The sequence below is a fragment of the Triticum urartu genome, chromosome 1 (genome assembly GCF_003073215.2).
Source record: "Triticum urartu cultivar G1812 chromosome 1, Tu2.1, whole genome shotgun sequence".
In the NCBI taxonomy this organism is placed as follows: Eukaryota; Viridiplantae; Streptophyta; class Magnoliopsida; order Poales; family Poaceae; genus Triticum; species Triticum urartu.
In genome coordinates this window covers 508,747,377-508,819,465 of record NC_053022.1, presented here as the reverse complement: position 1 = coordinate 508,819,465, position 72,089 = coordinate 508,747,377, and positions in this window count along the sequence as shown.

The window sequence follows — 72,089 nt, the reverse complement described above, 5'->3', positions numbered from 1 at the left end:
GACGTCACCGAGGTGGAGGACGACGCCACCGTCCGGAGTTCCTCAAGGTGGAGGACCTCGACGCTTTGTACATACATCTAGAGAAGTGGTCTGGTTAGGTTGGTGGTGAAACGCTAGAGAAGGTACCAACCTTTTGATGATGGTTGTGTGTGTCCTCGTGATCTCTTCGAGTTGAGATGTTGAATGATGCATCCATGAACACTAAAAGTGTTAAGATGGTTCTGTGAAATTTATTTTGCACTGGACGTGTCTCTGATCTCCATTCATGAATACTGCATCTATTTTTATTTTTTAATTCCTAATTTGCTACTAGTAGCGTTGGAAAAAAAGTTCCCTACTAGTATTTAGGATACTAGTAGCGTTGGTATTGTAGGCACACTATTACTAGGCTATTACTAGTATTTAGGATACTAGTGCCCTGCTAGCCTTTTCCCTAGTAGTGATTTTTCATATGGACACCCAATCTACCTTACTCCTGCTTTCCAGTCAGTCGCTCTGCGATCTGCGGCTTCTAACAGGAGACGGCTTGAGTGCCACACACTACTTGTCCGGCTGCAGGAAGTCATTTCATAGCCCAAGACGGCAAGTCCCTAATACATCCATTCTGCATCATGCTTTTATATCGATATTTATCGCATTATGGACTGTTATTTCACTTTATGTCACAATACTTATGGCTATTCTCTCTTATTTTACAAGGTTTACATAAGGAGGGAGAATGCCGGCAGCTGGAATTCTGGGCTGGAAAAGGAGCAAATATTAGAGACCTATTCTGCGCAACTCCAAAAGTCCTGAAACTCCACGGAACGTCTTAAAATAAATAAAGAAAAATCCTCGCCAAAGATGAAGGCCAGGGGGCCCACACCCTGCTCACGAGGGTGGGGGGCGTGCCCCTGCCTCGTGGGCCCCTGGTGGCTTTCCGACGTCCATCTTCTCCTATATGAGGTCTTTCGATGAGAAAAAAAATAATAAGGAACTTTTCGGGACGAGACTCCGCCACCACGAGGCGGAACCTTGGCGGATCCAATCTAGAGCTCCGGTAGAGCTGTTCAGCCGGGGATACTTCCCTCCGGGAGGGGGAAATCATCACCATCGTCATCACCCACGCTCCTCTCATCGGGAGAGGGCAATCTCCACCAACATCTTCACCAGCACCATCTCATCTCCAAACCCTAGTTCATCTATTGTACCCAATTCTTGTCTCAAAGTCCGGGATTGGTGCTAGTAGGTTGCTAGTAGTGTTGATTACTCCTTGTAGTTGATGCTAGTTGGTTTATTTGGTGGAAGATCATATGTTCAGATCCTATATGCATATTATTACCCCTCTGATTATGAACATGAATATGCTTTGTGAGTAATTACGTTCATTCCTGAGGATAAGGGAGAATTCTTGCTATGAGTAGTCATGTGAATTTGGTATTCGTTTGATATTTTGATAAGATGTATGTTGTCTAGCCTCTAGTGGTGTTATGTGAACGTCGACTACATAAAACTTCACCATTATTTGGGCCTAGAGGAAGGCATTGTGAAGTAATAAGTAGATGATGGGTTGCGAGAGTGACAGAAGCTTAAACCCTAGTTTATGCGTTGCTTCGTAAGAGGCTGATTTGGATCCATATGTTTCATGCTATGGTTAGGTTTACCTTAATACTTTTGTTGTAGTTGCGGATGCTTGCAATAGAGGTTAATCATGAGTGGGATGCTTGTTCAAGTAAGAACAGCACCCAAGCACCGGTCCACCCACATATCAAATTATCAAAGTATCGAACGCGAATCATATGAACGTGATGAAAACTAGCTTGACGATATTCCCATGTGTCCTCGGGAGCGCTTTTCCTATTATAAGAGTTTGTTCCGGCTTGTCCTTTTCTACAAAAGGATTGGGCCACCTTGCTGCACTTTATTTACTTTTGTTACCTGTTGCTCGTTACAATCTATCTTATCACAAAACTATCTGTTACCACTTATTTCTGTACTTGCAGAGAATACCTCGCTGAAAACCGCTTATCATTTCCTTCTGCTCCTTGTTGGGTTCAACACTCTTACTTATCGAAAGGACTACGATAGATCCCCTATACTTGTGAGTCATCAAGACTCTTTTCTGGCGCCGTTGCCGGGGAGTGTAGCGCCTTTGGTAGGTGGAATTTGGTAAGGAAAAATTTATATAGTGTGCTGAAATTTACTGTCACTTGTTACTATGGAAAGTAATTCTCTGAGGGGCTTGTTCTGGGTATCTTCACCCCGTCCAGTAGAGCAAAGAGTTGCTCCTCAACCTACTGAACCTATTGAAAATGAAACTCCTTTGGAATTTCCTTCGGGTATGATGGAAAAACTGCTAGCTGACCCTTTTACAGGAGATGGAACAAAGCATCCTGATGAGCATTTAATATATGTGGATGAAGTTTGTGGATTATTTAAGCTTGCAGGTATACCCGATGATGTTGCTAAGAAGAAGGTCTTCCCTTTATATTTGAAGGGAGACACATTGATATGGTATAGGCTATGTGATGATATGAGATCATGGGACTATAAAAGATTGAAGCTGGAATTTCATCGAAAGTATTACCCTATGCATCTTGTTCATCGTGATCGCAATTATATATATAATTTCTGGCCTCGCGAAGGAGAAAGCATCGCTCAAGCTTGGGGGAGGCTTAAATCAATGTTATATTCATGCCCCAATCATGAGCTCTCAGGAGAAATGATTATTCAAAATTTTTTTGCTCGGCTTTCTAATAGCAATCGCACCATGCTTGGTACTTCTTGTGCTGGCTCTTTTATGATGAAGACTATTGAATTCAAATGGGATTTATTGGAAAGAATTAAACGCAACTCTGAAGATTGGGACCTCGACAAAGGTAAGGTGTCAGGTATGACACCTAAGTTTGATTGTGTTAAATATTTTATGGATACCGATATTTTCCGTAAGTTTAGCACTAAATATGGACTTGACTCTGAGATAGTAGCTTCTTTCTGTGAATATTTTGCTACTTATGTTGATCTCCCTAAGGAGAAGTGGTTTAAATATCATCCTCCCATAGAAGTAAAAGTAGCTTCACCTATTAAAGTTGAAGAAAAGACTGTCATTTATAATGATCCTATTGTTCCTACTTCTTATATTGAGAAACCACCTTTCCCTGTTAGAATAAAGGATCATGCTAAAGCTTCAACTGTTGTTCGTAAAAGCAATATTAGAACTTATACACCTCCTGAGCAAGTTAAAGTAGAACCTAATATTGCTATTGTTAAAGATCTCTTGTCTGATAATATTGATGGGCATGTTATTCAGTTCGAAGGTGAAACTGGTAGAATTGCTAAACCTTGTGATAAAGATAAACATAGACCTGTGGTAGGCGTGCCTGTTATTTCTGTTAAAATAGGAGATCATTGTTATCATGGCTTATGTGATATGGGTGCTAGTGCTAGTGTAATACCTATTGACTTATACGAAGAAATTAAGAATGAAATTGTACCTGTTGAGTTAGAAGATATTGATGTTACTATTAAACTTGCTAATAGAGATACTATTTCACCAATTGGAATTGTTAGAGATGTTGAAGTCTTCTGTGAGAAAACTAAATATCCTGCTGATTTTCTTGTTCTTACTTCTCCGCAAGATAGCTTTTGTCCCATTATAATTTGTAGACCCTTCTTAAATACTGTCAATGCTATCATAGATTGCACAAAGAATGTTGTTACTATTGGCTTGGATGATATGGTTCATGAGTTTAATTTCTTTAAATTTATTATACAACATCGTGAGGAAGAATTACCTAGTAAGGATGAAATTATTGGTCTTGCTTCTATTGCCGTACCTCCTAGTGATCCTTTAGAACACTATTTGCTAGACCATGAAAATGATATGTTCATGAATGAAAGAAGGGAAATAGATGAAGTATTCTTTAAACAGGAACCTATTCTGCAACATAATTTGCCTGTTGAAATTTTAGGGGATCCTCCTCCACCCAAGGGTGACCCGTGTTTGAGCTTAAACCTTTGCCTGATAATCTTAAATATGCTTATCTTGATGAAAAGAAGATATATCCTGTTATTATTAGTGCTAACCTTTCAGAGCATGAAGAAGAAAGATTATTGAAAACTCTGAAGAAGCATCGTGCTGCTATTGGATATACTCTTGATGATCTTAAGGGCATTAGTCCCACTCTATGTCAACATAAAATAAATTTGGAAGAAGACGCCAAACCAGTTCGTGATCCTCAACGACGTCTGAATCCTAAAATGAAAGAAGTGGTAAGAAAATAAATACCAAAGCTTCTGGAGGAAGGTATAATCTATCCCGTTGCTGATAGTGAGTGGGTAAGTCCTGTCCATTGTGTCCCTAAGAAGGGAGGTATTACTATTGTTCCTAATGATAAAGATGAATTGATTCCACAAAGAATTATCACAGGTTATAGGATGGTAATTGATTTCCGCAAATTAAATAAACCTACTAAGAAAGATCATTACCTCTTACCTTTTATTGATCAAATGCTAGAAAGATTATGCAAACATACACACTATTGCTTTCTAGATGGTTATTCCGGTTTCTCTCGAATACCTGTGTCAGCTAGAGATCAATCAAAGACTACTTTTACATGCCCTTTTGGTACTTTTGCTTATAGATGTATGCCTTTTGGTTTATGTAATGCACCGGCTACCTTTCAAAGATGCATGATGGCTATATTCTCTAACTTTTGTGAAAAGATTTGTGAGGTTTTCATGGACGACTTTTCCGTCTATGGTTCCTCTTTTGATGATTGCTTGAGCAATCTTGATCGAGTTTTGCAGAGATGTGAAGAAACTAATCTTGTCTTGAATTGGGAAAAGTACCACTTTATGGTTAATGAAGGTATTGTCTTGGGGCATAAAGTTTCTGAAAGAGGTATTGAAGTTTATAAAGCCAAGGTTGATGCTATTGAAAAGATGCCATGTCCCAAGGACATCAAAGGTATAAGAAGTTTCCTTGGTCACGCCGGATTTTACAGGAGGTTCATTAAGGACTTCTCAAAAATTTATCGGCCTCTGACTAATTTATTGCAAAAAGATATACCATTTGTCTTTGATGATGATTGTGTAGAAGCATTTGAAATACTTAAGAAAGCATTAGTCACTGCACCTGTTGTTCAGCCACCTGATTGGAACCTACCCTTTGAAATTATGTGTGATGCTAGTGATTATGCTGTAGGTGCTGTTCTAGGTCAAAGAGTTGATAAGAAATTAAATGTTATTCATTATGCTAGTAAGACTCTAGACAATGCTCAAAGAAATTATGCTACTACTGAAAAAGAGATTTTAGCGGTTGTATTTTCTTGTGATAAGTTCAGATCTTATATTGTTGATTCTAAAGTAACTATTCATACTGATCATGCTGCTATTAAATGTCTTATGGAAAAGAAAGATGCTAAACCTAGACTTATTAGATGGGTTCTCTTGCTACAAGAATTTGATTTGCATATTGTTTATAGAAAGGGAGCTGAGAACCCCGTTGCAGACAACTTGTCTAGATTAGAGAATATTCTTGATGACCCACTACCTATTAATGATAGCTTTCCTGATGAACAATTAAATGTTATAAGTACTTCTCGTAGTACTCCATGGTATGCTGATTATGCTAATTATATTGTTGCTAAGTTTATACCACCTAGCTTCACATACCAACAAAAGAAAAAGTTCTTCTATGATTTGAGACATTACTTTTGGGATGACCCACATCTTTATAAAGAAGGAGTAGATGGTGTTATTAGACGTTGTGTACCTGAGCATGAACAGGAACATATCCTACGCAAGTGTCATTCCGAGTCTTATGGAGGACACCACGCTGGAGATAGAATTGCACATAAGGTATTGCAATCTGGTTTTTATTGGCCTACTCTCTTCAAGGATGCCCGTAAGTTTGTCTTGTCTTGTGATGAATGACAAAGAATTGGTAATATTAGTAGACGTCAAGAAATGCCTATGAATTATTCACTTGTTATTGAACCTTTTGATGTTTGGGGCTTTGATTATATGGGACCTTTTCCTGCCTCTAATGGATACACACATATTCTAGTTGTTGTTGATTACGTTACTAAGTGGGTAGAAGCTATTCCAACTAGTAGTACTGATCATAACACTTCTATTAAAATTCTTAAGGAAGTTATTTTCCCGAGGTTTGGAGTCCCTAGATATTTAATGACTGATGGTGGTTCGCACTTTATTCATGGTGCTTTCCGTAAAATGCTTGCTAAATATGATGTTGATCATAGAATTGCATCTCCTTATCACCCTCAGTCTAGTGGTCAAGTAGAGTTGAGCAATAGAGAGCTCAAATTAATTTTGCAAAAGACTGTTAATAGGTCTAGAAAGAATTGGTACAAGAAACTTGATGATGATGCATTGTGGGCTTATAGAACTGTATATAAAAATCCTATGGGTATGTCTCCGTATAAAATGGTTTATGGAAAAGCATGTCACTTACCTCTCGAACTAGAACATAAGGCATATTGGGCTATTAAAGAGCTTAACTATGATTTTAAACTTGCTGGTGAGAAGAGGTTATTTGATATTAGCTCACTTGATGAATGGAGAACCCAAGCTTATGAAAATGCCAACTTGTTTAAAGAAAAAGTTAAAAGATGGCATGACAAAAGGATACAAAAGCGTGAGTTTAATGTAGGTGATTATGTATTGCTATACAACTCTCGTTTAAGATTTTTTGCAAGACAACTTCTCTCTAAATGGGAAGGCCCCTATGTTATCGAAGAGGTCTATCGTTCCGGTGCCATAAAAATCAACAACTTCGAGGGCACAAATCCGAAGGTGGTAAACGGTCAAAGAATTAAACATTATATCTCAGGTAATCCCATAAATGTTGAAACCAATATTATTGAAATTGTAACCCCAGAGGAATACATAAGGGACACTTTCCGAAACGTTTCAGACTCCGGAAAGGAATAGGTATGTGGTATGGTAAGCAAACCGACTCCAAAACAATGTTAAGACAATATTTCTATGTTTTGGAATATTTAGAAAAATAGAAAAATAAGTTGCAGTCCGGGGAGGACACGAGGGCCCCACGAGGGTGGTGGGCGCACCCTACCCCCCTGGGCGCACCCCCCTACCTCGTGAGCACCTCGTGTGCCTTCCGGACTCCGTTTTCTTTCACGATACGTATTTTGGTCGGTAAAAATTCATTATATAACATCCCAAAGGTTTTGACTCCCGTATCACGCAAATATCCGCTGTTTTCATTTCGAGCTGTCCCGTTGCAGATTAAATCAACATGTCTTCCCAGGATTCGGAAGGGGAAAGCTATGTGGATGATTACTTAGCAAATCCAGAGGTCTATGGAGATGTGGAACATGATGGATGGACCACAGAGGAAGAAGAGGACTATGAACCCAAGGGGAAGGAGGAGACGAACTCAGATGAAGATGAAGCACCATTACCTCAACTTGGGGACATGCATGTGGAGTTCAAAAAGTCAAGTCTCCCTGATAGGGTAAAGAAACCCAAATTCGAGTTTATCCCTTTTCGTCTCTTGCAGGAAAATAAGCAGGACCTATGCAAAAAGATATTAACCCTGGAGTGGGAGATTGATGATCTGAGGGATCAAAATGCCGTCCTCAAGCGCAAATTAAGGGAGAAGCCTAAGCTATCAACCAAGCCAACATCACCACCACCTTCTTCACCGACAAAAGAGACATAATCACATGGGTATGGGCACTCCCCTTGGCAACTGCCAAGCTTGGGGGAGGTGCCCCAGTATCGTATCACAATCACAACTCCTATCTTTACCGTTTTTCTTAGTTCGATCCTATTAGTAGTATCTTGATCTAGTAGAATAAAATTTATGGCATGATCTAGTTTTGAGTTTTTCTTTATGATCTCTCTATGTAATCGAGTCCGTGAGCTATATATAATAAAGATTAGTGTTGAGTCAAGGGCTTGATTATTTTGCCATGATCTTGGGTGAATAAAAGAAAAGAGAAAAAGAATAAAAGAAACAAAAAGTTCATATTGATCTTATTGAGAGTAATGACTTCACATAGAAAGAGTATGATGATTAAAAGTTGTTGGCAGTTGGCAGACATAGATTTGGTCATTGAGGCAATTAATAGGAAGTAATAAGGAAAGAGAGGTTTCACATATAGATATATTATCATTGACGTCTTTCATGATTGGGAGCACTCATTAAAATATGACATGCTAAAGAATTGATGTTGGACATGGAAGACAACGTAATGAGTCATGGCTTTCTTATATCTGGGATAAAGTATGTTGTCATGGATCCTCTAACTTGTTGAGCTTGCCTTTCCCCCTCATGCTAGCCAAGTTGTCAGCACCAAGTAGAAATACTACTTGTGCTTCCAAATATCCCTAAACCAGTTTTGCCATGAGAGTCCACCATATCTACCTATGGATTGAGTAAGATCCTTCAAGTAAGTTGTCATCGGTGCAAAGCAATAAAAATTGCTCTAAATATGTATGATTAATTGGTGTGGGAGAAATAAGCTTTCTACAATCTTGTGATGTGGAAGTAATAAAAGCGATGGACTGCATAATAAAGGTTCATATCACAAGGGGCAATATAAAGTGACGTTCTTTTGCATTGAGATTTTATATATCCAACCATAAAAGCACATGGCAACCTCTGCTTCCCTCTGCGAAGGGCCTATCCTTTATTATTATCTTCTACCTTCTGCAAGAGTCATGGTGATCTTCACCTTTTCTTTTTCATTTTATCCTTTGGCAAGCTCAGCATGTTGGAAAGAACATGATATATATATATATATATATATATATATATATATATCTAATTGGATGTAGGGGAGCATGAACCATTATTGTTGACATTACCCTTGAGGTAAAAGGTTGTGGGGCAGAACTATAAGTCCCTATCTTTCTCTGGGTCCGATTAAAACTCCGTAACCACAAGTATCGCGTGAGTGTTAGCAATTATGGAGGACTAAATGATAGTTGAGTATGTGGACTTGCTTTTTAGCTCTGACATAGACTCTTTCCGATGTTATGATAAATTGCAATTGCTTCAATGACTGAGATTATAGTTTGTCGGAGCCCAATAAGGTTTATGATTTATACTTTTGCATTGTGAATAGATCATCACTTGAATATAAGTAATCATATGACAAAATCTATATATGTTGCTGTTATGAGAATAATCATGATGCCTTCATGTCCGTATTTTATTTTTATCGACGCCTCCACTTCTAAACATGAGGACATATTTATTATCGGCTTTTCGCATGAGGACAAGCGAGGTCTAAGCTTGGGGGAGTTGATACGTCCATTCTGCATCATGCTTTTATATCGATATTTATCGCATTATGGACTGTTATTTCACTTTATGTCACAATACTTATGGCCATTATCTCTTATTTTACAAGGTTTACATAAGGAGGGAGAATGCCGACAGCTGGAATTCTGGGTTGGAAAAGGAGAAAATATTAGGACCTATTCTGCGCAACTCCAAAAGTCCTGAAACTCCACGAAACATCTTAAAATAAATAAAGAAAAATCCTCGCCAAAGATGAAGGCCAGGGGGCCCACACCCTGCTCACGAGGGTGGGGGGTGCCCCCCTAGGGCGTGCCCCCTGCCTCGTGGGCCCCCTGGTGGCTCTCCGACGTCCATCTTCTCCTATATGAGGTCTTTCAATGAGAAAAAAATAAGAAGGAACTTTTCGGGACGAGACTCCGCCGCCATGAAGCGGAACCTTGGCGGATCCAATCTAGAGCTCCGGCAAAGCTGTTCTGCCGGGGATACTTCCCTACGGGAGGGGGAAATCATCACCATCGTCATCACCCATGCTCCTCTCATCGGGAGAGGGCAATCTCCATCAACATCTTCACCAGCACCATCTCATCTCCAAACCCTAGTTCATCTCTTGTACCCAATTCTTGTCTCAAAGTCCGGGATTGGTGCTAGTAGGTTGCTAGTAGTGTTGATTACTCCTTGTAGTTGATGCTAGTTGGTTTATTTGGTGGAAGATCATATGTTCAGATCCTATATGCATATTATTACCCCTCTGATTCGGAACATGAATATGCTTTGTGAGTAATTACGTTCGTTCCTGAGGACAAGGGAGAAGTCTTGTTGTGAGTAGTCATGTGAATTTGGTATTTGTTTGATATTTTGATAAGATGTATGTTGTCTAGCCTCTAGTGGTGTTATGTGAACGTCGACTACATAAAACTTCACCATTATTTGGGCCTAGAGGAAGGCATTGGGAAGTGATAAGTAGATGATGGGTTGCTAGAGTGACAGAAGCTTAAACCCTAGTTTATGTGTTGCTTCGTAAGGGGCTGATTTGGATCCATATGTTTCATGCTATGGTTAGGTTTACCTTAATACTTTTGTTGTAGTTGCGGATGCTTGCAATAGAGGTTAATCATAAGTGGGATGCTTGTTCAAGTAAGAACAACACCCAAGCACCGGTCCACCCACATATCAAATTATCAAAGTATCGAACGCGAATCATATGAACGTGATGAAAACTAGCTTGACGATATTCCCATGTGTCCTCGGGAGCACTTTTCCTATTATAAGAGTTTGTTCCGGCTTGTCCTTTGCTACAAAAGGATTGGGCCACCTTGCTGCACTTTATTTACTTTTGTTACGTGTTGCTCGTTACAATCTATCTTATCACAAAACTATCTGTTACCACTTATTTCAGTACTTGCAGAGAATACCTCGCTGAAAACCGCTTATCATTTCCTTCTGCTCCTCGTTGGGTTCGACACTCTTACTTATCGAAAGGACTATGATAGATCCCCTATACTTGTGGGTCATCAGTCCCCGGGCCGACTAGTGGAACCCGGTGCCAAGCGATAAAGAATAACATACTCATAGGCATAACTCATTATCATATAGATAAAAGAAGGCAGTCCCCGAGATCGTCTCGAGGGGCCCGAAGTCTTCGTACTTTAATACAAAAGGTAGCGTGATACATACTGCATTAATTGTAAAATCTTCGGAGGAGATTTGCATTCCATGGTCGCTTCGTCTCCTTGCCAGATTCGTCTCTTTTGCGTGCTCGGGGCTTCTGAGCGTCGATCAGGTAGTAGGAGTCATTGCCCAACACCTTGCTGATGATGAAGGGGCCTTCCCAAGGTGCTGAGAGCTTGTGCTAGCCAGCTGTTCGCTGAATCAGCCGAAGCACAAGGTCTCCTTCTTGGAAAGATCGCGGCTTGACCTTCCGATTGTAGTATCGGCGTAGGCTCTGCTGGTAGATGCTGGACCGGCTGAGTGCCAATAGCCGGCCCTCTTCTAGCAGATCGACGCCGTCTTGACGTGCTTCCTCTGCTTCCTCCTCGGTGTACATGGTGACTCGAGGGGAGTCGAACTCTATGTCCATTGGGATGACGGCTTCGGCACCGTAGACGAGGAAGAAGGGCGTGAAGCCGGTTGACTTGTTTGGAGTCGTGCGCAGGCACCAGAGGACGGCTGGCAACTCATCAAGCCAGCAGCCTGCCGAGCGCTCCAGAGGCTCGACCAGCTGGGGCTTGATGCCGGACAGGATTAGGCCATTTGCTCGCTCTACTTGGCCGTTGGACTGCAGATGGGCAACGGACGCTAAGTCCAGTCGGATGCCCTACGTTGCGCAGAAACGGGCCAAGGCACCCTTGGCAAAGTTTGTGCCGTTGTCGGTGATGATGTTGTGCGGTATGCCGTACCGAATTGTGATGTAGAGATGAAGGTCACAGCAGTCGGACCATTCAAACTCTTGATTGGCTTTGCTTCTATCCATTTGGTGAATTTGTCCACTTCAACAAGTAAATGAGTCAAACCACCTCGTGCCGTCTTGAATGGTCCCACCATGTCCAGGCCCAAAACAGCAAAGGCCAGGCAATAGGAATAGTTTTGAGTGCTGAAGCCGGCTGATGAGGCTTAGAGCGGAACTTCTGGCACTCCTTGCATTTTTGGACTAGAGACTTGGCGTCCTCAAGAGCAGTCGGCCAGAAGAAGCCATGGCGGAAAGCTTTGGCGATGAGTGCTCTTGAAGCCGCGTGATGGCCACATTCGTCTTGATGGATGTCTTTGAGGATTGTCTGGCCTTGCTCTGGCTCCACACACCGCTGGTCAATACCAGTGACGCTGCACCTTACGAGCTCTCTATTGATGATGGCGTACACTACCGCCCGACGTTACACTTGCTGAGCCGAGATCTCATCGGCTGGCAGCTCTTTGTTCGCCAAGAATTTGAGGATGGGTTGGGCCCATGAAGGTGCTATAATTTCTGCAACCGCCAAGACTGCGACTTTGACGAGGGTGGGTGGGCCGGGAGGTGGCGGGTTGGAGTAGGCAGCCGCTTGCTGCATCGATGAAGTCCCCGGGCAGATTGGCGCAGTCCCCGGGCCGGGTTCTGAGGTCTCCGGGTCGGCCGGCGCTGTCCCCGGGCCGGGTGCGACTGCCACGATCCCCGCGCTGTCTGTCGGAACACTCGCGCCGTCTGCGGGGCTCTTGAGTCGGATCCGACTACTTCAGGAGGAGCTGGCACGAAGATGGAGTCTGACTCCGTTGATGGCTTGACGGATGGCTTGAGGAGGCGCTGAAGGGCGACGCCAGACGGTATCGCCTGACGGGTGGAGCCGATTCGCGCCAGGGCGTCTGCTTGGTCGTTGTCGTTTCTTGGTACATGGAGAAACTCGCATCCCTCGAAATACCCGCTGAGTTGTTGTAGGAGGAAGCGGTAGCTTGCCATGTTTGCGTCCTTGGCGTCCCAATCGCCTCACGACTGCTGGACCACCAAGTCGGAGTCACCATAACACAGGATCCAGCGAATGCCGAGCTCTTTGGCTAGCCGGAGCCCGTGGATGAGTGCCTCGTACTCGGTGACGTTGTTGGAGGCGGCAAAATGGATTTTCAGCACATACTTGAGCTTGTCGCCCTTGGGAGAGGTGAGGACGATGCCGGCTCCCAAGCCGGTGCGCATCTTGGAGCCGTCGAAGTCCATTCGCCAATTGGTGGAGTCGGGCGCTGGTGGTAGATACTGGGTTTCGGCCCAGTCGATGAGGAAGTCGGCCAGCGCTTGTGACTTGATGGCAGTGCGAGGTTGGTAGTAGATGGTGTAGGGGGCCAAATCTATGGCCCACTTGGCCACTCGTCCCGAAGCGTCTTGGCTGCCGATGATCTCGGCTAGAGGAGCCATGCAGACCACAGTGATTGGATGCTCTTGGAAGTAAGGCTTCAATTTCTTGGCGGCAAAATGCACACCATAGCACATCTTCTGGTAGTGGGGGTAGTTTTGCTTGGAGGTCGACAGTACTTCACTCAAATAATATACCGGTCTCTGAACTGGTAGTGCTTTGCCTTCCTCCTTGCGCTCTACTACAATGACCATGCTAACCACTCGGCTGGTGGCGGCGATGTAGAGGAGCATGGGCTCCATAGGAGTCGGAGCCGCCAGAACAGGTAGAGTCGCCGGCATCTTCTTTAGTTGGACAAATGCTTCGTCCGCCTTGTGGTTCCACTCGAAAAAAGTGATCTTCTTCATGAGTTGGTACAGGGGAAGGGCCTTCTCGCCCAGCCGACTGATGAACCGGCTAACGGACGCCAAACAGCCGGTGAACGTCCAGCAGTCGGCCAGGTACCTCCATCCTTTCAATCGCCTTGATCTTCATAGGGTTGCATTCTATGCCGCGTTCGGAGACCAGGAAACCAAGGAGCTGGCCGGCTGGTACTCCAAAGACACATTTCTCCGGGTTGAGCTTGATCTGGAATCGGCACAAGTTGTCGAAGGTCTCCTTGAGGTCTTCCAGCAGTGTTCCACGCTTCTCCGTCTTTACCACCACATCATCCACATAGACATGAGCATTTCTGCCGAGCTGCTTGAGGAGGCACTTCTGCATGCATCATTGGAAGGTGGCACCGGCGTTCCTCAAGCTGAACGTCATGGTTAGGTAGCAGAAAGCTCCAAACGGCGTGATGAAGGCAGTCTTCAGCCTGTTGGTTGGGTTTAACTTGATCTGGTGATACCCTGAATATGCATCCAAGAAACTCAACAGCTCGCATCCGACTGTGGAGTCTATCACTTGGTCGATCATTGGCAAGGCCAACGGGTCCTTGGGGCATGCTTTGTTGAGGCTGGTGTAGTCAATACACATTCGCCACTGCTTGTTCTTCTTCAGTACCAAGACCGGGTTGGCCAGCCATTCCGGGAAGAATACTTCCATGATTAAGCCAGCTGCGAGCAGCCGGGCTATCTCTTCTCCAACAACTCTCCTCTTCTCTTCTGACAAGCGGCGTAAAGGCTGTCTGACTGGTCTGGCATCAGAACGGACGTGTAATTTGTGCTCAGCGAATTCCGTCGGGACACCTGGCATGTCCTTGGGGGACCATGCGAAGATGTCTCGATTCTCATGGAGGAAATCGACGAGCTCGCCTTCCTATTTGCTGTCGAGGTTGGTGCCTACGACAGCGTACCTCTCTGGGTGCTCCGGGTCCAAAGGTATCTTCTTTGTTTCCTTGGCCGGCTTGAACGAGCCCTCAGCTTCCGACTCTTTGGGATCAGGCGACATCTCTGGCTACTTGCCTGCCATCGCCACAACTTGATCTAGCAGCCGCTTCTCAGCTGCGATCACGAGGGACTCGGCCAGTCGACTGCTCTCTGATGCGCAGGCGGACGACTTCTTGTAGTCGCCAGTTATGGTCAGAATCCCTTTGGAACTCAGCATCTTCATCTTGAGGTAGGCATAGTGGGGGACGGCCATGAACTTGGCCAGGGCTGGCCGGCCAAGCAGTGCATGGTATGGGCTTTCTAGGTCCACCACCTCGAACCATATTGACTCACGGCGGAAATGATCTTTGTCTCCGAAGAGGACGTCGATCAAGATCTTGCCTATTGGCGAGCAGGAAAGGCCAGGGACTATGCCGTGGAACACCGTCCGGCTGGACTGCAGTTGCCTCTGCCTGATTCCCAACTTCTCCATGGTGTCTTTGTACAAGATGTTGATGCTGCTACCGCCGTCTATAAGGACTCTGGAAAAACGAGCAGCTCGCTTGTCGGTGGCAAAGGTGGCATCCAAAACCAAGGCATAGGAGCCGGGTCTGGGCATTACTTCGGGGTGGTCAGCCCGACTCCAGCTGATGGGCTTCTCAGACCAGTGCATGAACTCAGGTGTGTCAGAAGCTACTGTATTCACCTCCTGTTGCTGCAGCCGTCTGTTGAGTCGATCGTCGGCCACACTGGTGAAGACGACGTATGCTCCCTGCTCTTCTGGGTACTCGTCTTGTACTGCGCCGACTGGTTTGACCACCGGCTGCTTGGGCGGAGGGGGAGGCGGCGGCCCAGCAGGTGGGGGAGGCATAAGGCCGTCTCCCTTGGCGATACTGGTGAGCCAGTGGCATTTCCGAGTGGTGTGGTTGGACGGCTTCGCGCCACTGTGGAACTTGCAGGGTCCATCCAGAGTCTGCCCATATGAGAAAGTCGGTTGCCAGTTGGACTTGCCGCCCTTCTGACGTCTGGGCGGAGGCTGCCCTTTCAGCTCTTGATGTTCAACTATTGCCACCTGCCGACTGGTGGAAGTCGGCGGGGGGGCTTTACGCTTGTGGTCGTTCTGCTATTGATGCCGACTGGTGTCTTCGGCTGGGGTTCGGGGAGCCTGAGGAGCCACCTTGCCGGTTGCGCTGACTTGAATCTCCGTCTTCATGGAGGAATCGGCCGTGCCGTATTTGTCTGCTATGATCAGCAGCTCGTAGGGTTTCTGGCTCATCGCAGAGAAGCTTGTGCTTGAGGAGGGTGCCCTCTCGGCATCCTGCAGTGAAGTACTCAATAGCCTGCACCTCGTGCACGCCCTCGCAAGAGTTGCGGAGCTCGGCCCAGCACGTGAGGTAGTCGTGAGTTGACTCGCTGGGGCCTTGCACGCACAAGGAGAGCTGGCGGGGTTTGGGAGGTCACTTATATGTGCTGGTGAAGTTGCGGACGAAGGCGCCGGTGAAGTCGACTCAACTGTTGATGCTGCGGGGCCTTAAGCTGTCCAGCCATGTCCGGGCCGTGCCCTGGAGCATGAGTGGAACGTACTTCATAGCAACACGCTTGTTGTCATTTGCTATGCTGACAGCCGTGGAGTAGTCGACCAGCCAGTCCTCCAGCTTCACGGAGCCGGTGTACTTGGGTGTGTCTCTGGGGAGCGTGAACCCTTTGGGGAAGGGCTCGTCTCGGATGCGGGGGCCAAAACACGACGGACCCAACTCATCTTCTTCCTCAAGCGCCAGGGATCGATGGAGACGGTCGATCCGATGGCGGGCGTCGTTCTCACCGACTCCCTCTCGGCGGCCAAGGCGGTCGCTGAGCGTCGGGTGATCAACAGGCGGCGGGGAGACTCGCCTTTCCCTCTGAGGGGGAGGAGGCGGACAGTCGTCCCGTCGTTCCACTGTTCTTGGGCGGCCGTCTCGGTCGCGCTCTATGGTGATGCGAGTCCGACTGCGGTTGGCAGCCGGCTCCTTGTCTTATCTTTCCCGGACGCCGCCAGTCGCGTCCAAGACTCCGCGCCTTGGTCTCAGCACGGAAGCAGGTTGTCATTCCATCGGCGCGGCGCATCAGTGCGGCAGCCGGCCTCGTTCTGCTCAGCAGCCGCGTCAAGGAGTCGCTGCACGCGCTCTGTCATCAAGCGATGCTTTTCGCCCTCGAACTTGTCCAGCTCGTCCGCCGCCGCCTGGGCGGCTCGAATATTCACCGCAGGTGTGGCGTAGATGGGGCGATTCGCCCCGAACAGATCGGCAATAAACGCACCGCGCTGCTGGATCATGCCAAGGTGGCTAGGCCCAGCTGGAGCCGGTGTGTCGCCCACCGCGTGGTCCATCTCGCGCTGGTAGGCTTCTGACAGGCGTCTCATGCTAGCCAGCTTTTTGGCGCCTTCGACTAGCTGAAGGAGGCGTGCCTCCAGCGTCTCGGCGTCGGCATCTTCAGGGATGAGCGCTGCCAGGTCTTGCAGCGCCGCGTGGAGCGGGTCGTAATCACCCCCGCCGGAGTGCTCGCCAAGATCGATGAAAAGCACTTCCGTGACGGTGCTTCCGCCGCTCTCTGCGCGAGGAAGTGGCTCGTCATAGACCACCACGTTGGTGGGGAACGTGTCAAGCGACACGGTGTCGAAGTCGACCAACATCGGATTAGTGGAGCCTACGGACTCCAAGTCCCCAGCTGGCTCGCTGGCGACGTGAAGTTGATCGAGGAGGCCCGCGAGGAGGCTCTCGGGGCCGCTTGTGCCCGCGTCAGATGCGGGCTCGTCGGAAAGGCGGACCTCGCCTACAAGATATGCGAGGCAACTGGTCGCGCAGGTGATTTCAGCGCCATGCAGCGCGTCGGCGCAGACTCCGTCTGGCGTGCAGGGCTGGCTGCGCTCGCCAGGGAGGAAAAGGGTTCCCGTCCAGAACAGGTCTCCGGACGACGGTGCACCATGCCCCACGGCGGGCGCCAAATGTCGGGGGTTGGGTGCGACATATGCCAATGGATGGCTTATCATGGTGGGGGTGAGTAGAACGTCGCCGGTGCCTGGAAATGAGATGAGGCGTAGACACGTACGCCGGTGAACTTTACCCAGGTTCGGGGCTCTCCTAGGAGATAACACCCCTAGTCCTGCTCTGCGGGGTCTCCGCATGATCGCTAAGGCAAAAGTGAGTACAATGGTGCTCCTCGAGCTGTATCTGTGGACAGGAGGAGGCTAGGCCAGCTCTCTTCATTCTCTAAGGTCTGGTCTAGTTCTAATGGGTCCGAACCCTTGGCATGGGTGCCCCGGGGGGTTTATATAGGCCTACCCCCTGGGGGTACATTGGTAAACCGACTGGGCGCAGGGTCCAGCCGTCAGTCTCTTCGTCCGCCGGCTTCTCTGCCGACTGCTGGGGCCCGCCGGCTAGTGGCCCCCGCCGACTGGTCTGGTACGGAGCCGACAGGCCGTACCCGCCACTTGCGGGTATTGCCGGCTGCTGATTACTGTAGCCGTGCTTCTAATGGCGCAGGCTTGGTCGTGGGGTCGTGGCTACAGCCCTGCTATCGGGCGGGCGATTACTGTAGCCACTCCCCGTCTCGTCTGGTTAATGGCGCGTGGGACCCATGGGAGGGGCAGGCCGACTTCCGGGGGCCGGCTCCCTTCGGGTTCGACTGGTGGCGCTCTTGCCGTCTTCTGGACTCTCGCTGACCGGTAGGGCCCATCATCCGTAGACCGTACCGGCAGGCCGTCGTGGGTGCAGGGCTCCGCCTACTATTGCTGATGTCAGGGATGGCACGGCCATAGTGCCCCGCCGGACGGAGATCTCCACTGGTACGGTGCACTGTGGTCTTGCCATCCCATGAAACGGGGAGGGCGCGGGCTTTACTGTTGCCACTCCCCGTCCCATCCCCCCTTACGTGGGCATGGGCTTTATTGGTGTCGTGGGCCGACTCCCCGTGGCCGGCTTCTCTGCGAGCCGCCTAGCGGGAGTCGGCCCGCCTTGACCTCGCCTCCAGGACTCGGCCGCATGCGGGAAGTCGGCTGTTCCTTTAGCCGGCCTCTGGAAGGCGGCTCTCCATCCTGGTGTCTTGAGGGGCGCAGTCAGCCCCGATGTCTTGAAAGGTTCTGGGCCTCGGGTTAGCCTACCTGTGGCCCATTACTCCGACAATGAACCATCATGACCATGGTATGTTCTGTGAGAACCATAGCATCTATGAACTTGTCCTTGATGAATTCATCATTTGCCCAAGTGCACCCAAAGGTTCTCAAGTTGAGCACAAGGGACTTCAACCTTCGGTAAACCTCTTCTGCGGACTCACCCTCATTCCTCACAAAGAGATTGACTTCTTGTTTGAGCAAGGACAACCGAGATCTTCGAATTGCTTCATCTCCTTCAAGAGCCTCCTCAAGGCAATCCCAAATTTCCTTTGCGGTTTTGAGAAGAGCAATGGAATCACTATAGTCTTCAGTCATAGTGTTGCGAAGCATGTTGTGTGCGGTAGCATTGAGTTGATCATCAACTGCTTCCCTTGGAGTGAGATTCATTGGGTCCTTGGGGTTGAATCCATTGACCACAATCCACCACAATTGAGTTGAAGCACTGCACATGTGAGACTCCATATCTAGCTTCCACTTAGCAAATGCATTAGCTTTCAAAGGGGGCGGAGGCCCAGCAGGATTAATGCGGGGATGTTGCAAGGGTTGAGGAGAGTAAAAGGGTTCCACGGCATTGTACTGGGGAACTTGAGTATGAGCCGGAGAAGCAAGAGGTTCCCTCGAGTCATCCGCATCATGAACCTCATTTGGATTAAATGAGTTTGATGCGGACGTTGATGGTTTTAGGCGCGCATCAATTTCCTCCTTGACCGAGGCTCGAACCTCTTTCAACATAGAGACTTTGAGGTCCGCAAACATTGAAAGAAGATCGGCCATGGTCAAGGGGACATTCAAGTTAGTAGTAGCGGCGGGAGCAACGACCGGAGCACCAAGTGTCTCAGTCGCGGCGGGGGGTTGGTTTTGACCATCCCCCGCAATAGGTAGGCCACCTCCCTCATTCCCTAGATCGACCATATCCTCTAAGGTTGTAAAACCTTATATTAGAGCATGAGGCTCTGATACCAATTGAAAGGATCGATACGGTCGACTAGAGGGGGCGGTGAATAGGAGACTACAATTTTTAATCTTCCTGGTAGATTTTAAGGCTTAGCGGATAAAAGAGTTCACTAGATATGCAACTAGGTGAATGCAACCTATATGAAAAGCAAGCTCCAAGAAGAAAATCTAGGCAACAAACTACTTAGCAAGCCAACAAGCATAGAACAACAAAGAAAGGTGCAGGAAAGGATTAACCACAAGTGAGACGACGACGCGGATTTTAACCCGAAGTTCACTCTTCCTTGGGGAAGAGCTAATCTCCGTTTGGAGCGGTGCTGGAGCCAAAGCTTGCGGAATGCCACCAAAGGGTCACCGTATTCTCCTTCGAGTCACCCCCAACAGATAAGCCTCAAACCACTCGGGGTTGGTCTTGAAGGCGACCACCACACCTTTACAAACTTCTCCGGAGCACACCACAAGCAAGGAATCTTCCGGAGGAACCTCTAACCGCCTAGGAGCCCAAGCTCCAAGAGTAACAAGTCAATGGGGAAGAAATGTTGCGGGGAACGCGATTTGGTTTGGTCAAGTTGTAGATTGGGTCTTGCTCTCCCAATCCCCAAAGTTTCAACAAGTTTGGGTGGAGGGATTGAGAGTATTGAGCAAAATGGGGTGTAGAAATGGTGGAGCTCAACAAGACATTAGGGTTGAGGGTTGGAGGAGGAAGAAAGGCATTTTTATAGTGTCCATGGGCTGGTGGGGATTTCTGCCCGTTGGACCCCGTGTGCACGGGCTAAGTCAGCCCCGTGCGCACGGGGTATCCAGAGACAATCGCACCACCCCGTGCGCACGGGGTATCCAGAGAGTTACGCAATACCCCGTGCGCACGGCGGTCAAAAGACCCCGTGCGCACGGGGTACCCAGAGAGTTACCCAGTACCCCGTGCGCATGGGGTACCCAGTAACTTACTGTTGCAACTTTCTGAGTACCACAGCACACACTAGGTTCATTTGAGGTGGTTGCAGTGGGAAGGGTAAGAGAGTAAGGCTCGGCAAAGGCATTCGCACAAGACATTTATCCACACAGACCCCTCTTAATAGTGCGGTCTTTCCTACGACTCGAAGCAAACCAAACTAAACCTTCAAAGCGTCGAAAGACCATGCCTTTGTCCTTTTTGAAATGGGGGGTCACACATATCCATCGCGGGCACTTAGAACCAATAACTTGAGATAAACTTTAGCAACTGATATTAGTTCAACTAACCACATTGTCATCACACCAAAATATAGCTTAAGTGCCATTAGCACTTTCAATAGGCGTCCGTCACGGGCTCAACACTTGGGCCTCGCACGGACCCTAAAGCCCATAAGTCTACTTGGCCACAATCCGAATATAGTTCGGATCACATCCTACCAGTGTCCTCGGATCCGACCTCGTAGGTTCCTTCCCTTAAGCGCGTGACCCCTTAGGATCAAGTCGGCTTGGTCGCAGTTCGGATCACCTCCGAACTGCACGGTTGGCAGCGACCTCTAGCAAGGCATGCCGAACACCAAGCAACTATGAAGCTGGTTAGCAAACCTGTACACCACACTTCCATTCCTTTTACCACGCGATATATGTTGTCGAGCTCAAGGCGAGTCTGTCATCCTTGTGCTAGCCCGACCTCTTCCTCGTTCTAGTGATGCTGACCACAAACCGGATTATCTCATAATCCTTGTCGCATGGCCATGCTTATCCTGGTCGGATCACGCGAGGGTCCCAGAGTATATCTCTCCTGATCGGAGGGGCAAATCCCATCTTGCTCGACCACGTCTCGCAGCATGGTTCTGGACAAACCCGAAACCTACCATTATAACTACCCAGTTACGGAGTAGCGTTTGGTCCACCCAAAGCAAGTCTGTCACCATCCCAAGTGCATGCGTCAGCTCAGGTCTTAGGACATAGAACATATGTTGTACTAGAGACTCACAAATGACATATTGCTACGTCTCCTAGTTGGGTCTGTCCAACTTGGACCTTATCTTGACTCGGATCCTACTACGTCGAATCCGACCAGATCCTTCCAAGTCCATATTATCCGGTTAGCATCCAATGCTCCATGGCTAGTGAGACCAAGCCATCGACCGTGTCATATGCTAGTCTAGTTGGCTACGTGTCCACACAGCCCTTTCGACTAGGGACCTTTTAGGACAGTCATCATACAATGCATAGTCCCACAAACAAGTCACGTACTTGCTGATACACATCATTGATAATGTCCAAGGACTATCTCTATTCATAAACACATAGGAAATATCATCATACATGATTGCCTCTAGGGCATATCTCCAACAGTCTCCCACTTGCACTAGAGTCAATCAAATAGACATCGAATGCTCATAGCTCTAACGTGCCCCTCATGCTTGGGTTGTGGAAGCGGCTTAGTCAACGGATCCACAACATTTGCATCCGTGTGAATTTTGCATAACTCTACATCACCACTCTTTATGATCGTTCGTATCAGGTGATATTTCCGATCTATGTGTCTGACCTTGTGGTGATTCCTTGGCTCCTTGGCTTGTGCGATGGCACCAAAATTATCACAATAAAGGTCCAATGGTTTTACCGAGGCTGGGAAAATACCAAGATCATCCAGAAAGTTCCAGATCCAAACACCTTCCTTTGCAGCTTCACAAGCCGCAATGTATTCGGCTTCTGTAGTAGAATCGGCCACCATATCTTGCTTGGAACTCATCCAGCTCACTGCTCCTCCGTTCATGACGTACACGAATCTGGACTATGATCGACAATCATCTCTGTCGGTTTGGAAACTAGCATCGGCGTAACCCCTTACGACGAGCTCTTCCTCACCTCCATAAACTAGGAACATCTCTTTAGTCCTTTTCAGGTACTTCAAAATAGTCTTTACCGCTGCCCAGTGACTCTCACCTGGGTTGGCCTGGTATCTACTTGTTAGGCTTATTGCAAAAGCAACATCGGGCCGCATACATATCATGGCATACATGATGGATCTGATTGCCAAGGCATATGGAATCCTACTCATCCTGCCTCGCTCATCAGATGTCGAAGGACTCAGAGTCTCGCTTAGCCTTATACCATGTGAGAGTGTCAAGAACCCTTTCTTTGCCTCACTCATGTTGAACCGCTTCAACAGTTTATCTATGTACGTGCTCTGGCTTAAGCCGAGCAGCCTCCTTGATCTATCTCTATAGATCTTAATGCCTAAAATGTACATTGCCTCACCAAGGTCCTTCATCGAAAACTTGCCATTCAATGACTCCTTGACCGAGTCCAGCATCGAAATATCATTTCCGATCAATAGTATGTCATGCACATACAAGATCAAAAACACTATCGAGCTCCCACTTAACTTCTTGTATAAAAAAGAGTCCTCTTCGCTTTTGATGAAGCCGAAACTAGTGACGACCTCATCAAAACGAATGTTCCAGCTCCGAGATGCTTGCCTTAACCCATAAATGGATCTCTTGAGCTTGCATACCTTACTAGTGCTAGTCGGATCGACAAAACTCTCAGGTTGTATCATATACACGTCCTCGGTTAAATTTCCATGAAGGGAAGCCGTCTTGACATCCATCTGCCATATCTCGTAATCGAAATATGCAGCTATAGCTAGTACGATCCTCACTGACTTCAGCATCGCTACCGGTGAGTAAGTCTCGTCGTAGTCAATTCCTTGAACTTGTCCATAACCCTTAGCGACAAACCGATCTTTGTGGATCTGAACATTTCCATCCACATCGGTTTTCTTCTTAAAGACCCATTTGCAACCAATGGCCGTTATGCCAGGTGGCGGATCAACCAAGTCCCAAACTTGATTCTCATCCATGGACTTTAACTCGGATCTCATGGCCTCTAGCCATGCCTCGGAATCTGGGCTCACCATCGCTTCCGCATATGTGGTCGGCTCGTCGCTTTCTAGCAACAATACATCGCGCACTCTGCGCAATCTTTCCGACCTCCGTGGTTCCGGTGCCGCTTCCACTACGGGTTCCCTGACTGACTCCGGTATGATCTCATCACCAGCCGAGCCGTCCTAGAGTGGTCCTCGAATTTCTTCAAGTCAGACCGTCCTCCCACTTGCCTCCCGACTGAGAAATTCTTTCTCAAGGAAAACCCCGTTCCGAGCAACAAACACTTTGTTCTCTTCCCGGCTGTAGAAGTTATATCCCAAGGTTTCCCTCGGATATCCCACGAATATGCATTTATCCGACTTGGGTGTCAGCTTGTCTGACATAAGTTTCTTGACAAATGCTTCACAACCCTAAATCTTTAGAAAAGACAAACTGGGACTCTTCCCGGTCCACATCTCATGTGGTGTCTTGTCTACGGATATTGATGGTACCCTGCTAAGTGTGAAAGCTGCAGTTTCTAGAGCGTATCCCCAGAATGACAAGGGTAAATCCGACTTTCTCATCATAGATCGAACCATGTCCAACAAGGTGCGATTCCTCCGTTCTGATACACCATTTCTCTGTGGCGTACCCGGAGGTGTGAGCTGAGGTACTATACCTCTGCTTTTCAGATGATCATCAAACTCTTGGCTCATGTACTCACCTCCACGATCAGATCATAGAAGTTTTATAGTCTTGCCGAGCTGATTCTCCACCTCGTTTTGAAACTCTTTGAACTTTTCAAAAGTCTTTGACTTGTGCCTCATCAAATAGATATATCCATATCTACTCAAGTCGTCGGTAAAAGTCACGAAGTACTAATAGCCACCTCTGGCAGTTGTGCTCATTGGTCCACACACATCACTGTGTATCAGTTCCAACAGCTCGGATGCCCTCTCGCAGCTCTTTGCGAAAGGATACTTAGTCATCTTGCCGAGCAAGCATGATTCGCATGTCTCAAATGACCCAAAGTCGGTCAAAGTTAGGAGTTCATCATCATGGAGCTTCTTCATGCGTTTTAGACTAATGTGTGCAAGCCGGCAATGCCAGAAGTATGTCGGATTTATCTCATTGGGCTTATGCCTCTTGACATTCACGTTATAGACCGGTTCCTGTTCTAGATTCAATATAAATAACCCATCAAGAATGGGTGCATAGTCGTGGAACATACCATTCAAATAAATCGAACAACCATTGTCCTTTAAATTGAATTCATAACCCTGACTCATCAAGCATGAGGTAAAAATAATGTTCCAACTAAATGCAGGAATGTAATAACAATTATTCAATTCCAAAATAAATCCAGAAGGAAGCTGGAGCTGCATCGTGCCGACCTCCAACGCAGCAACTCTTGCTTTGTTGCCGACCCTGATGTCAATCTCCCCTTGTGCCACACGCCTAGTTCTTACCAGCCCCTGCATCGAGTTGCAAATATGAACAACCGACCCGGTATCAGATACCCAAGAGCTACTAGGTATGTCAGCAAGTTAAATGTCTATAACATATGCAACAAGTGTACCTTTGCCTGAAGCAGCATTCCCGGCCTTCTTACCATGCTCTGCAAGCCACATGCTACAGTTCCTCTTCCAGTGACCAGTTTCCTTGCAATGATAGCAAATCGTCTTTGAGTCCGGTCCAGACTTCGGCGCAGCGGCGGAGGTTACCATCTCCGTGCCCTTTGCCTTAGCCTTCTTTTTAGACCAACTCTTCTTGAACTTAGCCGATTTCTGCACCATCAACACTTGATGCGTGCCTTTCTTAATATCCTGCTCTGCCACTTTGAGCATCCCATGCAATTCAGTGAGCTTCTTATCCATGCTATGCATATGATAGTTCGAGATGAACGTCACATAGCTGGGCGGAAGAGAACCCAGAACTGCATCAGTAGCCAGCTCATCCAAGAGCGGGAAGCCCAACCGATCCAAAGCTTGCACATATCCGATCATCTTGATCACATGCGGGCTCAGTGGATCACCTTCCTTCAGCTTACAATCCATCAAGGATCGCCAGACGTTGAACCTTTCGGTCCTAGCCTGCACCTAAAACATGCTCCTGAGACTCTCGATCATATCGAAAGCCCCAACGTCTTCGAAATGCTGCTGCAAGTCGGGCTCCATACAAGCCAGCATGAGGCAGCTGATCTCGTTTGATTCATCAACGAGTTTCTGGTAGGCATTCTTGGTTGCGGTACTAGCATTATCGGCAGGTTCCTCTGGAAGCGGATCCTCTAGAACATGTTCCTTTTTATCATGCTTGAGAACAATTCTCAAATTTCTATACCAGGTAGTAAAGTTTGTTCCATTCATTTTATCCTTTTTCAGAATTGATTTCAATGCAAAGTTGGGTTGAGCAGGTGGTGCCATTGATCTACAACAGAAAAAATATGCAATCACTAAGCAATGTGTTTATGTAGAGTAATTCTAGCCTTAAACACAAATACTCCCACTGAAGTCAGCATCCCTCCGCAAACTCTCAGTGATTCAGGACCCGACTAGCACATGCGACTAGTGAGCTTTAGCATCACTGCTAGACAACATGCCTATCCGGTAAGCAACTCCTTGCTAATCGTATCTCTATACGACTCCTGTCGGTCGGGTAGGTATCTCATACCCCGGCTCCCGACCTCTTTTGCCACAAGGCCCAAAACCGTTTTGATAGCCTTGTCAAGTCAACCTAATGCAGTGCATGTCTGTGTCCGACACGAACCCTTCAGTTCAAGGACACCTAGCAGCACCCCAATTTTATGAGCCCACTACTAGACGTACTTGACGTGCGAAGGTGCAACATCGGGGATGGCAATTCGCTTGATAGTCATGAGGGATCTTTCTACCATTCTAACATGCATAGAAAACAAGGAAGCATAACAATCACACATAAATACATATTGTGAAATAGTATGGCTCCTTCATGGATGTTCTTCCAGGTCGGCTCCAACTCCGATGACCATCTAGAAACTCCATCTTGTTTGTCACGCCGGGACGCCAAGCCACCAACCTGATCTCTATTATCCAACTACTACAACTAGTAATGAATTTTACATAGAGTCACAAGTCGACACACAGGTCGTTATACAATATAATGACAGCACTTTGGCTCCTGCCGGCTAACAAACATGACACGCAGGCCATGTATAATTCACACACATGCATCATATACACATGAGCCATACTATTCACATCAAACCCTGCAAAATAAAGTTATGCATAGAATCGCATTCTACAGGTTTGAGTGATCATGTACGAAATACAAGGCGCTACGCACACGCCGAATTCTCTGATCTGACCGATCTCATCAATCATCACGAATCCGATTCGGATTTACGTTTCACTGTTAACCCCGATGGCGGATAACCGACCGGTAGGGGTAGATCGTGTCACAACCTCATCGATCCCAATCAACAGAAAACATAGCCACCTCAATCCCCATGTGTAGTTGATCTCATCAACCGTGCACACAGCCAATCTTATCAATAACAACAGATCTCATCTATTGCCTCCACATATCTAATATGCATATGATCTGAATCCAAATCCTACAGCAGAGGCTCTGATACCACTGTTGGGATTTATGGTAGGTGCGTCGACTGCAAATTAAAATTTCCTACACGCAGAACAACCAAGAACATGCTACGGGAGATGGATCACAGTTTGTTACCACTAGACGCGCAGTGCCGTGCAGCGGAAGAAGAGTTGGGGCAGCGCGTCCGCGTGGATCGTCTCCTCCTTGTCCGATCTCCCTCGTACAACCGGTGGTCGGTTACCACGTACAGGTTCGCCGGAGCGGCGCAAGTGCACCGCCTCTAACGGTATCCGCGCGTGCAGGAGGAACATCGTGTGGCGGACTGCTAGGTCCGATCACACAATCGGCGGTGAGTGGAGGTGTCTATTCGCAACACATGCAAACCCTAGTGACAGGGCCGAAGCGATCAGCCCATGAGTGTGCCGCACCTCCACTATATATATATAGGCGTCCGTCACGGGCTCAACACTTGGGCCTCGGAGGGACCCTAAAGCCCATAAGTCTACTCGGACGCAATCCGAATACAGTTCGAATAACATCCGACCAGTGTCCTCGGATCCGACCTTGTAGGTTCCTTCCCTTAAGTGCGCGACCCCTTAGGTTCAAGTCGGCTTTGTCACAGTTCGGATCACCTCCGAACTGCACGGTTGGCAGCGGCCTCTAGCAAGGCATGCCGAACACCAAGCAGACTATGAAGCTGGTTAGCGAATCTGTACATCACACTTCCATTCCTTTTGCCACACGATATATGTTGTCGAGCTCAAGGCGAGTCTATCATCCTTGTGCTAGCCCGACCTCTTTCTCATTCCAGTGATGCCGACCACAAACCGGATTATCTCATAATCCTTGTCACATGGCCACGCTTATCCTGGTCGGATCACACGAGGGGCCCAGAGTATATCTCTCTTGATCGAAGGGGCAAATCCCATCTTGCTCGACCACGTCTCGCAGCATGGTTCTGGACAAACCCGAAACCTACCTTTATAACTACACAGTTATGGAGTAGCGTTTGGTCCGCCCAAAGCAAGTCTGTCATCATCCCGAGTACATGCGTTAGCTCAGGTCTTAGGACATAGAACATATATTGTACTAGAGACTCACAAATGACATATCGTTGTGTCTCATAGTTGGGTCTGTCCGACTTGGACCTTATCTCGACTCGGATCCGACTACATCGAATCCGACCAGATCCTTCCAAGTCCATATTATCCGGTTAGCATCCAATGCTCCATGGCTAGTGAGACCAAGCCATCGACCGTGTCATATGCTAGTCTAGTTGGCTGCGCGTCCACACAACCCTTTCGACTAGGACCTTTTAGGACAGTCATCATACAATGCATAGTCCCACAAACATGTCACGTACTTGCTGATACACATCATTGATAATGTCCAAGGACTATCTTTATTCATAAACACATAGGAAATATCATCATACATGATTGCCTCTAGGGCATATCTCCAACAGAACTAAGCCCGGGTTCATCTAGACCCACGTCCGAAACCGCCCCTAATAAATGTGAGTGTAGCTGACCATCTGATGTGGCATGCAGCTCTTCCTCATCAGTACGGGAGACATAAGACTTGCTAGAAACACGTGGAGTAACTTTTAATCGGTCATATTCCAAATGTTTCAAAGCGTTAGTCGAAATAGAAATCTCCTCCTGATTCTTTCCAATACTAACACCCACATTATTCAACTTAGAAATGATGGTGGTATTGGAAAAGGCTAAAAAGGATTTGGATGACGACGTAATACCTCAATTCTCGAGGTTGTGTGATGCTTTACGCCGGATAGCCTTGGCTAAGGAGTCCTCATCTGTGTCCGTAGAACCATCTTCGGCAACCGTATGCCGACAACTTTGGCGTGTAGGAGTCAACCCCAATTGTGGTCGTGGCGCCGGCTCTGCTATCGAAGGAGGGGATGATGGTGAAGTAGCAACCCCCTCCCCAAGAGTCCCGACCACCGGCTCTAGCGACGAGGCCACCGTTAGAAGCGTGTTAGGGATCGGCGTTACCTCGGACGATGGTTGTTGCGAGTGCATGGCTGCCGACGGAGGGGATGATAGTGGTGTAGAAATCCCCTCTCCAATAGCAACCGTCGAAGACGTGAATGTTGGTGTCATAGCGGTCAGTGTAGAAGGGGTCGTCGTCGTCAACGATGAAGCGGCTCTGCACGGCTCCACCAGCTCCTGAACAGGAACGGTCGGGTCGGGGATGCAGCCTCCCAAGACCGGACCTTCTAAACCATCTGCCGTGTACGCCACCTGGACGTTTATCGGCTGGGCGAGTGCAACCTGCATGCTGCCCAGGTGCTTGGTTGGCTGGAGTGGCATCAGCCCGAGCGCACGCATGTGGGACGGCTAGGTGTTGCCCAGTTGCTCGGTCGGCTGGAATGGCACCGGACGTAGTGCATGCATGTGAGATGGCTGGACATGCACGTCCTTTGTATTACCCATCAGTTCATACTACATGGCTGGCATCCATCCAGTTGCATGTATGTGTGTCCGATCCTTCGTGTCCTCTCGTGGCCGAGACGCCATTGGGTAGCCCGATCACAAGGCCTTCATACGCCCTCCCATCCCATATCTTAATACGTAGATAGGCCCATGTTTTCCCTAGTAGCGGAAGATACATAATGAACCAAAAAGAATCAGTAGCAAACCATGACTAATGCAGATTGACAAGCTAATTTTTCCAATGAATCTCTGTGTGCTCAGATGTCAAACCTTATCCTTGTACTTCTCATGTGGGACAGGGACGCCCCGTTTCAAATCGTTGGTGATGCATTGAGGCTTCAACCCTTCTTTCAACCAAGCATCTGTGGTGGTGCGAAGCGCGTTCGGGCTCCATGATCCAGCCGCCAAGGCCTCGTTGATGTACTTCTCTAGTTTTACCTACAGCAAGGGAAGCTCCAGGAATAGGTGATCCTTGTAGGACAACTGACATATAGAAATTGGTCAATGATTAAAGTGTATTTGGTCAAAGGGTCATTAATTATTCCTTGCAGATTTTCAACATGATACCTCACAAGTTACATAGAATTTTTGCTCAATAAATGTTCAGCTAAATTGACAATGGATATAATGATGGTATCTTATTGAACTTTATTATATCAATTCCTGCACATTCAATACTCCAAAAAGACACTAATACAAACTTTTAACAAATGAAAAATTGAAATTTCACATGTGTCCATAGAAGCGGCTAAGACTGACAAACTTCTTGACTGCAGATCCGATTTAACAATAGTTCTTTTCCAACTATAATAAATAACCATATGCTTGTGATTCCTGACTGCGCCCTAATGTTAAACTGAAGCAGGAGCTTTATTAGTTGATGTAAGTTACGGATTCAGTTAGGCAACTTCATATGGAACTAAGGATTTTGTTGGTTCTGTGTGTGATCATTTGGCCTAATATTTGTTTGCCGTGTTGATTGTATAGAAATCATCAATTATAATAGATGGGGCAATTTATGTGCTTTAATCCTTTCAAGTAAAGGTTTGTGTAGTATATAGATCTGCTATGACTGCCTATTGCATGTTCGATTTTAAATGCAAAAGATAGGTAGCATGAATGTGCCGAAATATTAGTTAGAGATTTATTCCCTCTGTATTTAAGACAACACTATAGGAGTTCTATTATATTGAAATATATATTGGCAAGTGGTAACAGAATAAACTAAATTGACACAAATAGTATGGGCTAACTTGGAATCGATCCTATAGTTGCATATATAGGTAATTGGAAGGATTAGCCACCTCTGTAGGTATTAGGTAGGTACTCTTTTTCCAATCTCATAGTCCAATGAAGCAGCATATGACTTTTAACCATCAACTATTTTTTCTTCAGAGATTTATGGTCAAAGTATGAGGTTAAACAATCAAATTACACCTGTAATAGTATAGGGATTTTGGAATGTCGAGAGTATGGTTTACCCGAGAAAATCAAACTAAATGTCTTGCTTCTCAGTACATGCATTGCATATTTGATAAGCACCCAAAAATTGTGGTCGATCAAACGAACAACTCAACCCAAATCCCGTCCTCCAGGGACCGAGAAGAGATGGAATTATGAGATTTGATCTCATCTTCATTTCCTATCCCTGTGTGCTTGCCACGACCACCAGCAGGATCCCACTGATTCCTACCAATTCGATTGAATCCTTTGCCCAGAACTTTGGCAAGAGCAACTAAAAATAAACACTCCCACCCCATATCTTAATAACAAACAAACAAGGGGCTGGAACACAGGGATCCGGCTTGCCTGCTTCCTCCCCATGCTTCCATCTGTGCTCTCACTTCATCCTACGGCTGTATTTTTTTCCTTTCTCTTTTCTAATCTAATCATCTTCCCCCTGATTTTAAGGGGGTTGTTGAGCAATAAGCCGCGGCGGCGAGCCGGGCGCGACCGGTGCGTGTTATGGGTGCGCACTGGACGCGTCGGGCGCGCCGGGTCCGCGAGACGTGCGTGAGTGTGTGCGTGCGTGTGGTGCATGGGCGTGTCCATGCGGGTTAACACCGCACGGGTGTGTGCGGGGCATAGTCACTAGCGATCAGGGCGCGGCGATCGTGCTGGTTTGTTGAAGGCTCGGCACAAGGAGCGGGCGCGAGAGCGCGTCGTGGGCGTGTCCAGAGCGGGCCGGACCAGGCGGTGTAGTGGGCAGGAGGGAGTGGGTTGTGGCCCAGCGTTGCCCGGGTATAAACCACACTGCCGTGATCGTTGTAATGGCTGTGGGGTTTTGAGTTTGAGCTCAAGGTTGAGGCATTCTGCGTCGGGAAATCCTTGTCGTGTCCCTGTTCTTCCTCCTTCCTCCCTTTCTTCTTCGTTGGTTCGAGCCACGGCAACAGAGAGAGAGGAGGGCAGTGGCGAGGACTGGCGGTTCCAACAATTGGCATCAGAGCATCGTGAAGGTCACGGCGCGCCGGCGATGTCGATTGTCCCGTACAACGGCGGAGCGGGCAGTTCGGTGTCGCATCCGGCACCCGTACTCACGGGGGAACTACACCACCTGGGCCATCAAGGTGGAGGCCGATCTGGACGCCGCCGGGCTGTGGGAGACGGTGGTGCCGCTGGAGGACGCGGCGTCGGCTGTGATCGCCAAGAAGGATAAGCCCGCGCGGGCTTACCTGCTCCGAGCGCTCGCCGACGATCTACTGCTGCATGTGGCCACGAAGAAGACCACGGCGGAGAGTTGGAGCAGCCTCAAGGCTCGGTTCGTCGGAGCCGATCGAGTCCGGGCGGCGCGGCTGGGCACGTTGCGCAGGGAGTTCGAACTCCTGCGGATGGACGGCGGGGAGTCGCTGGACGCCTTCGCCGAGAAGATCAGCGGCATGGTGGCGCGCTTCGCCGGGCTGGGAGCAACCCTCGACGACGCGGCGATGGTGAAGAAGCTGCTGGACTGCGTCCCGGATCGCCTGTACGCGGCGGTCGCCGAGATGGAGCAGTTCCGCGACCTCTCGGCGCTGCTGTTCGAGGACACCGCTGGGACGCCTAAAGGCGTTCGATGAGCGGCTGTGTCGGCGCGGGCAGGCTGGCGGCGAGCGGGTTGACGGCGAGCTGCTTTACATGGTGGCGCAGTGGCGGGCACAGAAGCGGAATCAGGCTTCGGCGGGAACCGGCATGGTCGCTGTTACAAATGCGGCAACCGTGGACACTTCAAGCGGGAATGCTCGCAGATGAAGAAGGCGTCGGCGGCGGAGCGAGCCCTGATGGTGGACAACGGCGTCGAGAACGCCGGGCTGCTCTGTGTCGTGGCTTAGGGCGCGTGTATTGGGCAATAACCGCGGCGGCGAGCCGGACGTGACCGATGCGTGTTAGGGGTGCGCACTGGACGCGTCGGGTGCGCCGGGTCTACGGGGCGTGCGTGAGTGTGTGCGTGCGTGTGGTGCATGGGTGTGTCCATGTGGGTCAACACCGCACGGGTGTGTGCGTGGAGTAGTTACTAGCGATCAGTGCACGACGATCGTGCTGGTTTGTTGAAGGCTCGGCACAAGGAGCGGCCGCGAGAGCGAGTCGTGGGCGCGTCCAGAGCGGGCCGGACCAGGCAGTGTAGTAGGCAGGAGCGAGTGGGTTGTGGCCCAGTGTTGCCCGGGTATAAAGCATGCTGCGGTGATCATTGTAATGGCTGCGGGGTCTTGAGTTTGAGCTCAAGGTTGAGGCGTTCGTGCGCCGGGAAATCCTTGCCGTGTCCATGTTCTTCCTCCTTCCTCCCTTTCTTCTTCGTTGGTTCGAGCCACGGCAACAGAGAGAGAGGAGGGAAGCGGCGAGGGACTGGCGGTTCCAACAGGGGTGGGGCCGGACCTTATTTTGTTTCAATCAAATCAAGCTACGTATGCAGGACCACGGATGGGTGCACGTGCGGGGAGCAGGCAAGTCTCGTCCGAAACACAGGATGGACCATTGAATCAATTTCAAGTATAGGTCTTATATATTCACTTTTATATCAAGATAAGTGCCCCTACTGAGATGAGTACAAACGATGTCTATGATAGGAATAAAAGAAGCAGTGGAGCACGGATGTCTTATAATAGTTACAAGTCGTTTACCTACAAATTGTATCGATCATTAGGACCGGGTTCCTCTGCAAAGAATAAGCGAGCCATTAGCACTTTCCTGTAGTTTTCCTTGGTAGAATTAATTCAAGTTTCAAACTCGCAGGTACATTCATAAACTAGGCTAAATTCTCCTAAGAAGGGAATGTAAAATAATCTAGGTGAACAAGCTATCAGGGGCTCTAGTTATGCATGGAGCATCATTATCTAGTTATTCTATTTAACCAGTGCATTGCTGCTGGAATTAATCAAGAAGTAAAAAAGGTGTTGTATTTGTGTCGAATATTTTGTAGTAGTTGGGTTACGCTTGGACTTGGTGTTGTAGTGTGGGTAGGATACTTGTAGTGTCGGAGTCGGACACGTTGTACCCTTGGCCTCTTATATATGAGGAGGCATCCCACGTTGTAACCCATGACGATTAGATAGCGACAGGCTCGCAAGGGGGTGCCGGCGGCTTGTGCCGGCGCCCAGGTGGCCGGTGTTGCGGTATCTCGGGGAGGAGCGCCCGTAGTCATTGCCCCGGGAAGTACGCGAGTTCGCCGAACCTCGTTAACAAATCTCGGTGTCGTCGTTGTCTGTGATTGCTTGTTCCTCGGTGGATCGACCGCGTACCTCAGATTTATTCTAACAAGTGGTATCATGAGCAAGGTTACGAAGAGGTTGTTGTGCGTTGATCCAGAGAAAGGCCATTGTTGAGCTCGTTGCGTATGCCATGGTTCGACTTATTCGATGGGATCTCGCCGAGATCGGAAAGCATCACGCGGAGGCAGCAGCAGCGGCTCGGACAGGAAAGGCGTGCAGCCGTGCAACGATGGAAGTCCAAGGCATAGACGCGTGTGAGGCCAGTGAATCTAGCCGAGCCGACCGAGTCGGGCGCACGCGTGCGGCCCAGGGACTCCAAGACGTGCGCACGGGCTTGAGCCAGGCGTGTAGCAGTCCAGCGCGTTGCGTGCAGGCCATAAGCTACCGAGATTGTTTTGGAAACAAAAGGGACCGAGTCCTGGAAGAAGTCGTCTTCGAGCCGGACAGCTGCACCCATGCACGCACATGTTAAAAGCAGCAGCGGCTGGACGCAAAGAGGTAGATCGAGATTCAGCGCAAGAAAAAGCCATTGCTGGTTGCATCCATTGGAAAGCAAGGGCTTAGGCAAAGCAAGTTCGCTAGCATCCGGGAAGTTGGGCCAAGACAGGAGCACTTCACGTGAAGACCAACTAGCTAGATTGCTAGTAGTAGACAGAGGTTCTGTTCTTGTACTTGGGGATCACGGGAAACTGCTCGGTTATTTTTTCGCAGGGTCAGCCATACAAAGAACCATGGCGCCATCGGGTACCAGGTTTGAGGTGAAGAAGTTCAACGGAACTGGAAGCTTTGGGTTATGGCAGACAAGGGTGAAAGATTTGTTGGCACAACAAGGATGCTTGAAGGCGTTGTTGAAGGAAGCCAAGCCAGCTAAGATGGAGGCGGATGACTGGGAGGAGTTACAGTTGAAAGCAGCCGGGACTATACGGTTGTGTCTGTCGGACCAGGTTATTTACCATGTGATGGATGAGAATTCGCCGAAGAAGATCTGGGAGAAGCTGGAAAGTCAGTTTATATCCAAGACTGCGACAACCAAGGTGTATCTGAAGCAAAAGTTATATGGGATGAGGATGCAGGAGGGGTCGGATCTTGTGGAGTATATGAACGCCTTTAATCAAGTCGTGACGGATCTAGCACGCTTGGGTGCAACGGTTGACGACGAGGATAGGGCAATTCTGCTTCTTTGTTCATTGCCATCATCCTATGAGCACTTGATCACTACTTTGACGCACGGCAAGGAGACCGTCAAGAATGAGGATATTACTGCGGCATTGCTATCTTATGATATGAGAAAGAAGAACGCGGTGGAAGTCTCTCATGGTGAAGGTTTGCTAGTCAAGGGTGAGCAGTGGCGGAAGGGATATGAGGCTGGGAAGAACAAGAAAAAGAAAAAGAATATATAGTCACAAGTGTAAGCAGTGGAGACATATGAGAAAGGACTGTCCAGAACTCAATGGTGGGGCAAGTGCTAATAAGGCAACTCATGGTGATGACTCAGACAGCAGTAGTGATGTTCTCATAGTATCAGACAGGCGGTCAAGCAAAGGTGAAGCGTGGATGTTGGATTCAGCTTGCTCTTTTCATGTGACACCCAACAGGGAGTGGTTCTCTTCGTACAAGTCTGGTGAGTTTGGTTTAGCCTATGTGGGCGATGACACATGTTATCGTGTTGCTGGAGTAGGTGACATCAAAATCAAGATGTTTGACGGAGTTGAGCGGATGCTTCGGGGAGTCAAGCATGTGCCAGGGCTAAGGAGGAATCTAATTTCGCTTGGTGTTCTTCATGATGATGGTATGGTATTCCGTTGTGATCGGGATAAGAAGGCCATGAGAATCATAAAAGATGAGGTGACCGTGATGATTGGAGAGAGGACGGCTTCGCATCTTTACAAGTTGCAAGGGAGCACTATTGCAGGTGGAGTCACGGAGACTGGAGTTGCGGGAGTAGCAGCGGGGTCTCACGGTGGCGGCGGGTCTGGGGCAGACTCGTCGAGTAGCTCTCAGTAAGCTACGAAGAAGACAGCACAAGTCCGAAGTACATGGAAGTTTGACGCATGGACAAATTCAAGGTGGTGGAGAATATTCGCCAAGGTGGAGTTTGTTGTGTTTGTGTCGAATATTTTGTACTAGTTGGGTTACGCTTAGACTTGGTGTTGTAGTGTGGGTAGGATACTTGTAGTGTCGGAGTCGGACACGTTGTATCCTTAGCCTCTTATATATGAGGAGGCACCCCACGTTGTAACCCATGACGACTAGATAGCGACAGGCTCGCAAGGGGGTGCTGGCGGTTTTTGGCGGCGCCCATGTGGCCGGTGTTGCGGTATCTCGGGGAGGAGCGCCCGTAATCATTGCCCCGGGGAGTAGGCGAGTTCGCCGAACCTCGTTAACAAATTTCGGTATCGTCGTTGTCCGTGATTGCTTGTTCCTCGATGGATCGACCGCGTACCTCAGATTTATTCTAACAAAAGGAGAAAATTTGCAGTACGTATAATTTGATATCATGAAATTTATAATCCAAGAGACAATAATCTTATAAGGGAAACTCTTCCTATCATATGTATGATAAGAAGCAATCGTCAGACCAATCGCTGGCCATTCTTTCATGTACAATCTTACGGTCGAGATCTCGTGCAAAAATGCTCCGTTTTTGTGTGCAAAAATCTGCCTCAAATGTTCCAGTTAGCACGCACCGCTCTCCATAATCTCCTCTACCCCAATTAACTGCCTCATCCTCTCTCCTGCTTCACCCCACCAGCCGCCGAGCTCACCCTGCGCCGCCCTACTTCGATCCCGTGTTACGCCCTGCTTCCGACCGACCTTGCCGTCTCTCTGCTTTGACCCAGTATCTCTCCCTGCTTGGATCCGGTATCTCGCCCTGCTTCCGAGTTCCGACCAACCTCGCCGTTGAGTTCACCGTGCCTCTCCTTGCTTCCGATTCACCACGCGACCGCTGCCCAGATTGGACAGCTACCCAACACCACTCCTCGATTGCCCTGATTTCACCTTGCATGTGGCCATCCCAGCATTAGGCGGCCAGTGCCTCCGTTGTTTCAATACGCTACATTGTTCACGCCTCTGTAGGTGGCCGTGGTGCCCAGCAGGGTGGGGGTGACGGACTCACGGTCTATCTTCAATTTTCTATGCTTCTGAATGATACTATGTTTCTTTTTTTGCGCTGGTAGAAGAATTTTATTCCATAGGCATAGGGTTACAATCACGAGGCAAGAGATCCTCAACACACGGTGGACCTCGTCCAAGCCATACAGCAGTAGTTCTCTCTGTACGACTATACATGGCCAGATGATCTGCTACCCTATTTTGCACACGACTAATTTTCGAGGGAATAAAGACTATCTACCATAAGATGATGAATCTCAGCGACTAAATGCCCATAGGCAGATCTAGATAAACTGTCGCTAGACAGGGCGGAAAGGGCGACAGAAGAATCCGACTGGACAATGATAGGTAGCCCACAATGCTCGATAGCCAGAGCCATACCCTCCAGTGCTTCATTGCAGTTAAAGATGCATCGGTATGCCGAGATAATCACACTCCCATCATGTCTCCTCAATACCATCCCTGCCGCAGCTGACCCATTAGACTGTAGTAAAGCTCCATCAACAGACAGGGCCACCTTCCTCGGTAGTGGCTTCGGCCATGGGTGAACTATGGCCTCCTTTTGCGCGACAGTCGGCTCCTCCCGCCACATAGGCATCTTTCCTTTGATCATCTCCTCTGTAGAATATTTTCTGGAGAGACCTAAGGACTGCATATAACTCTGCAAATATGAAACTATTGTAGCCACTAAAGGTACTTCCTTGCCATGTGCCAAATCTAACTGGAGAGACCAAATACGCCAAATCAGCATGATCACACACGCCCTCATAAACTCATCAAAGTTTGTCAACACATTTAACAGTCAGTCCTACCCTGTATCCTGTAGCAATTCATAGCATGGTAAGCTCCACACCATCCTCATCTGTCGCCATACTTCCTACGCATGATCACATGTGACTAGGGCATGGAAGCTGGTTTCCTATTCCTTCGCACACAGGGGACAGGTGTCTCTTGTAGAGATATGACGATACTTTTAGCAATAGTTAGTTGCTAGTGCACCCGAGACCACTTTCCATGACAAGATCCTCATCTTGAGGGGTACCTTGGCTGCCCATATGCACTGCCAAACTAGCCGCTCCCCAGAAGGGTTGTTGCTAGTCGCGGGTGCCATACCCGGGGCGACGCTCAAAGTAGCTAGCCTGTATGCACTCCTCACAGAAAATTGTCCGCTCCTTTTCGGGAACCAGGCTAAGAAGTCTTGGCCATTCCTCGGTGAGGTACGGATCTTAAGAATCCCCCGTACGTCCATGTCCCAAAAATGTTCTCGCAGCCTTTGCTCATTCCAAGCACCTTGTTCAGTCAAGAAATTCGCCACCCAATTAAGTCTGCAGTTACGTTTTGGTGTTATTGGCCGAAGATTATGACCCCTCGGGATCCAAGCATCCCTCCAAGTTCTAATCAGTGTCCAATCTCCCACACGCCAAATAATGCCTTTCTTCACCAATTCAAGACCATGTACAATCCCCTTCCATACTGTGGACGAGCTGGTCGGGAACACTGTATACAATAGATTACCATGGGGATAATATTTGGATCTAAGTAGTCTCGCACACAGGCTATCTGGGTAGTCCAATAATCGCCAAGCCTGCTTAGCAAGCAAGGCCTGCTTGAACGCTCTCATGTCACAGAAGCCCATGCCCCCCATAGACTTGGGTACCACCATCTTCTTCCAACTAAGCCAGGCCATTTTCCTCTTACCATTCTCGACCCCCTCCCCCCACCAGTACTGTCTCATCATCCTTGTCAAGTCGTCACAAACGGACACCGGCAACTTAAAGACACTCATAACATAGGTTGGGATGGCCTACGCAACATCTTTGATCAAAATTTCCTTGTTTCCCAAAGATACAAATTGTTCACTCCAGTCTATATATCAACCTTGCTCTCAATCTCTCCTGAAGTGTTTCGAATTGCCCTTTGTGCAATCTTCCTTCTGGCACTGGTAAGCCCAGGTATTTGGGCTCAAACACTTGCTGTGAAACTTCCAATATGACTTTTACCTCATCCGCCACCACCGCATTATAGTTGTCAGAGAAGAGGATGGAACACTTTTCGGCGTTGATAAGTTGACCCATTGCTGAAGTGTAAGTGTTCAACAAACTATTGACAATGCTAGCTTGCTGGCTTGAAGCCTCAAAGAACAACATTGTATCATCCGCAAAAAGCAAATGAGATATTTCTGAAGCACCTTGACAAATGGTCACTCTCAATTCACCATTCTCGACAGAGTTGGTAATAAGAGCAGACAGGGTGTCAGCGACAAAAAGAAATAGGAATGGAGACAACAGATCACCTTGTCGAAGCCCCCGCGATGGGGAGAAGACCTCAAGTAACTTCCCATTGAACTTCATGGAATATGTGACGGATTTTACACATGCCATGATCCAAGTGATACACGTTGCAGAAAAACCCCACCTGCCCAAGGCCTTCTCTAGGAAGTCCCAATCCACCCGGTCATACGCCTTTGACAAGTCCAGCTTGTACGCAAATGCAGCCGGACTGTTAATCTTCAGTGTCTGAATATGATTGACACACTCAAATGCTATGATTGAATTATCTGAGATAAGCCGACCAGGTATGAATGCACTCTAATTTTCTGAAATTAATTCCGCCAACAGAGGATGTAGACGGTTCACCAAGCACTTAGACACAATCTTGTAGATCACATTACACAAACTTATTGGACGAAACTCCTTGAGCTCCTTAGGGAAAGGAACTTTCGGGATTAGTATAATAGCAGTATCGTTCACACCCTCCGACGTCACACTTATTTTAGAAAATTCCAGAACTGCCGCTATGATCTCACCCTTCATAACTGCCCAGTTACGTTGGTAGAACCGAGAAGGAAATCCATCCGTACCTGGTGCTTTTAGCGGTCCTATTTCGAACAGTGCATCAGACACCTCCTCTTCCGTAAATGGCGCACATAAAGCCATGTTCATCTCCTGTGTAACTTTCAGTGTTATCATCTCTAGGACCGATTCCGGGGAGAGGGTCGAATCCTTCGTAAACACCTCCTTGAAGTATGATGTGGACATCAACTCCATCTCAGAGGGGGACGAGCACCACGTCCAATCAGTACACCTCAGCCGCTGAATGTAGTTGCGGCGCGCGCGCCACACAACCTACCGGTGGAGGTATGCAGTGTTCCTCTCACCTTCCTTGAGCCATGTAATGCATGAACGCTGCAGCCACAACATCTCTTCACGATGCAGCAACTCATCCAACTGATACATCTTCTGTCGTATGGCCGCCCTATCTGCATCATCAAGCTGCAGGTCCGCTAGATCATTGCGTAGTTTTTTGATCTCGAACATGACATGGTCGAAATTTTCCTTCCTCCATGCTCGCAGCCTCTGCATCATCTCTTTCAGGGCATCTCGAACCGACCCCAAGTGCCCATTCGGCTTGCTCTTGCCCAACTCTCCGCAATCACTGCCTCGAGGCCAGGTTGTCGTTCCCACATTATTTCATACCTAGGTACATTTTTATTGCACTGTGGTTCTGCAAGAGCTAGTCGAACCATGATGGGAGCATTCGGAGCACGAGGACGCCAAGTGCACCACTTGCGCAAACGGGAAGATTTCCCTCAGAGCTTCATCCGCACACGCTTTGTCTAGACGAACATGAACATTCCTCCCGCCCTGCTGTCCATTATCATATGTGAACGAGTTCCCTGAGAAGTCCAAGCCAATAAGTTTGCAATCTTCCAAACAAACTCAGAAGAGGAGCATTTGGTTTTCAGACCAAGGCGACCGAGAAAAGTGTTCATGTTGCCACATTGCTTCATTGAAATCACCACAAACCAGCCACGGGTCAGACGAGGCCGCACGTAGGTTTGATAGTGCACTCCACATACAATGTCGGTGCTCCACCCTCGGTTCTCCATACACGAAGGTAGTTCTCCATGTTTTGTCATTAGCATTATCGACAATTCTTACATCAATATACCGTGCGCAGGAATCAAGCACGGTTACTTGCAAGTTTTCATCCCAAAATAATGCAAGCCCCCCACTAAGACTAGCACTAGATACACCAGCAAAACCCTTCATATTCAGTCTCCTTTTAAGCTTTTCCATCTGACTAGAGGCTTGACGTGTTTCTGATAGGAAAATCAGCCCCGGGGAATTGGCTTTTGAGAGGGCCAACACCTCACGAAATGTGCGATGGTCCCCTCCTGGTAGTTCACTAGTAGAAAACAGGGCTATGGTCCAGGCCGCCTCAGCCCATTAGTCCCGGTTCAGTCTAGAACCGGGACTAATGTGAGCATTGGTCCCGGTTCGTGCGGCTAAGGCATTAGTCCCGGTTCATTTAGACCTTTTGGTCCCGGTTGGTGGGATGAACCGGGACCAATGGGCCTCGCTCCTGGCCCACAACCATTGGTCCCGGTTCGTGCCACAAACCGGGACTAAAGATTAGACCTTTAGTCCCGGTTTGAGGCACAAACCAGGACTAATGGGGATGAGACCTTTAGTCGCGGTTCGTGCCACGGACCGGTACTAAAGGTCCCATTTTCAAACTATAACCCCCCCCCCCCCCCCCCCCCCCCCCCCCCCCCCCGTGGATCGCCTTTTCAGTTTTAAAAAAATAAAAGAAAATGATGGAAATGTCAAAAAAATAAAAGAAAAGAAGTTTCCATGTGATATGTGGTCTAGTTGTTGGGAAAATTTGCAAATGTGAATTTTGACTTTATTTGCAAAATCTCTCTGGAATTTGTAAAATGGGCATAACTTTTGCATACGAACTCGGATTAAAAAGTTTTTTATATGAAAAATCATCTACTCGAAAAGTTACATCCGATGGAGACCGCCTATGGCCTGTTTGCAAATTTCTAGAATCCTCATATTCCAAAAGGAAAAAAAGTTATGCTCAAATTTCAGTTTTTTTAAATTTTCAGTAAATCTGGTCAAACTATGGTCAAACTACTTATTCAAGAAGTATTAGTGTTACTAAATAATTATTCAAGAATATTAGTGTTATTAAATAATTATTTCACCTTTTTTGAATTTTGGTCAAATCTGGTCAAACTATGGTCAAACTGTGGTCAAACTATGGTCAAACTACTTATTCAAGAAATATTAGTGTTACTAAAAAATTATTGTTTTTTAGAACAATAGTTTTAAACTCAAACAGTGAAATATGTGACTTCATGCTCAAGCTAAATTCCTGAGGGTTAATAGGATTGACATCTTACTATTGTCAGGAAAACAACAAGTGCAGACTTGGAAACGAGGGAGAATAGAACCCGGAAGTTAAGCGTGCTCAGGCTGGAGTAGTGAGAGGATGGGTGACCGTTCGGGAAGTGAGATGATTTGGAATGATGAGGGGTGATTAGAGATTAAATTGAGCAGTGGTGAGGGGTGATTAGAGATTAGAGGTTAAAATAATTCAGAAATTTGAAAATAAAAAAATTTCAAAAAATTTCAAAAAAAAATTCAAAAAAATAAGAAAATTTCCTTTAGTACCGGTTGGTGTTACCAACCGGGACTAAAGGTGGACCGGCCACGTGGAGGGCCTTTAGTCCCGGTTCTGGATTGAACCGGGACTAAAGGGTCAGGGCATTAGTACCGACACTTTAGTCCCGGTTCCAGAACCGGGACTAAAGGCCCTTTTTCTACTAGTGGTTCCACATTAGGATACTCATTGTGCCTGGCAGTCCTCCTCAAGAGAGGCCGCCGATCTATCATCGAAAAATCTTGGGAGTCAATCCTTGCCGTTTTACTGTTCGAGCTATTGCTCGGTGATGAAAGCTCATCACCATCTTCACCTAGCCCTTGAGTCAGAGCTAGATTAGTAGCCGGTACACTAGGTAGCACCAGTCCCGCACTATCCGTAGCCAGCCTCTTATGAGCCGGGGGGGTCAACCTGCATCTCCCTGGTGCCAGTCTTCGACGGGCTAGATGTTGTGTCGGCCATGTCCGGGTCATTAGCTTTCTTCCCAGCTTTCTCTTTTGTTGGGGTGCACTGCTTCTTCTTTTGCTTATCATTGCTGCGTTCGAACTCATCAGTTCTTGCTCTGTTTGGACCATCAGCATACAACTAGTTCCTAAACTTCATGTCCTTCACCTCATGAACCCCGGTGCCGCATTCTTTGAAATCATGCCCAATCAATCCACAAACGCTACAAAAGTGGGAAAGCTTCTCATAACGGACCAAGTAAACCTTCCTTGCTTATCCTCTAACAATACTAACGAATTTTGTGAGGGGTCGGTGGATGTCATGGCGAACTCTAACCCTCACATAATCACCCCGGGTATTTCCGTTCAACCTCATCTCCAAGATATCTCCAGACTTTTTCAGCAACGATTCCAGAATATTCTTCCTACAAAACCCCTCGGGTAGCTTATGGATTTGAAGCCATATTGGCATGAATAACATGGGGACCTCTTCTGCTTTAGTAAATCCATCATACGGGCACATGAGAACTACCTAGTTTCTGAAAAGCCACGGACCAAGTTCCACCATACGCTCCCAGTCTCCAAGGCACTCTGCCTAAACGACGAACAAGTTTGGTCCGACGGGCCTGAACCTCACCTTCTTCGAAGGATTCCAGGCTGCACACATCTCTCTGTAAAACACCGTCGGGCTGAAGGTTTTATTCGTGTGAACCCTAGCAAGGGCTAACTAGCGTAATCCTTCATTGCTAACAGGATCATCCTCCTCGGTCACCAGATCATCAAACTCTTTGTCCTCCAAGTTGAGTTGCTCCATGAAATCACCAAGATTCGACTTGCCGGCGGCGACGCTGCCTCCTCCGCTGGTCCCGGACATAGCATCCGCCATCAGAACCGTCGCCAGATACCGAGAGGATGAACACAATCCACTGGGGCACGATCCGCAGGCCACGATCTCTCGAACCCTAGTCAGGGAGGGGCTTTGGTCGGACGGGGGACTCTCAGGCGATGGGATCGCCAGAGAGGATAGAAACCCTAGCCTTAGCGTAGGGGAAAAAACTTGGCTCCGACCTCTCGGGCTCTAATGATACTATGTTTCGATGGCTTAAAATTAATTCTCCCAATATCCATGCTTCCTAGGCATGCTACATGTGCTTTTCCAGTCCAGTTTATTTGCATTAGTAGAACCATGCTTAGTGAGCATCATGTATGTGTTTCTCTGGTCTAGTTTGTTTGCCTCAATTGATGAAAAATACTTCTTACATCACAAATGATCGATGCGCACACATGTTGGCACCATGAATTTTAATTCTCAGTTTCAAAATTATATGCTTCCAATAGATATGAGTTACATTGAGATAGCAAGAAATCGATGCCTAGTAATATATATGCTTCCTAAGTTTTCTGTATCTGTTTTTCAGTCCATATAATTGGCACCATGTTTCTAATTTTTCTACTTGTTGTTACATTGTCAAGAGCATAGTCTATGTCTAAATGCGCTGTCATCATGCTCCCCACATTTCTCATACATGTTTCTTATAATGCAAACCCACACCTTCCGGAAGGTCGCCAAAATTAGTTGTTTGCTTCCTCCATTTATCGCAATTAGATGTTGCAAAGGTTGCATGTCCACCATATTTCTCCTCTTTTTTAAATGACACATTTAGGTTCACAAATTTAGCATTTAAGTTCATGTAATATTGCCTATGAATTAGCTTTTTTCTGCCAAGTTATGCTGTGCTTCCATACCTTTTTCTTGTCATGACATGATCATATATTATACTACATATATTTCTTTCCACTGGGTTTTTTGCTTCCATAGTTCTAGAATACAATTTGTTTTGGTTTATTTTTCCCATTTGTCCTCACCGATCTAATGTAAACATTCTCTGCTTCATCAATCTTATAATTTACATGCAAGACCAATTGTTGGGTCCTAAATTTGATATGTATGCATCATGTTTAACCACTGTACGCTTCGATCAATTGTGTGCTGCCCCTTCAGGGCCAAGATGTGCCGACGATACAAAACTATATGGAGTCATCTGGTGCATGCACTAAGAAGCGCGGCGACAACTGGATCTACCTCACAATGAAGATGACCATTTTCTATATGATGGAAAATGTAAACATTCGATATGAACTTAGGAAGCATTGTATTATGGGTGACTTGAAGGAAGTAAGAATTTGTGGCGCATTTGAAACTGCAAAATGGAGGAGAATAGTTCTGTTAGTGAACATATACACAGAATGTCTGGGTACCACAATCACTTGACTCAGCTGGGAGTTAATCTTCCTGATGATAGTGTCATTGACAGAGTTCTTCAATCACTGCCACCAAGCTACAAGAGCTTCGTGATGAACTATAATATGCAAGGGATGGATAAGACAATTCCCGAACTCTTCGCAATGCTAAAGGTTGCAGAGGTAGAAATCAAGAAGGAGCATCAAGTGTTCATGGTCAACAAGACCACCAGTTTCAAGAAGAAGGGCAAAGGGAAGAAGGGGAACTTCAAGAAGAAGAACAAGCAAGTTGCTGCTCAAGTGAACAAGCCCAAGTCTGGACCTAAGCATGAGATTGAGTGCTTCTACTGCAAAGGGACTGGTCACTGGAAGCGGAACTATCCCAAGTATTTGGCGGATAAGAAGGATGGCAAAGTGAGAGGTATATTTGATATACATGTTATTGATGTGTACATTACTAATGCTCGCAGTAGCGCCTGGGTATTTGATACTAGTTATATTGCTAATATTTGCAACTCGAAATAGGGGCTGCGGATTAAGCGAAGATTGGCTAAGGACGAGGTGACGATGCGCATGGGAAATAGTTCCAAAGTCGATGTGATCGTCGCCGGCACGCTACCTCTACATCTACCTTCGGGATTAGTTTTAGACCTGAATAATTGTTATTTGGTGCCAAGGTTAAGCATGAACATTATATTTGGATCTTGTTTGATGCGAGACGGTTATTCATTTAAATCAGAGAATAATGGTTGTTCTATTTATATGAGTAATATCTTTCATGCTCATGCACCCTTGATGAGTGGTCTATTTTTACTAAATCTTGATAGTAGTGATACACATATTCATAATATTGAAGCCAAAAGATATATGTTTAATAATGATAGTGCAACTTATTTGTGGCACTGCCGTTTAGGTCATATTGGTGTAAAGTGCATGAAGAAACTCCATGTTGGCGGGTTTTTGGAAACACTTGATGCTTGCGAACCATGCCTCATGGGCAAGATGACTAAGACTCCGTTCTCTGAAACAATGGAGTGAGCAACATACTTATTGGAAATAATACATACTGATGTATGCGGTCCAAAGAGTGTTGATGCTCGCGGCGGGTATCATTATTTTCTGACCTTCACATATGATTTGAGCGGATATGGGTATATCTACTTGATAAAACATAAGTCTGAAACATTTGAAAAGTTCAAAGAATTTCAGAGTGAAGTAGAAAATCATCATAACAAGAAAATAAAGTTTCTACAATCTGATCATGGAGGAGAATATTTGAGTCACAAGTTTGGTCTTCATTTGAAACAATGCGGAATAGTTTCGCAACTCACGCCACCCGGAACACCACAACGCAATGGTGTGTCCGAACGTTATAACCACACTTTATTGGATATGGTGCGATCTATGATGCCTCTTACTAATTTACCGCTATCATTTTGGGGTTATGCTTTAGAGACGACTGCATTCACGTTAAATAAGGCACCATCTAAATCCGTTGAGACAACACCTTATGAACTGTGGTTTGGCAAGAAACCCAAGTTGTTGTTTCTTAAAGTTTGGGGTTGCGATGCTTATGTGAAAAAACTTCAACCTGATAAGCTCGAACCCAAATCAGAGAAATGTGTCTTCATAGGATACCCAAAGGAGACTGTTGGGTACACCTTCTATCATAGATCCGAAGGCAAGATATTCGTTGCTAAGAATGGATCCTTTCTAGAGAAGGAGTGTCTCTCGAAAGAAGTGAGTGGGTGGAAAGTAGAACTTGAGGAGGTAATTGTACCTGCTCCCTTATTGGAAAGTAGTCCACCACAGCAATCAGTTCCTGTGATTCCTACACCAATTAGTGAGGAAGCTAATGATCATGATCATGAAGCTTTTGATCAACTTACTACCGAACCTCATAGGTCAACCAGAGTAAGATCCGCACCAGAGTGGTACAATAATCCTGTTCTGGAGGTCATGTTACTTGACCATGACGAACCAACGAACTATGAGGAAGCGATGATGAGCCCAGATTCCATGAAATGGCTTGAAGCCATGAAATCTGAGATGGGATTGATACGTCTCCAACGTATCTATAATTTGTGATTGTTCCATGCTATTATATTATCTGTTTTGGATGTTTAATGGGCTTTAATATACCTTTTTATATTATTTTTGGGACTAACCTATTAACCAAAGGCCCAATGCAAATTGCTGTTTTTTTGCCTATTTGAGTGTTTCACAGAAAAGGAATTCCAAACGGAATGAAACCTTTGGGGGAGTTACTTTTGGAACAAACATGATCCAGGAGACTTGGAGTGGACGTCAGGAAAGAAGCGAGGAGGCCACGAGGCAGGAGGGCGTGCCCCCACCCTCGTGGGCCCCTCGCAGCTCCACCGACCTACTTCTTCCTCCTATATATAGCCATATACCCCGAAAACATCCAGGAGCACCACGAAACCCTATTTCCACCGCCGCAACCTTCTGTACCCATGAGATCCCATCTTGGGGCCTTTTCCGGTGCTCCGTCAGAGGAGGAATCGATCACGGAGAGCTTCTACATCAACACCATAGCCTCTCCGATGATATGTGAGTAGTTTACCACAGACCTTCGGGTCCATAGTTATTAGCTAGATGGCTTCTTCTCTCTCATTGGATCTCAATAAAAAGTTCTCCTCGATTCTCTTGGAGATCTATACGATGTAATTCTTTTTGCGGTGTATTTGTCGAGATCCAATGAATTGTGGGTTTATGATCAAGATTATCTATGAACAATATTTGATTCATCTCTGAAATCTTTTATGCATGATTTAATATATTTGCAAATCTCTTCGAATTATCAGTTTGGTTTGGCCTACTAGATTGATCTTTCTTGCAATGGGAGAAGTGCTTAGCTTTGGGTTCAATCTTGCGGTGTCCTTTCCGAGTGACAGCAGGGGCAGCAAGGCACGTATTGTATTGTTGCCATCGAGGATAAAAAGATGGGGTTTATATCATATTGCTTGAGTTTATCCCTCTACATCATGTCATCTTGCCTAATGTGTTACTCTGTTCTTATGAACTTAATACTCTAGATGCATGCTGGATAGCGGTCGATGTGTGGAGTAATAGTAGTCGATGCAGAATCGTTTCGGTCTACGTGTCGCGGATGTGATGCCTATATACATGATCGTGCCTAGATATTCTCATAACTATGCGCTTTTCTATCAATTGCTCGACAGTAATTTGTTCACCCACCGTAGAATTTGCTATCTTGAGAGAAGCCACTAGTGAAACCTATGGCCCCCGGGTCTATCTTCCATCATATTATTTTCATATCTACTTGCTATTTCTATCGTTGTTTATTTTCCAATCTTTATTTTCTAATCTGTACCATAAAAATACCAAAAATATTTATCTTATTATCTCTATCATATCTCACTCTCGTAAGTGACTGTGAAGGGATTGAAAACCCCTTTATCGCGATGGTTGCGAGGTTCTTGTTTGTTTTTGCAGGTACTAGGTGACTTGTGTGTTACCTCCTACTGGATTGATACCTTGGTTCTCAAAAACTGAGGGAAATACTTACGCTACTTTCCTGCATCACCCTTTCCTCTTCAAGGGAAACCAACGCATGCTCAAGAGGTAGCAAGAAGGATTTCTGGCACCATTGCTGGGGAGGTTGCACCAAGTCAAGTCAAGATTTAATCTACCATCAACTAGCCATTTTTGGCGCCGTCTACGCACAAGTCAAGACATGCCAAGTACCCATCACAAACTCTTATCCCTCGCATTACATTATTTGCCATTTGCCTCTCGTTTTCCTCTACCCCACTTCACGCTTGCCGTTTTATTCTCCTCTTCTCCGTTCGTGCTTTTCCCATTTGCCTTTCTTTCACCATGGCCGAATCAAAAAGGGTTAATTCTATTCTCCCGAGTTCTAGTACTTTGGATAGACCCTCTATCCTTTCTAAGCATATAAATAATGATGCTATGGAAAGACCTACCGGGGTTATCAATGAGAGTTTGGATAATTTCGATGAAGATGATCCTGGAATTTTTCATTATTTACTTGATGAGTCTTTAAAAGATGCTTGGGATAGGTTATTAAGGATCCGAGCTAGCTATGTGCCTCAATAACAAATTGAGATATACCTAAAAAGCTTTTATGTTGGCTTACCCTCTTCGTTCAAACAAGTTTTAGAATCTATTTTTAAGAAGGTTTTATTGAGGGGGATCCCATGGATACCTATGAAAAGATGAAAACAATATTTGGGCACCCCATGAGTGAGAAGGTTGAATCCACCTCCCTTTTGTGCTTTTATCAAAGTGAAATTATCAAAGAAATGAAGGCTAGTTTAGATGCAAATTTCCGTAGCGTTCTTAATCTTTCTTCCACCATTAATGGCCACGTGCTTTCTCAAAATAGAAAGATAAATGCCATAGATAAGAAATTTTCTCTTTTCTTTCCCAACACCAAAGATGGTAAAACCTAGATCTTTTCTTGTTTTTATGCCTAGCTAGGGGCGTTAAACGATAGCGCTTGTTCGGAGGCAACCTGATTTTATTTTTGTTTCTTGTTTTTTTCCTATTTAGTAATAAATAATTCATCGAGCTTATGTTTAGATGTGGTTTTATGCTTTTAATTAGTGTTTGTTCCAAGTAGAACCTTTGGGAAGACTTGGGGGAAGTCTTTGCGATCTTGGTGTAAAAAAACAGAAGCTTTAGCGCTCACGAGATTTGCTGTCATTTTTTACTGGAGAGTAAGATTAGGTTGATTCTTTTTGCAGATGATTAAGACAAATTCCTCACGTCCACCAATTTATTTCATAATTTTTGGGGTTACAGAAGTATTCGGAACCTACAAATTACTACAGACTGTTCTATTTTTGACAGATTCTGTTTTTCGTGTGTTGTTTGCTTATTTTGATGAATCTATGGCTAGTATCGGGGGGTATGAACCATAGAGAAGTTGGAATACAGTAGGTTTAACACCAATATAAGTAAAGAATGAGTTCATTACAGTACCTTGAAGTGGTGATTTGTTTTCTTATACTAACGGAGCTCATGAGATTTTCTGTTGAGTTTTGTGTTGTGAAATTTTCAAGTTTTGAGTGAAGATCTGATGGATTTTGGAATAAAGAGTGTCAAGAGCCTAATCTTGGAAATTACCAAGGCACCCCAAGTTAAAATTCAAGGACAACCAAAAGCCTAAGCTTGGGGATGCCCCGGAAGGCATCCCCTCTTTCGTCTTCATCTATCAGTAACTTTACTTGAGGCTATATTTTTATTCACCACATGATATGTGTTTTGCTTGGAGCGTCTTGCATGACTTGGGTCTTTGCTTTTTAGTTTACCACAATCATCCTTGTTGTACACACCTTTTGGAGAGACACACATGAATCAGAATTTATTAGAATACTCTATGTTCTTCACTTATATCTTTTGAGCTAGATAATTTTGCTCTAGTGCTTCACTTATATCTTCTAAGAGCACGGTGGTGGTTTTATTTTATAGAAATTAGTGATATCTCATGCTTAACTTATATTATTTTGAGAGTCTTTTAGAACAGCATGGTAATTTGCTTTGGCTATAAAATTAGTCCCAATATGATAGGCATCCAAGATGGGTATAATAAAAACTATCATAAAAAGTGCATTGAATACTATGAGAAGTTTGATACTTGATAATTATTTTGAGATATGAAGATGGTGATATTAGAGTCATTCTAGTTGAGTAGTTGTGAATTTGAGAAATACTTGTTCTAAAGTTTGTGATTCCCGTAGCATGCACGTATGGTGAACCGTTATGTGATGAAGTCGGAGCATGATTTATTTATTGATTGTCTTCCTTATGAGTGGTGGTCGGGGACGAGCGATGGTATTTTCCTACCAATCTATCCCCCTAGGAGCATGCACGTAGTACTTTGTTTCGATAACTAATAGATCTTTGCAATAAGTATGTGAGTTCTTTATGACTAATGTTGAGTCCATGGATTATACGCACTCTCACCGTTCCACCATTGCTAGCCTCTCTAATACTCCGCACCTTTCACCGGTATTATACACCCACCATATACCTTCCTCAAAACAGCCACCATACCTACCTACTATGGCATTTCCATAGCCATTCCGAGATATATTGCCATGCAACTTACCACCATTCCGTTTGTTATGACACGTTTCATCATTGTCATATTGCTTTGCATGATCATGTAGTTGACATCGTATTTGTGGCAAATCCACCTTTATAATTCTTTCATACATGTCACTCTTGATTCATTGCATATCTCGGTACACCGCCAGAGGCATTCACATAGAGTCATATTTTGTTCTAAGTATCGAGTTGTAATTTTTGAGTTGTAAGTAAATAAAAGTGTGATGATCATCATTATTAGATCATTGTCACATGTGAGGAAAGGATGATGGAGACTATGATTCCCCCACAAGTCAGGATGAGACTCTGGACAAAAAATAAAAAAAAGAAAGAAAAGAGAGAGAAAAAGAGAGAAGGGACAATGTTACTATCCTTTTTACCACACTTGTGCTTCAAAGTAGCACCATGATCTTCATGATAGAGAGTCTCTTATGTTGTCACTTTCATATACTAGTGGGAATTTTACATTATAGCACTTGGCTTGTATATTCCAATGATGGGCTTCCTCAAAATGCCCTAGGTCTTCGTGAGCAAGCGAGTTGGATGCACACCCACTTAGTTTCTTTTGTTGAGTTTTCATACACTTATAGCTCTAGTGCGTCCGTTGCATGGCAATCCCTACTCACTCACATTGATATCTATTTATGGGCATCTCCATAGCTCGTTTATACGCCTAGTTGATGTGAGACTATCTTCTCCTTTTTGTCTTCTCCACAACCACCATTCTATTCCACCTATAGTGCTTTGTCCATGGCTCATGCTCATATATTGCGTGAAGATTGAAAAAGTTTGAGAACGTCAAAAGTATGAAACAATTGATTGGCTTGTCATCGGGGTTGTGCATGATTAAATACTTTGTGTGATGAAGATAGAGCATAGCCAGTGTAACGCCTTTGATGCGGCTATATCTCCCATGTGTCGAAGCACGACTTACAGGCATAACCGCATTGAAAGCAATGTCGCAAGTGAGGTAATCTTCACACAACCCATGTAATACATAAGGGAAAGAGATACATAGCTGGCTTACACTCGCCACTTCACACAATACATGAATAAAGCATTACATTCATCCAAATACACTCAAGGTCCGACTATGGAACCCAAAATACAAGAAGACTACCCCAAATGCTACACAGATCCCCGATCGTCCCGACTGGGCTCCACTACTGATCAACTAGAACGAAACAACATAAAGGACAAGGTCTTCATAGAGCTCCTCCTTGAGCTTGGTTGCGTCATCTGCACGGTTCAACGGCACCTGCAAACTGGTTTTGGAAGTATCTATGAGTCACGGGGACTCAGCAATCTCACACCATTTAAGCTTAAAGGTAAGGTAGTGGTATGAGGTGGAGCTGCAGCAAGCGACTAGCATATATGGTGGATAACATATGCAAAAGAGAGCGAGAAGAGAAGGCAAAGCGCGGTCGAGAAACTATGATCAAGAAGTGATCCTAGAACAACCTATGTCAAACATAACTCCAACACCGTGTTCACTTCCCGGACTCCGCCGAGAAGAGACCATCACGGTTACACACGCGGTTGATGCTTTTTAATTAAGATAAACCTCAGGTTTTCTACAACCAGACATTAACAAATTCCCATCTGCCCATAACCGCGGGCACGGCTTTCGAAAGTTCAAATCCCTGCAGGGGTGTCCCAACTTAGCCCATCACAAGCTCTCACGGTTAACGAAGGATATTCCTTCTCCCAAGACAATCCGATCAGACTTAGCATCCCGGTTACAAGACATCCTCGACAATGGTAAAACAAGTCTAGCAAAGTCACCGGAATGTGCCGACAAATCCCAATAGGACCTGCACATATCTCGTTCTCAGGGCACACCGGATTGTCCAAACTTCTGGTAGGCCAGCCCAGAGTTGCCCCTTGTGGCCACCGGCGGCTAACAAGGTGGCCCAACACTCAGAGGAGCACTGGCCCAGGGTTTTTAAAATATTGATGACCCTCGAGAGTGCGACTCCCAAGGGAAAAGAAAAGGCTAGGTGGCGAATGGTAAAACCAAGGTTGGGCCTTGCTGGAGGAGTTTTATTCAAAGCGAATTGTCAAGGGGTTCACATTATAACCCAACCGTGTAAAGAACGCAAAATCTGGGAACATAACACTGATATGATGGAAACTAGGGCGGCAAGAGTGGAACAAAACACCAGGCATAAGGCCGAGCCTTCCACCATTTACCAAGTATATCGATGCATTAATTAAATAAGAGATATTGTGATATCCCAACAAAATATCCATGTTCCAACAAGGAACAAACTCCAATCTTCACCTGCAACTAACAACGCTATAAGAGGGGCTGAGCAAAGCGGTAACATAGCCAAAAAACGCTTTGCTAGGACAAGGTGGGTTAGAGGCTTGGCTTAACAATATGGGAGGCATGATAAGCAAGTGGTAGGTATCTGAGCATAGGCATAGCAAAAGAGCGAGCAACTAGCAAGCAAACATAGAAGTGATTTCGAGGGTATGGTCATCTTGCCTGAAATCCCGCAAGGAAGAAGAACGAGCCCATGAACAAGACAAACGGACGAAGTCGAACGAATCCTCACAATGCGACATTATCGGAACTAACCCGAAGAAGCAACACCGGAAAGAAGAAAACAACATAGTAAACAACCACCACATAAACATGGCATGATGCACAACCAAATATGATGCATGTCCGGTTTAAAGATACATGGCATGGCAAAAGTGCACAAGCAATCCTACAAATTAAGTGGAGCTCAATATGCAAAGGTGCATATTGACGAAACACCACAACAAGTTATTTAGTTCCATCTCGTTTATGTACCCAACAATATTAAATGTTGATTAACACGGCAAGGGGGTGAAGCACAACAAAACTACCTATCTAGGCAACTTTAAATGAGGCCGGAAACAACGAACAACGATTCCGGTAAAACCCCATATGCATATTTTTAAGGTTTGGTACTGTTCTGCCCTAAACACAATTTTAGAGTTGTTAACATGCAAAGTAAAGCCACCATGTTGAACTAGGCATTTTCTACCCCATTTACATATAAAGTTTATTAAGTTCGGAGCTACGGTTAATTAGTTATGAAATTAAGCATTTTAGCATGGCATAGGAGCAAATTTAACCAAACAACATTTTAAACATTTCAAACATGGATGAAAGTTGCAAATTATTAAACTAGACAAAATTCTAAGCAACTTTCATATATAATTTATTTAGATCCGATGCACGGTTGCGAAGTTATTAAATGCATGAAACTAGGGGGGTTTTCTGTAAAATCTGCCATCTCAGGAAAATAGACAAAATTCGCAGGACCAGGAAAAAAACTAGCGGGCCGAAACTGGCCTGCCCAACAGGAACAGGGGAGGGGCTGGACGCGTCCTCACCATGGGCCGTGCCCAGTCGAGGAGGAGGGAGCTGGGTCGCGGATCTAGGGCGCTGATGGGCCCCGTGTGGGTCGCGGCCCACGGGGCTGTGGCCGTCCTCCTCCCGTTCCCGCACGAACAGGGAGGCAGGGGCGGCAGTGGCGGGTCACGTCGGCGACGGCGAGGCTCGAGGGCGGTGGCGGGGTCCGGCGGGGTTGAGGCGAACGAGAACCGGTCGAGGAGCGGCGGATCCCGACCTGGTCGGGCGAAGGCAAGGCCGGCGGCGAGCTCCACGTCGCAGCGGTGCCCTAGAGAGAGAGATATCGGGTGAGGAAGAGAGAGGGAACACGGGGAAGAATAGGGAGCAGAGGACGGCGAGGCCTGGCCTGGCGGAAGGAGTCCGGTGATGGCGGCGCGGGCGCGGGGCGGCGGTGGCGCGCGGCTCATCGGCGACGAGGCAAAGGCTGCAGCGCAGCGATGACCAGGGCGACGAGGTCTCGCGGAAGCGGCGCGAGTGGGCTCCCTCAGGCCCAGATCGGCCTGGGGCGGGCCTGGTGCGGGCCGGGAGGGCCGCGGGGAGGTGGGAGGAGGCCAGGGCGACGTGGCACATGGGGATTGGCTGGAGGCGGCGCTCAGGGACAGGTGGCGCGCTGGGATTCGCCGTGGCGCGTGGCGGCGGTGACAAGTGGCGGGCATGGGCTAGCGGCGCTGAAAGCGAGGAGACAGGGGGAGGTGGCGGCTGCGGGAGGTTAGGGGAGGTTAGGGGTTAGGGTTTTCCAAATTAGGAAGTAGGGGTGTTTATATAGGGTAGGTGCTAGGCTTAGGGGGCTTTGAGGGGGGGTTTTCAAAGCGTTTCGGAACCTCCGATCGTGATCTGACGGTCCGGAACGGAGGGGGGTTTAGGTGGGCTGCAGGTGGGTTGTAAATGGAGGTTGGGCTGAGATGAGAGGAGAGGAGTGCAGCCCGGCAATTGTTTCCGGACACCGAAAATGTCCGATGTTTTGACCAACCATAAAGTCGCTATAGTTTAACGGTTGGGCTATCAAACGAACTCCGAATGCGATGAAACTTGACAGGCGGTCTATCTACATATAATAAGACCACACGCCAACTTTCAACCCATTCCGAGAACATTTTCCGGCCACTTGTAAAATAATATTCCGGACATGCCGCGGGCGCGTGCAATTGTGTCTGGGCTCAGGACGGACAACAGAGAGAACGAGGAGGCCGGGACGGATGCAAGTTTCGAAAAACATGATGATGCAATGCACATGATGACATGGGAAGATGCAACACGCAAGCGAATGACATGGCAACGACAACGAAACACTGAAGACACCTGGCGCAACGGTCTCGGGGCGTCACAACACTCCACCACTACGAGAGGATCTCGTCCTGAGATCTAGAATGGCACCTGAGGGAAAACGGAAGAGGAAGAGAAAAGGTAAAACTAAGTTGCTTATTTGACAAACGAATGAAACCAATGAACCTTGAAAGGTTGAACAACTTGAAAGGAATAAAACCACGGAGGTGATCAAAGTTGAAAAAAAACACTCCGTTAGAAAGAGGAACAAGGAAGAACAAATTCGGGCAGCACTCCGATTGAAAAGAAAAGGAATTGAATAAGAACTTGATAAGATGAGAAGATACTTGATGAAATCACAACACACTGCCTCCGTAACTATTGAAAGAATGGGACAAGGGGTAAGAAAGATCTCAGACAGCACTCCGGTTGAGAAGGGAGGTAAAACTTGATAAGATGATAGAACCTGAAAAGAGGGCATGACACTCCGGTTAAATGGATAAGCACGAAAAGAACATTATCTTTGATGAAATGAGATGATGGTTGAAGAAAGCAACATCACAATGCCTCCGGAACAAAACAATAGAAGATAGATAATTGAAATAGGAGAATTGAGAAGAAAATGCCAACTTCTGTCACAAAAGAGCTTGAAAAGGCATCTTTAGGAGAAGGGTCGAACGGAGTTGTTGACAAACCAACAACGAAAAAGAGTAAGCTTGTTGTGGGCTTATGGAAAACATCTCAAAACTACGAGGTGAAATTCTGCCATTAACGGAAACGATAAATTGGATTGATATGAACAAGGAGACGAGAAGATTATTTCACCGGGAGGATAGATGAAGAACTTGGATCATATATTACCACCATAAATAGCAACAAACCTTAGGGAAAGTTTTAGGTGAAAAATAACCCAAGATAACTCCAACGAAGAGGTTGATGGATTTAACATATGTCATTCTTAACAACATGTGAATCATGGAACATGAACTCAAATTATCAAGAATGACATAATACCACCTCTAATGATACGTAAGAAAGAATTGCACTACGGATTACAAGATGAAGAATGCTTGAGATCCTCTAAAAAGAATCTTGATGAACACTTCGAGAGGGAATTAAATCCTTAATGAACCAACATGTACAGCCTCCATGAAGAACTCCGGTAATAAAAGAATGATCAAACGAAAGGAAAGAGAAGTTGAAAACACAAGGTGAATCCTCGCAGTGATTAGATGGATCTTCATGACGAGAAAATTAAGAGAGCTTGGAATTGCGGGAAGAGAAGATGAAACAATTGAAACCGAGAATTTTGATGAGGCTCCGGAATAACGAATTGAATTTAGTCGATGAAACAAGAATAAGAATTACATTATGCTTATCCTTCAACAATTAAATTGATGACAATCAACGGATTTGGCATATTACTTATTCTCGTAGAGAAAATTAAGAGAGATATAACATAAACTTGGGAATGTCTTCAACGAACCACCGGTAGGATAGAAATAACAAATAAATTGATATGATAAACGAAAGAAGAGAATCTTGAATGAACCACCGTAAGAAGTGAAAATGAACAATGAAAAATATAAAGAAACACCGGAAAGAATTAGCAAATGAATGAAGAAGCTTGAGGGGATTTAGATACATCAGAACAAAGAGATCAAGAACTGATTAGAGGATATTTGATCGATGCACCAGTAAGATTTGGAGAATGTGAGCTGCCAGCTGAAATGAATAATATTTGAAAAGATGGCCTTCGGTGGAAAGAAATGGAAAACAACTCATGAAATGCTCCGGATGGGTGAAAAGAATTGTCATGATCAAAACAATTATGAGAGGATGGCCTCGAACTAGAACCACGAATCTCTGAGAGAACGGATAAGATATGGAGGTAAAACTCTTCTTCGGTCTTCAAATGTTGAGAATGACGATGAGAAACACCGCCATGAATTGTTGAGGCACTCCGGAATGAAGAATGGAAAGGTTGAGCCAACGATGAAAATAATTTGGAAAATATTGGAGAAAGACATTTGACTGATGTCAATTCATTCTTACGTCAAACTTTGAAATGTATTTGAAAAACTCCAGGAAAATAAGAAGAGTCAGGTAAGATCCTAGGAAAAACCTGTGGGTTAGGGCCCACTCAAAAGAAACACCGTTGGAATGATTTAGAAGATACATTGCGCCGGTTGAAATAAATGGCTTGAATGAGGTAACATCCTCGAAAGATCTTGAATGAATGTAGAGTGGAAACACGAATCTTCGGGATATCTTGAGCACTCAGGAACAATTGAATAGCAAGAAGTGGATGATTACGAGGTGCAACGGCATGATAAAGCATTGGAAACGAGGGAAAAGGGATATGATCAACACCAAAAGCTTGAATTGGTTCCACCGGAGAAGAAAAAGAACAAAGAATGATGAGCTAGTAGAACATCTTCATGGAAACCACCGGGTAAGAACATTAACAGAAAAGAATGGAAATACTTCGCATCAATAAGATGGATAGTTGATTAAGATATATGAGTCCTTAAAAAAAAAAGGGGGGGGGGGGGGGGTAAAATAAAGGCAATTTGGGATGGATGAAACGAACACCGTTGAGAAAACTGAGATTGAATCTTACGGATGTTGAGAAAGAACGGATCCACTTGAAGAGAAAACACACCGGTTGAAAAAGAATTAACATGACAATCTCGATGATCTAGAAGGATTAGTATTCACATCGGAGTATGAGAACACTGCTTGGGGAAGGTATGGAATCAACATTTGACTTCGAAGCAACTCGAATACCACAACTCAAAACAAAACAAAACATTGGCTTGCGGAATAAGCCGAAACAAACATATGATAGAGATTTCGTTCGAAGTTTTCGTGGTGGGGCCCACACGGGCTTGATCGTACAGCACCATCATGTACAAGGCAGTGCACATGACATACGAAGCGTCCCCGAGTCGGCATAGCCAACGACTCTTTAAGACACAACGAGACCACTGTAAAACCAACCGTGAATAGGCGGACCACTAGACGTCGAACCCCAATTTCATATCATACATCTGTCGGAAAGATTTCCTAAGAGCTACTTGAATTCCCACTTATAAACTCCCAAAATTTTCCGGTTATGCAATCAGGTGTTGGGGATACAGGGGAAGCATAATATCTCACCCAAAACTAGCAAATCCTACATCCAGTTGTATCCATCCTTCAACACATAACCAAGAAACCTTCGGAAATCGTTTACCTCAACCTTCGAAAAGCATCCGTTATACAAGTTATGGCAATACTGCTGAACTCTCGCCCCAGTACTGGGTGGCGTCGAGGTTATCTCACCAACAACTGCATAAAAGAGATTTTCGATGTCGGCGAAACTCAGGTACTCCAGAACTGTAACGATAAAATTGTCACAACAACACCTCGGAGCTCAACTCCCCGGGACACTGCCACAACCCCTAAATGTCAGGAGGCACCAAGAACAATGTTCTCGCCACAAAACCATCGGAACAATTCCAAGATACCCGTGTGATCCTAAAGAAATTTTTTAGTGAAATTTGAGAAGAGAAGAGTCAAAACTCTACGTCAGGATGTCTCACCAGAGCGACGAAGGGACTGAGGAGTAAAAGAATTCCTAACTCTCCGATATATATATATTCCTGAATGACTCAAAACATTTTTCTAGACTCAACAACGCCAACGATTCGATCAAGCAGGGGACTCCTAAAGTCGGGGAAGGCTCTGATACCAACTTCAAACGCCCTCGATGCGGCTATATCTCCCAGGTGTCGAAGCATGATTTAGAGGCATAACCGCATTGAAAGCAATGTCGCAAGTGAGGTAATCTTCGCACAACCCATGTAATACATAAGGGAAAGAGATACATAGCTGGCTTACACTCGCCACTTCACACAATACATGAATAAAGCATTACATTCATCCAAATACACTCAAGGTCCGACTACAGAACCCAAAATACAAGAATACTACCCCAAATGCTACACAGATCCCCGATCGTCCCGACTGGGCTCCACTACTGATCAACTAGAACGAAACAACATAAAGGACAAGGTCTTCATAGAGCTCCTCCTTGAGCTTGGTTGCGTCATCTACACGGTTCAACGGCACCTGCAAACTGGTTTTGGAAGTATCTGTGAGTCACGGGGACTCAGCAATCTCACACCCTCGCGATCAAGACTATTTAAGCTTAAAGGTAAGGTAGTGGTATGAGGTGGAGCTGCAGCAAGCGACTAGCATATATGGTGGATAACATATGCAAAAGAGAGCGAGAAGAGAAGGCAAAGCGCGGTCGAGAAACTATGATCAAGAAGTGATCCTAGAACAACCTATGTCAAACATAACTCCAACACCGTGTTCACTTCCCGGACTCCGCCGAGAAGAGACCATCACGGTTACACACGCGGTTGATGCTTTTTAATTAAGATAAACCTCAGGTTTTCTACAACCAGACATTAACAAATTCCCATCTGCCCATAACCGCGGGCACGACTTTCGAAAGTTGAAATCCCTGCAGGGGTGTCCCAACTTAGCCCATCACAAGCTCTCACGGTCAACGAAGGATATTCCTTCTCCCAAGACAATCCGATCAGACTCGGCATCCCGGTTACAAGACATCCTCGACAATGGTAAAACAAGTCCAGCAAAGTCACCCGAATGTGCCGACAAATCCCGATAGGAGCTGCACATATCTTGTTCGCAGGGCACACCGGATTGTCCAAACTTACGGTAGGCCAACCCAGAGTTGCCCCTGTTGTCCACCGGCGGCTGACAAGGTGAACCAACACACAGAGGAGCACTGGCCCGGGGGGGTTAAAATAATGATGACCCTCGAGAGCGCGACTCCCAAGGGAAAAGAAAAGGCTAGGTGGTGAATGGTAAAACCAAGGTCGGGCCTTGTTGAAGGAGTTTTATTCAAAGCGAACTGTCAAGGGGTTCCCATTATAACCCAACTGTGTAAGGAAAGCAAAATCTGGGAACAGAACACTGATATGACGGAAACTAGGGCAGCAAGAGTGGAACAAAACACCAGGCATAAGGCCGAGCCTTCCACCCTTTACCAAGTATATGGATGCATTAATTAAATAAGAGATATTGTGATATCCCCACAAAATATCCATGTTCCAAGAAGGAACAAACTCCAATCCTCACCTGCAACTAACAATACTATAAGAGGGGCTGAGCAAAGCGGTAACATAGCCAAACAACGGTTTGCTAGGACAAGGTGGGTTAGAGGCTTGGCTTAACAATATGGGAGGCCTGATAAGCAAGTGGTAGGTATCGCAGCATAGGCATAGCAAAAGAGCGAGCAACTAGCAAGCAAAGATAGAAGTGATTTCGAGGGTATGGTCATCTTGCCTGAAATCCCGCAAGGAAGAAGAACGAGCCCATGAAGAAGACAAACGGACGAAGTCGAACGAATCCTCACAACGTGACATTATCGGAACTAACCCAAAGAAGCAACACCGGAAAGAAGCAAACAACATAGTAAACAACCACCACATAAACATGGCATGATGCACAACCAAATATGATGCATGTCCGATTTAAAGATACATGGCATTACAAAAGTGCACAAGCAATCCTACAAATTAAGTGGAGCTCAATATGCAAAGGTGCATATTGACGAAACACCACGACAAGTTATTTAGTTCGATCTCGTTTATGTACCCAACAATATTAAATGTTGACTAAAATGGCAAGGGGGTGAAGCACAACAAAATTACCTATCTAGGCAAGTTTAAATGAGGCCGGAAACAACGAACAACGGTTCCGGTAAAACACCATATGCATATTTTAAGGTTTGGTACTGTTCTGCCCTAAACACAATTTTAGAGTTGTTAAACATGCAAAGTAAAGCCACCATGTTAAACTAGGCATTTTTCTACCCCATTTACATATAAAGTTTATTAAGTTCGGAGCTACGGTTAATTTGTTATGAAATTAAGCATTTTAGCATGGCATAGGAGAAAATTTAACCAAACAACATTTTAAACATTTCAAACATGGATGAAAGTTGCAAATTAGTAAACTAGACAAAATTCTAAGCAACTTTCATATATAATTTATTTAGATCCGATGCACGGTTGTGAAGTTATTAAATGCATGAAACTAGGGGGGTTTTCCGTAAAATCTGCCGTCTCAGGAAAATAGACAAAATTCGCAGGACCAGGAAAAAAACTAGCGGGCCGAAACTGGCCGGCCCAAAAGGAACAGGGGAGGGGCTGGACGCGTCCTCACCATGGGTCGTGCCCAGTCGAGGAGGAGGGAGCTGGGCCGCGGATCTGGGGCGTTGATGGGCCCCGTGTGGGTCGCGGCCCACGGGGCGGTGGCCGTCCTCCTCCTGTTCCCACATGAACAGGGAGGCAGGGGCGGCAGTGGCGGTTCACGCCGGCGACGGCGAGGCTCGAGGGCGGTGGCGGGGTCCGGCGGGGTTGAGGCGAACGAGAACCGGTCGCGGGGCGGCGGATCCCGACCGGGTTGGGCGAAGGCAAGGCCGGCGGCGAGCTCCACGTCGCAGCGGTGCCCTAGAGAGAGAGAAAGAGATCGGGTGAGGAAGAGAGAGGAAACACGTGGAAGAACAGGGAGTAGAGGACGGCGAGGCCTGGCCTGGCGGAAGGAGTCCGGCGATGGCGGCGCGGGCGCGGGGCGGCGGTGGCGCGCGGCTCATCGGCGACGAGGCGAAGGCGGCAGCGCGGCGACGACCGGGGTGACGAGGTCTCGCGGAGGCGGCGCGAGCGGGCTCCCTCAGGCCCAGATCGGCCTGGGGCGGGCCTGGTGCGGGCCGGGAGGGCCGCGGGGAGGGGGGAGGAGGCCAGGGCGACGTGGCACATGGGGATTGGCTGGAGGCGGCGCTCGGGGACAGGTGGCGCGCTGGGATTCGCCGTGGCGCGTCGCGGCGGCGGCAACAAGTGGCGGGCGCGGGCTAGTGGCGCTAAAAGCGAGGAGACAGGGGGAGGTGGTGGTTGCGGGAGGTTAGGGGAGGTTAGGGGTTAGGGTTTTCCAAATTAGGAAGGAGGGGTGTTTATATAGGGTAGGTGCTAGGGTTAGGGGGCTTTGAGGGGGTTTTCGGAGTATTTCGGAGCCTCCGTGATCTGACGGTCCGGAACGGAGGGGGGTTTAGGTGGGCTGCAGGTGGGTTGTAAAAAAAGGTTGGGCTGAGATGAGAGGAGAGGAGTGCAGCCCGGCAACTGTTTTCGGAGACCAAAAACGTCCGACGTTTTGACCAACTATAAAGTCGCTATAGTTTAACGGTTGGGCTGTCAAACAAACTCCGAATGCGATGAAACTTGACAGGCGGTCTATCTACACTATAATAAGACCACACGCCAACTATCAACCCATTCCGAGAACATTTTCCGGCCACTTGTAAAATAATATTTCGGACATGCCACGGGCGCGTGCAAGTGTGTCTGGGCTCAGGACGGAGAACGGAGAGAACGAGAAGGCCGGGATGGATGCAAGTTTCGAAAAACATGATGATGCAATGCACATGGTGACATGGCAAGATGCAACACGCAAGTGAATGACATGGCAACGACAACGAAACACTGGAAGACACCTGGCACAACGGTCTCGGGGCGTCACAGCCAGACTATATGATTTTGTAGGGATAACTTTCTTTGGCCATGTTATTTTGAGAAGACACGATTGCTTTGTTAGTATGCTTGAAGTATTATTATTTTTATGTCAATATTAAACTTTTGCTTGAGTCTTTCGGATCTGAACATTCATGCCACAACAAAGAAAATTACATTGAGAATTATGCTAGGTAGCATTCCACATCAAAAATTCTATTTTTATCATTTACCCACTCGAGGACGAGAAGGAATTAAGCTTGGTGATGCTTGATACGCCTCCACCGTATCTATAATTTTCTATTGTTCCATGCTATTATATTATCTGTTTTGGAAGTTTAATGGGCTTTAATATACCTTTTAATATTATTTTTGGGACTAACCTATTAACCAATGGCCCAGTGCAAATTGCTGTTTTTTGCCTATTTCAGTGTTTCGCAGAAAAGGAATACCAAACGGAATGAAACCTTCGGGAGAGTTATTTTTGGAACAAACGTGATCCAGGAGACTTGGAGTGGACGTCAACAAAGAAGCGAGTAGGCCACGAGGCAAGAGGACGCGCCTCAAGGGGGTGGGCGCGCCCCCCACCCTCGTGGGCCCCTCGCAGCTCCACCGACCTACTTCTTCCTCCTATATATACCCATATACCCCGAAAACATCCAGGAGCACCGCCAAACCCTATTTCCACCGTCGCAACCTTCGGTACCCATGAGATCCCATCTTGGGGACTTTTTCGGCGCTCCGCCGGAGGGGGAATCAATCACGGAGGGCTTCTACATCAACACCATAGCCTCTCCGATGATGTGTGAGTAGTTTACCATAGACCTTCGGGTCCATAGTTATTAGCTAGATGGCTTCTTCTCTCTCTTTGGATCTCAATACAAAGTTCTCCTCGATTCTCTTGGAGATCTATTCGATGTAATTCTTTTTGCGGTGTGTTTGCTGAGATCCGATGAATTGTGGGTTTATGATCAAGATTATCTATGAACAATATTTGATTCTTCTCTGAAATCGTTTATACATGATTTAATATCTTTGCAAGTCTCTTTGAATTATCAGTTTGGTTTGGCCTACTATATTGATCTTTCTTGCAATGGGAGAAGTGCTTAGCTTTGGGTTCAATCTTGTGGTGTCCTTTCCCAGTGATAGCAAGGGCAGCAAGGCACGTATTGTATTGTTGCCATCGAGGATAAAAAGATGGGGTTTATATCATAGTGCTTGAGTTTATCCCTCTACATCATGTCATCTTGCCTAATGCGTTACTCTGTTCTTATGAACTTAATACTCTAGATGCATGCTGGATAGCAGTCGATGTCTGGAGTAATAGTAGTAGATGCAGAATCATGTCGGTCTACTTGTCGCGGACGTGATGCTTATATACATGATCATGCCTAGATATTCTCATAACTATGCGCTTTTCTTTCAATTGCTCGATAGTAATTTGTTCACCCACCGTAGAATTTGCTATCTTGAGAGAAGCCACTAGTGAAACCTATGGCCCCCGTTTCTATCTTCCATCAAATTATTTTCATATCTACTTGCTATTTCTATCGTTGTTTATTTTGCAATCTTTATTTTCCAATCTATACCATAAAAATACCAAAAATATTTATCTTATTATCTTTATCAGATCTCACTCTCATAAGTGACCGTGAAGGGATTGACGACCCCTTTATCGCGTTGGTTGCGAGGTTCTTGTTTATTTGTGCAGGTACTAGGCGACTTGCGTGTTACCTCCTACTGGATTGATACCTTGGTTCTCAAAAACTGAGGGAAATACTTACACTACTTTGCTGCATCACCCTTTCCTCTTCAAGGGAAAACCAACGCATGCTCAAGAGGTAGCAGGGATCCATGTATGAGAACGAAGTGTGGACTTTGGTTGACTTGCCCGATGATCGACAAGCCATAGAGAATAAATGGATCTTCAAGAAGAAGACTGACGCTGATGGTAATGTTACCGTCTACAAAGCTCGACTTGTTGCGAAAGGTTTTCGAAAAGTTCAAGGAGTTGACTATGATGAGACCTTCTCACCCGTAGCGATGCTTAAGTCCGTCCGAATCATGTTAGCAATTGCCGCATTTTATGATTATGAAATTTGGCAAATGGATGTCAAAACTGCATTCCTTAATGGATATCTTAAAGAAGAGTTGTATATGATGCAACTAGAAGGTTTTGTCAATCCAAAAGGTGCTAACAAAGTGTGCAAGCTCCAGCGATCCATTTATGGGCTGGTGCATGCCTCTCGGAGTTGGAATATACACTTTGGAGAAGCCTGTATTTACAAGAAAGTGAGTGGGAGCTCTGTAGCATTTCTGATATGATATGTGGATGACATATTGTTGATCGGAAATGACACTGAATTTCTGAATAGCATAAAATGATAGTTGAATAAGAATTTTTCAATGAAAGACCTTGGTGAAGCTGCTTATATATTGGGCATAGAGATCTATAGAGATAGATCAAGACGCTTAATTCGACTTTCACAAAGCACATACCTTGATAAAGTTTTGAAGAAGTTCAAAATGAATCAAGCAAAGAAAGGGTTCTTGCCTGTGTTACAAGGTGTGAAGTTGAGTCAGACTCAATGCCCGACCACTGCAGAAGATAGAGAGAAATTGAAAGTCATTCCCTATGCCTCAGCCATAGGCTCTATCATGTATGCAATATTGTGTGCCTTGCTATTAGTTTAGCAGGGAGGTACCAAAGTAATCCAGGAGTGGATCACTGGACAGCGGTCAAGAACATCCTGAAATACCTCAAAAGGACTACGGATATGTTTCTCGTTTATGGAGGTGACAAAGAGCTCGTCTTAAACGGTTACATTGATGGAAGCTTTAACACTGATCTGGATGACTCTATGTCACAAACCGGATACGTATTTTTATTGAATGGTGAAGCTGTGAGTTGGTGTAGTTCCAAGCAGAGCGTCGTGGCGGGATCTATGTGTGAAGCGGAGTACATAGCTGCTTTGGAAGCACCAAATGAAGGAGTCTGGATGAAGGAGTTCGTATCTGATTTAGGTTTTATTTTGCGCAAAAATTGAACCAGTGAAAAATATGCCCTCGAAATCTCAACTCAAGATTAACTTGGTTACCTCCCAATTCTCATCTTTCTTTGACCACCATAGTGTTTTTGTCATGCAAAAGAACTTGCCTATTATATTTTATTTTGCAGGGGAAAGAACTTGCCTATTTTTTTATTTTTGATGGGAAAAGAACTTGCCTATATATGCTACAAAATAACAACACGAAAAAATCAATCTATTCAAAAGCTATTCACTTAACCAATGTGTTTCCTATTCGAAGATGTGCAAAGCAGTACAAAAATCAAATTTAAAACTGCGACACTGGAAAGCATGCTATTAGTGTCAGGACCCCAATTCTAAGTCACACCGATCTAACCTGTAATGCCTCATATCACTTTGCGGCCTCACGCACGGTATCCCCACGGGTGTCGCCTTGCCATGGCCCGGGACTGTTTGCGCCCTGTGGCTCATGTATATGATAGTGTCGCTAGCATCCATATGACAGAGAACCCGGGCCGACATGAGTAGTCGTGAACCCAAAGTGGCACTAACTTACGGGGACAGGCATACATGAATCAACATCGAGCATGTCGGTCAGCAGCGTGTGAATCTAGGCTGTAGCAACTGGGCTAACAGGACTCTGGGAACCCGGGCTATAGCAGGCTAGCAGGACTCCGGATGTCACCGCGTGACATTTCCTCGAAGGGACAGACACAGGAACGAAGTGAATCACATGCCGGCCAGTCTAAGTGTTCCGGAGCAGTAGTGCTGGGCTAGCACGACTCCGGTGAACCGGGCTGTAGCGGACTACTATGGCTCATGGAAGCACAAGACTACATTTCCCCATAAGAGAGGCTACCAAGGATGAACAACTAGGTTGTCGGATCCCACACATACCAAGCATTTCAATCATACACACAATATGCTCGATATCTGTAAATACAACATGGCATCACAACATAACTCTACGACTCAAGTATTTATTCATCAGGCTCCGAAGAGCCAGATAATACAAACATGGGTCTCATGACCCAACATTCAGAGCATACAAGTCAAAGCACATGCGGAAGTTTAACATGTCTGAGTACAGACTTCTACAAATGAAAAAGGATGAGAAGCCTGACTATCTACAAGACCCTCCCAAGGGTACAAGATCGTAGCTGAGGTAACAAGCTAAACGTCGAAGTCCATGCGGAACTACTAGTGAGACTGACGCCTCTCTGCAAAACATAAATTAAGCAAACATGAGTACAAATGAACCCAGCAAGACTTACATCAGAACTAGCTACATATGCATCAGTATCAATAAAGGGGTGGTGGAGTTTGACTGCAGCAAGCCAGCTTTGACTCGGTGGCTATCCTGAACTACAACTGCCAGTAACTCTTTTGAGGTAGCGCACACAAGTCCACATATTCACCAATCAATACACCAGTATGGATCTGCTCCCGTCTCCCTACGAGAAGGCCATCCATAGCACTCACGCTTATCTTGCACATTTTACAGTATCCACTCACTAGTGCAGAACCGGGCAATAGCACCGGTTCATAAGACCCTTTAGTGTCGGTTTGGTAACCGGTGCTAAAGTGTAGGCACTAAAGCCCCCCCCTTTAGTACCAGTTCAGCATGAACCGATGCTAAAGGGCAACCATGTGGCACGAGCCAGCTTCGGGGGCAGGGAGCCCTTTAGTACCGGTTGGTGTCACCAACCGGTATTAAAAGGTTGGGGGGTTTTGGGTTTATGATTTCTTTTTCATTTAATTTTGTGTTTTCCATTTAATTATTTTTCATTTGCTGGTATTTTACGATACTACATATTGTACACGTTATGCATATATATAAATAGAATTTCTAGTAGAACCGATCATAATATATATATATATCATCGAATGTCTCACAACCACCATTAATTAATTCACACATATATACACACATGTATGTATATATATATACACAATTTCTTCTAAGTGGTATTAGCCTAGCTAATTGGTGCCTTCGGAGCACAATAACAATTGGAAGTGGTTCATGGGGGCGGTAGCGGGTAATAGTATTCTCCTTTGGGATCTATGACCTGGTCGAGCAAAAATCCCGCTATTTCCTCTTGAATTGCTTCTATGCGGTCATGTGCTAGGAGCTTGTCCCGCACCTCTTTGAATTGTTAAGAAGGAGATCAATATGCATGTGTATTAGTTGTGTGACTAGATATCGATAATGGTGTAAAAATTGTGAATAGTGTTCTGACAATCAATATCGTACCCACTCCTGTCTTTGAGATTTGCTCCTTTCGGACGCCATCATGCGAATGTTCTCGCAAACGTAGTATGCACATAGATCATTCCCCGGCGCCTGCTTCAGTGCCTTTACGAGAATGGAATTTGATCAGATAATAATTAATCAAGCATGATAATTAAAGAGATGGCAGCTAGCTAGTACTACTTAATTACTTACCTTGGGTCGATACCATTTAGATTTTGTTTCCATGGGCCTGGAGTGGCCCTGATGAACTTTGCCCAAGCCCTGCCTGCCGACAAAGAAAATGAATAAATGGCTTATTAGATAGTTGTTATCAGGAAATGACGAACTAATTAAATAGGCCGAGATATAGTTAATAATGATTGAGATTACCTCTTGACTATCCCCTTCACGATGGTGTAGTCACTTGCTTTCTTAAGTAATGAGTCTAGTACTTCAACTGTTCCTTCATCAACTTTAATGATTAACAAGATCCAGTGAAATCTGCACGCACACACGTTTTCATTTCTTAATTAAACGGGCATATGCAAGCAAAAACATGTAGCTAGCTAGTAGGGAAAAACAGAATTTGTAGTACAAGACAGTGTGACTCACTGGAAGTTGTAAGGAAATAGTATATCTTCATTGTATTTGAGTTCCTTGAAGAACTGTAGCATGCTTTCCTCTACACTTTATTCGTGATATGGATCTATTTTCCATGTGTATTCATTAATGGTATTTGGGTCAACGAACCCAATGCCATAGCGTCCACCTTTTTTCATTTCATAAATCTTCATCCTGCATAATACCACAGAAAAGAATATAGTGAGGATAATTACAGGTAATGATTGATCAAAATGATCACTACAGCTAGCTTGAGACTTAAATTACAGAAAGAAATCACTTACAGACAATAGCAACTGACGATAGATTTGTCGAGTGCGTCTTTATTGTATAGCTGAAATAGTTCTGAATACTCAACGGTCATAGCTTTCTCATGGTAGTAATGATCCTTGTTGAAATTCACCATGAGGGACTCTCGATTGGAAATCTTGGTAATGTCCATGTACCACTGATGCAATTCATACATTATCATTGGGAGCTTATTGACCTCCTCTGGCTCGACCAAAGGTTGGCCCCGGGCATATTTCCGTTTTATTTCCTCCACTCTAGTCGGAGACATGGGCTCGATATCGAGGAGTTGTCCAACAGTGATCCCGATCGATTCAGCCTGCGCAATATGCTCCTCGGTTATTACCACATCGCCCACCCCGGGAACGTTAACGGTTTGCCCACAATAATATTGGGCGCGCCTACTCTCATGTGTTGTTGGCACAACAAGTGGGGGGATTGATTGCGCCGCCTGTTCTCCCAGCTTGGGAATGGTTTTACCGCTCCTTTTGCCAGCTGATTTGCTCGAGCTCGAGCTCGCCTCTTTCTGTAGACATGCTCGATTTAACTTCTTGATGTGGCGCTCATAGTCTGTGTCAATAGGCTTGGGACCTGGTGCTCTAGCCATATGAATGAAGTGGTCAATCTTTTCCACAGGCACTTTCTCCCTTGGCGGCGGTGGCGGTTTCGGTGCAAAATGGGCTTCCACCTCGGCCTTCGATATGGCTACGTTTTCCTCCTCGGACTTGTCGTAAGGCCTCTGTGGAAGAGGCGCGAGGCTTGGACCATATTGAAATCATTGCCTCTGCCTGTACCTCCAGTACTACCTCGACTTGTACCTCTACGTACCATAGCTAAGGCGGCTCTCTTCCGTGATTGCTGAGGCGGCGAAGACGGCTGACGTGGCTGAGTTGGAGGAGGAGAAGTGGCCTGAAGCTGTGCCGGACTTGGAGGAGGAGTGGCCTGAAGTGGTGCCGGACTTGGAGGAGGAGTGGCCTGAAGCTATGCCGGACCTGGAGGAGGAGTGGCCTGACGCGTTGGTGGACTTGGAGGAGCAGTATTCTGCTGACTCGGTGGCGGACTGCGACGAGGAGTTGGATGACGTGGTGTCGGTGGCCTTCGAAAGATGATGCAATCCTTTCTCCATAGGATGCGATGGTTGGCCTCTCCTAGTGTGTGCTCATCGTCACCTCCAGGAATGTCAAGCTCTAGCCCCGAATATTGGTCCACCACCTCATCAACCAAGACACAAGCATAGCCCGCCGGAATCGGGTTGCAATGGAAGGTTGCCTCGGGGGGATTTGTAAAAGCAAGGGCGTCCGCCACCTTCATGGATATGTTCTTCATTTTGAAGTGTAGCTCGCAGTTAGTGTTCTCCATGATGTCATCCATTGGGTAGCTATCCAGCAATGGGTCGCCCGGGGCGGAACCCACGCTGCTTCTCGGCATGGATGGGACGGTGGTATCCAATGGTGGATCATCCGCTAGCTGCTGAGACCCCCTTTGCTGGCTAAGTGAGTCGATCTGCTCCTGCTGCCGCTGGAATTTGACTGCCAAGTCCGCGTGCGCTGATTCTAGGCCTTGAAGGCGTTCATAGTCTAGCTTCCTCTGCTCCTCCTCCATCTTCCTCTTCTTCTCCTCCACAATCTTCTTTCTCGCACGGGTTCTGTAGTCGGCGTTCCAGTCCGAAAACCCCTCATACCACGGAATAGCGCCCATGCCTCGTGTTCTTCCCGGGTGTTCAAGATTTCCCAGGGCACGCGTAAGCTCGTCGTTCTCTCTGTTAGGCTCGAACAACCCTGATTGAGCCTCTTCTATTGCAACAAGTAGCTTATCTTCGGCTCCGTCCAGACATGCCTTCTTCGAAACTTTGCCTGTCTTCGGGACCAACTCCCCCCCATGCGCATAGAACCAAGTCCTGCACCTGGGGGGCCAGCTCAATGTTTCTGGAGTTACACCTGCATCCAGCATCTCTTTCTCAGACTTATCCCACTTAGGCATTCCCACCGCATAGCCACCTGGCCCTAGTTTATGGAACTTATCCTTTTTTGTGGCATTGGCCTTGTTTATTAGATAATTCCGAATCCTTGAATTTCACGAAATCGTGCCAATGAGAACTTTGGTTCTCTAGTGTTCCCTCAAATACTGGAGTCTTCCTTCCTCCGTTGATGTACTTGGCCTATTCACGAATCTTGTGGTTCTTGAATGCAACCACCATCTTCCTAAGAGCAGCGTCCTTTACTTTCTCCACAT